Source organism: Tauraco erythrolophus, chromosome 9 (genome assembly GCF_009769465.1).
Source record: "Tauraco erythrolophus isolate bTauEry1 chromosome 9, bTauEry1.pri, whole genome shotgun sequence".
Lineage (NCBI taxonomy): Eukaryota > Metazoa > Chordata > Aves > Musophagiformes > Musophagidae > Tauraco > Tauraco erythrolophus.
This window is the reverse complement of record NC_141473.1, coordinates 39,769,809-39,841,897: the sequence shown is the minus strand read 5'-3', so window position 1 is coordinate 39,841,897 and position 72,089 is coordinate 39,769,809.

Sequence of the window (72,089 nt, the reverse complement as noted above, 5' to 3'; positions counted from 1 at the left end):
CTTATCTGGACTTTCTTGTCCAAGCGTTAGAATACAATCTGCCCCTTAGTCACTTCAGGAGTAATCGTTGAGGTCACTTCTGAATCACAGAGTGATGCAGGCTGGAAGGGACCTCAGGGAACCTCTGATCCAACCACCCCCAGTCCTGATGCAGGACTAACTTCAGGATGAAATCAAGCAGCTCAGGGTGTCCAGACAAGTTTTAAATCCCAAGCTAGCAATCTCAAAACTCCTCTGAGTAACTGCGCCACCCCCTCCATGGCGAGTTTTCTGTCCAATATTTAGTCAGAATTTCGTCCAGTATCTAGTCAGAATTTCCCTTGATGCAATATGCAATTTCCACAGCTCCCTTCAACAAAATTAAGGATTTAGGCTCTTCTTAGTTTCAGCCAGTCGGAAAAAACAATAGGTTTTCCATCTATATTGCTGGCTACCATCCATCTCTAAGATAATTTCGTCCCTATAGTAGCCTTAAATATAAAGAATCCGCTATGAAGTTACCATGAGTTTAAATTCTGTACGTCTAGGCATGCATTTGTGTTACATGCTTAACAATCCCTAAAAAGAAAAGCCCAAATCTGATAATAAAAAGAAACTAGTGCTCCTAGAAGAAAATTCATCATTCACTCTCATCATTTACAGATAAAAACACAAGAATGCAGGGCAATTAAAAGTTACAAAACTCTATTTGCAGAAAAGCTTATTAATCCTTTTTCAAACAGATCATGAGCAAAAAAGCTTGTCAAGGAGTCTGTAGGGCTTACAGACAATTGAACCATAGAAAAGAAGTTCACAGAATAATGGTTTTGCACGTACATTTGACACAGAGAAATTTGGGAAAGCAAGAATCCTTCTTTACAGGTGACTTCTCGAAGGATTTATCATAACTTCTGGCAGAAGGGGCTATAGCATCACAAAAAAAAAAAATGCTTAGCTGATAACAAATTGCCAGAATCAGACAATACACAATATTGCTCAAAGACTTCACTGGTGAAACAGTTAATTCTCATTATGTAATCCCTTATTTAAAAATGTTTCTGTGGCAAAGAACCGAAAGGTAGCACATATAATCTTAATTCAATTTTAAAGGCTTTGGAGAGAGCAAGAGAGCTACAGATCATTGTATGTGCTGCCTGCACCAGGTAAATCGGGAGGAATAATAGCGAACAACAGAATCGGTGTACAAAAGGGACAGAGATTCAGGGAAGGACGGCAGATGCTGATCAAAAGAACAAAGCAGCTCCCAGAGAAAGGATGGTGGTATGGACCAGTGCTCGTCAAGCTGGGAAAGGGACAACTGAGAGGAAATACAAGAGATGTCTATAAACAAGTCACCGTAATAAAAGACGAGGGGCACAACGCTTCCTTGCCTTCTCCAATGGACACTGACCATTACACAACTGTAACCTTTGCCTTTGTTTGGCAGATGTATTCAGGACTTAAATGTTTTTGTGCTATTCTAGGATTTTCTGTTATAAAAAAAAATAATTCCGAGTGGCATCAAATGAAATCACACGGTGGCAGGTGCAAAAGAAACAAAAATTGATTCTTACTCACTCATTATGTCTTTAAGATGAAGAATTTTTTGATACAGGATACTGTGGATATTAGAAGTTTACTCAGGCTCAAAATGCAACTGGCAAATTTAAGTGAAGAAAGTCTCCTAATAACCAAACACTGCCTCTGGCTCCAAATATCCCAGTCAAAAATTGCTGAAAGCCTAAAGAATATCCTGGAGAAGGATGGCACTATGTGTGCCTGGTCCTGCTCCTCTTCTCAAGGCAACTGGTACTGGGCTGCTGCTGCAGAGGCGATTCTGGTGTTACCTGAACACTTGATCTGACCTCATAGTTTCTGTGTCCCAGGTTGCTGATGGATTGTATTTCCTAATTACTGCAATTATAACCAAGATGATGCCACAGAAGTTCAGGATCAGCTCTTTTTTTTAAAAAAAAAAACAAACACAAAGCAAAACAAAAAGTCTCCTCTATACATTATAAAGGCATTAAGTCAGTTGATTTAAAAATTTTAGATGCACAATAAACTGATATAAAATGTCAAAGCCAGTAGAACTCCATGGGTTCTAAGTCTGACTGAAATCAATGGGAGAGGTGTTTTTTTTTGTTTGAATAAAAAAGATTTCTGAGAGTTTCCTGACTTTGAGATCTATCAATGAGCAGCAAGAGAAGTCAAACCATAGAAAAAGGTCTTTAAATGGTATTAAAAAGGCCAATATCCAGATGTGCAGATAATGTCTAAGTATAACCCTAATTGCTAGTTTAAAACACAGGCTGAATATCACACAACATGGTGCTTTCCTGTGTTTGCATTAAAGTTGTTTTCTTCATAATCCTTCATATTTCAATTGTTTTGAAAACACCTAAAATAAAACTGTTCTTGAAGTAAATTAGGATTTCACTTATGGAAATCCAAGGCATTAATAACAGTTGAAAAAAAACCCAGAGAGACAGAGGTGGTGAGTTAGGCTTCTAATTTACTCTTGAGCTGCTTCTTTGAAAACGTCTTTTGTAAATTTTAATACATATTTTTCATTTATCTTTTGCAAAAAGCATTTGAACACAGTGAGCAGGCGGGAGGGTGCAAGACACTGCGCATAACTGTGACCGAGTCCAACAGAATAAAAAGACCTTTTCGCACAAACAAAAGATCATGAGAAAAAAGTGTTATCAGAAGAAAACAAAGACAGAAGAGTGGCAGAAGTAAAAGACTAAGCGTACGCCTCCGCCTTGTACCTTTGGAAAAGGAGAGCTAACAGTTCATAAGAATAATAAAAACCTGGCCAAGAGCCCAGCACTTCACTGCTGCCACAGGTTGTGATAGTTACCTAAGGATATGGAAAACCACAGCAGGAATTAGAGATAAGGAGATGCCTGAGACTGCCTAGTTATAACCCCAAACAGAAAACAGGCCCTAGGAAACAGCTGAGAAATATCTGCAGCACTAGCAGAGATGCAGATCACTTTGTTCAGTAGAATAAGTCCACGCGAAGAGCGGTTCTCCCCAGCTTTTTCTAAGACAGTTGAAAAAGAGGATAAAAGCAGGAAATGGCTGCCTGACAGCACAGCAGCTCTCAATCACAGTATACTGCTCTCAATCCAACTTTTTTTTTCCAGAATTTAACTTAGTTTATACTTTTACAGAATATGAGAACATCATGTCAAAACATCACACCACCCTTATTGCAAATGATGATATCATGACTCCCTGATGCTTAATAGTAAAGAGGATTCTACATAGATATGCATTCTAGATCAATGTCATATAGAAGAAGCATGGAACTAGCTACTTATCGGATGAGTTCTTATTTCAATTCACCATTCTGCTCCCACAAATGGAAATGCTGCTACAAAAATCAGCCCCAGTTTTGGCACAGGGATGTTTCTTGTAATCTAGTGTGACAAGCATGATGGCCTAGAAACCAATAGGTTCTATATCTCTACGAGACTCAACTACAAAGTTAATGTAAGCAGAGAGCAGGGAAAGGGAATGCAAAGGAAAAGATAATATAAAAGGCAAAGTAGTACACAGCCTTTCAATCAAGAACAAAGCAATTGAAATTGGTATGTGGAATCACAGGAAATTAGTGAAGCCTCCTCAAAAACGGTAAGTTTAAGAGCTGCCTGTCCTAAGAGAATCAAAAACTTCTTCAAGCAAATTATCATAAAAAAGAGTAAGGAAAAAAAGAAACTGGGTGTAAGGCATCAACAAAACCTGGGAAGAGTACCAGATCCATTCGGAGAGTTTGGATAGATAAGTTCAGGCAGTACAGCCTTGGAGTAACTGATGTCCCTTCTATGTAAGTGAATAGAGCTGCAATTCCATACCACTGCACATATACACTAGAGCATTGAATCAGCACCTGAGGAAACCATCAAAGCTTTACGAAGAGATACAGTACGCATAACTTCCAGCACTGTGAGGAAAAATATACATGCAAAAGCTTCTCAAGCATCAGGACCCAAGATGGGTACCAGGAAGGCTTTAAGCTCTTGTAGTCCAGGCCAGTACTGGATAGACCAGCATTGCACAGTTATTGGCATAATGGTCTATCACTGTACATTTGCCCATCAGATGGGCTTTGGGACTGGGAAGCTGCCCACTCCTTAAATGAAGACCAGAGTCATAAGTCATCTTCTTTTTTTTTTTTTCCCCTGTTGGTTTTAATTACAGTTCAACCACTGCTATAAACTAATTCATTAAGAGTCTTACTCAAGGAATCCCTTCAACATGAAGTCCCTTGAAAATAGGGCTATGCTCCAAGGACAAATATATCAGAACAAGACTGATTCCCTCTGAAGGCATCTGTTTGTTGGAGCCTCCTATTCCGAATCAGTACGACTGCTGATTTCTGTAGGAGCCTACTGGATGAGGATCAGTCTCCATTTAGAAGCAGTCTTGTTTGCTGATCCCTCCTGGCAATGGAAGAGAAAGGCACTTTAACTCTAGGGGCTCAAGTGTGGCTAGGAGATGACAACTGACAGCCGAGAAATGGCATGGTGTGACTCATCAATCATTCACGCACTCTGCAAGCTTGAGTTTTGGCACAGCGAGCTGGCTCAACTCAAGCCTTAGGGACCAGAGCGTTACTAGATCAAATTTAGGGAATGATGCACTTTGGGCCTAAGTGTTTAAAACGGAGAAGGAGGAGGAGGAGGAGACTGACTAGGCCCCAAATCTAATAAACGATACACACAGAATGGTAGATAAAGCTGTAGTTCCATATACCAACACAAGACATTCTAGATAGAGATTGCTGTTTAATTTTTTTTTTTTTTGAAGGGAAGGAATTGAACTAATTTCCAAATCTGTTTCTTATAAATGACAGAATATTTTAAAGCACAGGCATATATAAAACCCTCATCCTCAGTACTATACTTTGATTTCTTCTGTTGCCTGCATTGCCTGTAATCGGCTAAGTAGGAAAACGCATTATGAGGAGCAATCTATTTTCTCTACCTAATCAAGACTTACTAACACAGGGCAAATAAATCCAGCAATGTATTTAACACTCTTTTAAACGACAACACTTTCAGAGATCACTTATTCTGCTTTCTCAGTTTCTGCAGAAATTAAGGATCGATTTGCGTGACTTTTCTTTGTTTGCACATCGTTGTCAGTTATGTGAATAAACAGTGAGCTCACAAGCTTGACCTCTTGAGAAAGCTGCTTTGGATTTTAATAACTATGTAACAGCTCTTAGCGATTACAGAAGTCTTGATGTGGGTCTCCAACCCATCTTTATGCCATGTGAACGGCAGACGTGTCGAAACATTAATTATCTCACATAATGAAATCATCGCAGAGTATTATGGAAGTTTACCTTTCAGATTAACATTCATCTGTAATTTATAAAGTGGTCTGTACTACCAAATTTTTATTAACTTTGTAGAAGCAAGAACTTGATTAAGAAGAAAGAGTCCCTCAGGCTGAGACTGGAGGTGTTAAATACTGACCTCCCCATTCTAATTGAAATTTAAGTACCGTACACTTTACTGGAACCATTGAAAGAAAAGTAGTTATAGTCTGTTACATCAACTCCAGGGAGCAGTGAACAGACAGAAGTTACAACAGGATATATTTGACCTGTACTCTTAAATTGCTACTATTTAAATAATAAAGCAAGAAAAACTTGAAGAATATTTACAGCTTTCATGTCTTTTCTGCCTCTGAGCAGCTGTGCACATTTTGGGGGTTAGCAATAAAAATGTAGTATTGGAAAAGCTATAAAAAACACAAAGCCAGGTGATAAATCAGTCACCCCTATGCAGTTATTAAAAGGAAAAAAAAAAAGTCTTTCTAGCTGGGGGGTTATTGGTTTCGCTTATTAAAACCCTAGAAGTTCTGAAGGGATCAACTTCTTCATACTGTCTTCTAAGCTTCTTTTAAGTTAGTGATATTACACAAATAATGTCCTAAAAGGTCATTAAAAAGCCTTAGCTTTTAAGGTCATTAAAAGTCCCTGGCTTGTCAGTGAACGTGAACAGGCTTTGCTGTAGTTTTGTACTTGTCCTTAAAAAGGGAGAAACGCGCACGGGCGCTCCGTTCCACTAAGCAGGTAATCCCTTTCACACTTGCCACTTGCTCCGGACGACATCTTCTAAGCACTCTAACCTTGTGTAGCTACCAAAACCAACATCACTGAGCAACAGTAAACTGGAGGTTTCTGTTCTAAAGACCCACGGATATAAACTAGCTCTTTGAGACTACTTCACTTGATTTTAGCAAAAGACCTAACTGACAATCCCAACAAATTGTATAAAAGCATAATATTTATCAAGACAATTAGTTCACTGGAGGACATTACACCACACTCTATTCTTCCCTGCCAGCATCTTATTATGAAGGCACCAGGAAACAGAATTAATGAATCTTTAAATGACCCTTTTCCCAGAGATCATATTAACAGTGTAGTCACTGTTGCAAAAAAAATAACCTTCAAAGAGTCCTGTCAAAGCTATTGACAATTCTATAAAGTTTTATGAGCACCATGCTGTTGGGTGTTGAGAAGAGAGATAAAGTATCCATCTTGTTAGAGATCACTAAAACAGAAGATGACGGTAGCAAATTTCTGCAGAAAGACAAATTGACACCAATTCATTCACTTGAGAGCGGGGTGTGGAGGAACAACACCACAAAACAGTTTCGCATTTTATCTGAGAACTGTCCAAGTCAAGATTTCTTTCTTCTCTTTGAGTGTCAATAGCTCCTACACAATGACAAGACCAAAAGAAATGAAAGGCAGAAAGGCGGGATTTGGCTGTTTGGACTGGGATCAACACCCTGGAAGTCTCCTGGCAGGAGGAGGAGACCCTTTTAAACCTGAGCAGAGTGGATATAGACTGTTTGCCCTTGGGCAGCTCATTCAATACTTACAAACTCAGTGCCCCTCGGCACATTTCATCAGGATACCTTACAGTGTGTGCTACACAAACTCTTCGTGAGAAACAGTTATTATCTTCACCTTCAGAAGGCAGCCCAAGCCCTGGCCTAATAGACCTGGGAGGAGTACTGTAGTCTGCATTAATGGATAAAAAACAAGCAGAGAGAAAAGAAAGAAGGGAAATAAATGAATGTTTGGGTTCGCGAACAAGTAAATTATTTTTTGTACTACGTCTGAAAGGTGTTGCAAATCATTCACACCCAGCACTAACTCATGCAAAGATGCCATATCCAAATTGTGCGCTTTTCAGTTGCACCATAGCCCAGCCCACAGTAGGCAGATTTTCTCATGAGATTTCTTTATTGATCAAGGTTTTGGACAAGGAAAAAAAAAAATAAGCAAGCTTAAGAGTATATGCCCACTCTAATGCTCTAAACTTTAAAAACTACTGAATTACACGTTTCTTACACTTTGCTCTTCTAGATCCCACTGAGTTTTACAGAATATAAACAGAACTAGGTATGTCTATATTTGAGTTAGATGTTGCCAATAATTTTAAGTTATATTCCTGTGAGATGAACATAAGATTTTGAATGTACAATCTGTCAGAGTTGTTGTGATGTTTCAGTGGTATTAACCTACTAGATTCTTAAAACTTTTGGAAGAGTAATGAAAGCTGGACAAAATCATGCTAATATGTATTTTAGAAAACAGATGTTGCCATCAGCATATCCACTAATCTCCTATTATTTAAACAGAATCGTCAGTAAATCTTCGTAAGGTGTGACCCAGTAATCTCATCTACAGCACCACCAAATAATACTGGGACATCAACAAAGCCAGTACATAAATTCGGCTCCTTGAGCCACACATTGAAGTAACGCAGGTTTGCGAGAATTGAAGAGTTTAAACTGGTCTGCCTACACAGGGGTTGCCCTGAGGAGCAGAACCCTTGATACAATATATGATGGTAAGAAACGATAAGGCTGTGCTGTGACTCTCAAAAGCCAAAAAATTCTGAGTAGGGTTGATATAACAGCTGATCCTCGGTAAATCATCCAAGCTGCGAGGGAGCTATTCGCATTTACATCAGCTGAAAATGTTGTCCTTAGAGCCTTAAACCCAGTGTGCAAAATAAGAGAAAAGAGACCTAGCTTGAGAACACGGTTAATTTCAGAGCTCAATTTCCTGTCTTCTCCATGGGCCAAAATCTTAATATGACTGCAACTGCTGTTCTTTACATAATTCGCTAGAATCCTTTTGACATCTAAGCAAGCATACGGAGACAGACCATGTCTGAAGTGGGGGATTCAAACTCAGAGTGCTTATACGTGGCAGAGAAACACTTTCTACCACACACTCCAGAGTGCCCTTCACAGCAAGAGGCCGTTTGCTGCTGCTGTAGCCTTAGTCTTGCATGTTTCCTTTGCCCAGAAGAGCCCTGCTCTACTTTTGTCTGACCTAGCTTTGATGTCTACCTGTGTCTAAAAGTTCACCAAACCAAGCACCGACTTGAAGAGTCTTTCCTGCAAAAATACACACCTTTTCTTCTCACGCACTCATTCATTGCGCAGGAACTTCTTGGGCATTCATCCAAGGGGATTGTGTGCTCACACCATCACACCTGCACATATCAATGCTTCCATGTATTGACTGCACACCTGCTGAAGCCTTTCAACAAGGTTATCTGTTCCTAACACCCCAGCTGGAGTATGGAAGTGGCAACCGAATCTGTCCCACAGTTTCATGGATCCTCTGTACAACAGCCAAATTCCACCACAGTTTAGCAGGATCAAAAGCACGTCATTCTTATACACCTAGCAGTAGTCCCACCAAACGTCACACTAGCTCTCTGGACCCAAAAGAATTTTTCTTTTCCCCAGTGAAAGGGACAGCATGCTGTCTTCCAAAGATTGCCTGACAGAGAACTCTGATCCCAGCGGTGCTTCCCAAGGTAGCCAAGTGGCCAGTCAGGTGAGGGCTCGTTTGTCCAGAACAGGCACCTGTACAGTCACGTGCATACAGGAGCCCCTGGACGGTGTATCTGACATCAGGCCCTGTGCATAGGGCAGCCCCTCCTTTCACGAACTATGAAAATAAATTCCAGTCTCTCCATTAAAAGTCACCTGCCTTACGCACCAGTGCTGTATAAAGCTATTCATCTGCCTTCGGACACTTGGTACTTTGACACTGCTCCTCACAATGAACTGCGAGGGTTAGAGATCTACAGATTCTTGTTACTACTTTCTCTTTGTACTTTCAACCATGGAGCTGCCCTCAAACCCAGAGACCCATTTGTGCAGCCAAGTTCTTCCCTAATGGATCAAGTTTCAAGTTCAATCAAAGAGGGAAAAGCTTTGTCTCAGATCAGTACATGCAAGGCAGAAAAAGAAAGAAAAAAATCCCACCATCAGGTCTACAGTTTCGCTGTGACTTACATTGGGATTTTGGAAACTTCTTTTCTGTAACGAAATACGCTACTGGGCATGACCAAAAGAGGTCTCCCCGGAATTGCTACATCTGCATTTCCTACCTTGGGTATTCAGTGGTTGCTGCTGCTGGAGTGAAAATCCTCTAGTTTCCAAATGTGACAAAAAGGACGTGCCCTTGCATTTCAGCATTACAGCTGCGGTTGTTACACTCGTCTTCCAGAAGGATGCATCCACACTAGCCATGTTTCACAGCTTCCCTATCTCGAATTCTAAAGTAAGATGACATTCTGCAGCAGGCAACATAATCCAAAACAGTTTTGCTGCTATACTGATTATCAGAAAAGTACAAGTCGTCCCAAGGAACACAAATGCATAGAGCGATGAAATTCATGCATGCATAAGTCCAACACTGTTTGCTTCCCTTCAAGTAATACTGTTTACCTTTTTTTTTTTCTCCTCCTTTTTGGGGAAGCAGAGGGGACGACAATTATGCCCTTGATCTAGGACCAACATTTGCTGTTTAAACACACACTCTTAATTTACCATTAACTTCAAGGTTTACATTCATAATGCAAATTATCTTTTCTATTACACCATTTATTCTGTTATTTAGGTACTGCTTTTTTATTTATGCATTTCTTTTACGTATAAAACTTCCCCTAAGGAATCCCAACATAAAGGACTAAGTCAATTTTTCACTTAGTTTTCTCCCACCCTTTAGTTCACTCAGATTCTAACCACAGCTCATCAGGTGAGAATTGTTTCAATGAAAAATTTTTATTAGAACATTCCTTCTGTTTCACCTATACAAGCTCCCAGCTTCCAAAAGTTTGCAGCTCAGGGCCTTCTTGGGCTAGAGACAGTTTCTAGGTATTTAAACAACATTTTCTTCCATTATCATACATGGTTTCCCCTTACATCCACATAAAGGCAAGCCAGCAAAGTCACAGCTCATTGTGTCAAGAACCACCTCCTTTTGTTTGTTTTCAACTTATTAGCTTCCATTCTATACCCACTGAACTGTCTTTTCCAGCCTGAAGAGTATAAGATACAGCCACTCTGCACACAGAAGCCATTCCATGACTTCTATTATCCCCACTTCCCTTTTCTGAACCTCTCATAACGCCACGGAGCGTGAAGACAAACACGACTTCCACACAGCAGAGACGCGCTGTGCCTCATTCTCCATCCTCCCAAAGAGTCCCTGACATTGTTTAAATTTTTTACAGACAATCAACATTGACTTGACATTTTTTGATAAACCATCTAAAACAATCACAAGCTCTTTCATTTCATTCTAGCATTGCTCTTCTAAAGCGTTGTCTAGCCTGGCTAACTGCTATTAAAAATGCATGCCTCTACCGCTATTTCTATTCTACTTTTGCATAAGAAGATGTATGTTAACACTTTTTTGGTTTTGTTCCCAGAAGCAACTTGGGCAACAGTTTAGACTACCAATGATGGCATCCATTAATGTTGCAAACTCTATGCAAACAACTTTAAATGATAACGATCAGTCTGACAAACTTTTACTACTGCTGGAAAATGTTTGTGAACATTTTCTCTTTAAATTTTCCCCAAACAAAAGAAAAATCCCTTTAATTATCTTTTCAAGTCTGTCATCCATATTTTTCAGCTTCTCAGAACACCGCCTCATCTCCAGTTTCTGACTGAAAACAAGGTACAATCAATAATTGCAGGTTTTTGTTCATGCTTCATTTTGTTAACTGCTACATTTTACATTTCTGTGTGAAGCTTTTCCAGCTCCATTTCACTTTTTAGGACCATTGGTGTCTGAAGCAGAACAGGCTAGTTGTCATCAACTATGCATATCTTATCTGTTTACCTAATTGTAGGCAGTGCTACTTTCGTCATATATTCTGATTTTATGTCCCCTCTCCCTTTCCCTGTCATATTCTCTTGGTCTCTGTCTCAGTACTATTAACTCCAGGTGCTCAAACCTCATCTGACAAATAACAAAAAGAAATACAATTTTTAAGGATAAATTCTCAGGTACTTAAAAATAAATTGGGATTTTTTATTTTCCTTCTGCTAAGCCTTTGGGGATTATATATTTGAAGCTTTGTTATGCTTTTCCCTGCGGCCATAAGGCTTGCAGTCTTGCTTATATTTTTTAATGAAACCCAGGGTTCACACATAATTATATGAAACTAGCAGCCACTAAGGAAAAGCAAAAGTATTTTAGGACCATGAACAGTACAATTCAATTAATATTAAAATTGCATTCACAATATTTTTAGGCTTTAAAAAGAACACACAAAGATCAGTACAGTCCAGGCTCTATGGTCATCTAGTGCACTTTTATTCCTGGTCCTGGTGACTGCTCACTTTTCTCTAAAGGAGACTCAATATCAAGGAAGGAGGACAATTCTGAGCTCCTTCATGAAGCTGCACGTACAGTACACCACAGCAAAGTATAAGAGCCTGACACTCTACACAGTTATTTAAACATATGACAGTACATTGAGAGAAGTATAGGCCATTCCTAAAGCTGCTCCCAAAGTAAGCAGTACTTTCTTATTTCTAAAGCAGTTACTGTACAACATTTATTTTCAGAAGGCCTGAAATAATCTTGCTCTTCTAGTCACAACACTACCCCCCAGCCAGCCTACGCAGTAAGTGTTTCTCGTGGCTCACGATTCCTGAAATGGCTTTCAGAATAATAAACTGCCTCTTAATACAGACCTTAAAGGTCAGCAGGTAATTCAGCGTGCATTATCAAAAGATGACTATTTTGGACACAGTTATAGACACAATCTTTTCTATAACATACCATTCATCCTGTATGGTCACTGCTAATCACAAATAATTTAGCTATTGAATCAATTGCAAAAGTGACATTTAAAGGTGTCTGAAGGCTTTCAGTATAATCATCCCTATTCTCCTGTGGACTACTTTCTAAAGATTTTTCTTCTGAGCCAAGAATATCTCATTCTTGTTTCCTGCCTCTGTATAAGCATTTAAAAATCTCCAAATCCTTCTAGTTAACATCACAAATCTTATCTATCAGAAATATTTTTGCAGACTTGGGAAACCTATAGCAGATCAGCTTATAGTGGGAAGGTTACCTTTACACTAAAGATGTTTAAATGCTTCAGATGAGATTCATGTGCAAAACAGCAGCATCTCAGATGGATCATAAGAAGTATTTGTGATCTTCTGAAACTATCAGACAATCTCTGCCATGGCACTGCGTACTGCGCTTGAGTTTCCAGGTAGCCTTTAGAGTCTTCCAGTGCTCAACTCAGAGTTTATTGGATTTGCATGATGGAGCAGCCACATCTAGACCTCATTCATCTGACCCTGAGACAAGAAAGGGGCATTGCATGCCCAGCGTGTGTTGCCATGACTGCACTATAAAACAGCAGTACTGAGACTGTTCTTCACTCATCAGAGGAAAAAGGACATTTGCTGTAGACTTCATAATTCAAAACAGTTTAGAACATCATATCTTTCTGTAGTTCAATTCCTAATTAATGAAACATTCCTGTATTAAAGACGTATTTCTTGTAGAACCATTTTTTTAACCAATATACATACACAAATCTAAACACAGTTTTATATGTATGTACTTATCACTTGTCTGTGATTTAATAAAATACAGACCTTGATAATAGTATGAAACACTGGAAGAATACTAGAATTCTTCTGTTTGTCACAGTAACTTCCAGTTCATGCACAAAAGTTCACTCTGCAAGAGTGAAGACCGCAAGACAAAAACCTCATACAAGTGTCAATCCGAGGTCACGAGAAAATCAGATATAGAGATTAAAGAGGAAGAAGAACTAGAATCCCAGAGGCAAATACAAAGTATTATAGACTCAGAGTAAGATTTTGGATCCAAAATATGACAGGTTGTAAATGCTGAAAAAAGTAAGGTTAAGTAGCCAGATTTTTTAATAAAATAATAAATAATGCAAGTTGTTTACATGATGCAGGATCATACCACCTCGGCTCCTTCCCAATGCTGTAATACCAACTAACATTCAGATATAGAGTCAGGTCATCAAAATCATAAGCCCCAGCACATGCAGTCATTTTAACCGGTTTCTGACTTAAACTATCCTGAGTCATTTTCAAATGTCATCAGAAAAGACTAGATACTTGTCACTTTCATTTCTTTGAGTCCTCAGAGACTCCTGTAATCATTTCATTTCCTTTAAATCTGGGCTTTTTAATAAGCAAAATAACTGAAGACAGCTAAAATTTTGTGAGTTGTTAATGCTGAGTCACACTAATGCCTACACCCACATATAATTTGTTAAATGCCATGAGATGATAAAGGGAAATGTAGCATAGATTTATAAAATAAATTTTCCAGAAATAAATCACAAGTGAAAAAACAGTACAGGGAAAGCAAGAGGGAGAAAGAGAGAACATATGGGTGAGCAGCAACTGGGATTAGTACACGAGCATGATATTTTTATATCACTAAACAAACCTCTTAGTCTTTCAATGTCTATTTCAATGGCTGCTTTACATTTACACACTTTTATGTTGATGTTTTACTAGATTTATACAGATTTGAGACATAAAAAAGATATAACAAAACATAGTCTGAGGTCAAAATACAACACTGGTTGTAGGGCCACATTTGATACTGTAAAAAGTAGGGACAAATGATATTTGTGAATGCAGCAGTTCTATTAATGAGGTGCCAGTGGGCGCGGGTCAGAGTTGCAGAGGGACACAACCAGGCACGCACACGCAGCTGGCAGGTAGCAGAGGTACAACCTCAGCTTAAAAGCAGCTCCCAAGGGCAATCTGGGGCAGGCCCTCACTTTTAGCTCTCTTCACAATAGCACACACCAGCCACTGAGCTGACCTCGAGCCAGCTAAACTCTAACTTTGCCAATTAAACTCCTAGAGAGGGAAAGTGCTCCAGGTCCTGACAACGACCAAAGAAGTCATTCACTAAGCTGTTTGAGAATTAAATTATTCAGTCTGTTGAAGAACCTACAGATATTCCCTTTCCCCGCTCTCCCCTGTTTTTTTCCTGCTCAGTGCAGCTTGTAAGAACTAAGTTCTGAGTCATCTTCACAACATTTGCAGCATGGCCATATCTCAGCAACTCAACTGTTCCTCGTTATCAAGCATTAAACCTACTTAACCTCCTCTTTTTTTCAAGCTATTTTACTCCTAAAGCTTTTTTTGTGGTACGAAAGTTGTTTATTAAATCTCTGATCCTTCTATTTCAGACTGATACAACAGACTAACCTTCACTGAAAACAAAACATCTTTGGTGACAGTATTTACAGCTTCTAACTAAATTCAAACTTTCTGCCTTAAGAAGGAATTCAGTTTTCTGTTTCAGAAAGACTCACACATGCAATCCTTGACTTGAGATAAACTTCATCTAGAAAAATGATGTAATCAAGCATATGCAGGTTTTATTTACAGACACAAATATGCATGCATGTGTATATGTGCAATCTACATTGACACAAGCATAAATCGTTGATGGTGTAATAAAATACACACAGCAGATGAGTGTCAGTGACCATATTTTTAAATCAACTGTGTAGCTTGACAATTCTGTGTTTCAAATACATTAGAGCATACTAACTGCATAGATTTGGTACTAGTTGACATGAGAATAGCTATGAACAATACTCAAAAAGCTCGATTCGCTGTCACTTGCTAACAAAGATAATTTGGGACAAATTGTACAATTAACATGTTACGTTACTTTAATCATTTCTCCTCTGCAAGATCACAGACTACTGCATTCCTTCAAGAAAACTGTGCAGCAGGATGGAGGAATGAGTTAACTTTAATGCCCCGGTTGTGCCCCAAAATCCTACATATAAACTACAGGTATGTCTGTTTCTATATGTCTTGATTTCACTTCTTGTAAACCTTGAATAAATAGCTGACATGCAGACATATTTTTCTTCTTTATGGAAGGCACTTGTGTTTTTTCAGGTGTTCTCACTAGCCTTCATTTCACCCTTTAATAAGGTATCCAAAGACCGCATGCTTAGGGAAAATTGGTGATAAACTCATTAGCCATATATTGATAAAAGTTATTTGCACTTTGACTACCTTCCCTACATGTTTCAACAGAAAACAGTTTGAGGTTAAAAAATTTATAGCTGCATTGCCCCATTTAAAAAAAAAAAACAAACAAATGAACAAACTTAGCTAGTTAGGTATCAGGTGTTTCTCCTCTATTTTCAATTTCAGATATTTAAATATTGGATTTGAATGTTTTGTCCATGGACAACTCCATGAACAAAGGCAAGGCTCTTAGTAACAACATTCTCAGTGTTATTTTTTTTTTTTTTAGAAATTTTGTCTGGTTTTGTGTTGGTTTTTTTATTATTATTATTTTCATTATTTCATACTTGCTTCAGTCTCTGTGTTCATACACCAACATCACATGCTTGCTCTTTCATTCCTTGTCATCACATTTTTAATATAATACAGTATACTACTGCTTTTTACAGAATTAATTTATTTTCTTGATCTTGGGAAGTATCTTCTTGCCCCATCTATAAATTCAGCTGTTTACCATGATGAGAACCACGATCTACTGGGCTCTGAATTGCAGTCTGTTCTTAAACATGAATGGGGACTATCGCTGAATAGTTTCTTTTTTAATAATCTCTTTTGCAATCTCTGTCTCATCTTCTGATGAGTTATTTGCTTATATCAAAAAATAATGCATAGTTTGATTACAGATGGGTATTTTTCCCATACAGAAAAAGGAGATAACGTACTTAGAAAATAGTTTAAGAATTCATCATTCATACTATTCTGTGTTCCCACATAAGGATTTCTGCAGTTAGTACTTGGCTGAACGAAGTTCGCCACAAGCACTCAATTCAGTTCTCTTTAGATATAAATTGTGTCCCACTATACTTTTTTGGGGAAAAAAAAAAAAAAAAAAGACCCAGGATTAATGACACAGTGTGTATTTAGGACTAAAAAATGTTGGGAGAATAACTGTAATGCCCATGTAGATTTAAAAAAAAAGTATCAAATACCATACTAGCAACGAAAATAAATATTTAAATATAAAATATTTAAGTTCAAAAAGAAGCAGCAAATTCAAAAGAAAGGAAGTTATTGCTACAGTATTTTTTTTCTTCTATTACACTCAACTCCTTTGTCAAAAAGAAGAGTGAAAGTTTATGCTGGGTTTTGACTTATCTTTGTGTCTGCGATATAAGGCAAGTGAATAAATGCTAACAGAAAACGTGACTAATGTAAAATCACATAAAGTTCTGCCATACTCAAGTGAAGTTTAACCTTAAATATGAAGCAAATTCCTCAAATGGAATAAAAAAATAATTAGGGACTTAATGAGAAATATGTATGACTGTTACGAGTGTTCAAGCAACACTGAACGTATTGGCCATCAGCTCTCTTAAAACGCTAATTTTCAATAGGCAACATTAATTTATTAATAAATGGTTTTAACATTACATCTAATATCACTCTTGCTCACCATACAGCACACAGCAATTAGAAGCCTTGTGAAATAACACTTCTAGAAACATGGCTCAGAATTTGAAGTAAATGCTTCACAAACCCCTTATTTCCAGTAGCCTGATCACTAGGATCACTAGGGAGCTGTACATATTCAGTAGCTGATAAGATTTAGCCTGCTATTTATAGCTTTTACTTCCTAGGGTATGGAAATTTGTCTACATTGGAGAAACTTGTCAAGAGTGTTGGCTACCCTAGCGCAGACATCGTGTACCAGTAGTTTCACACAGTCACAGAGCAGATCACCAATAGTAAGGAGAAATTAAATGAAATGCAGAGAGTTTATGTCGGGGCATACAATGCAACACAAATGTCAAGGATGAGGCGCCTTTCTCTGGCTCTGATACCACAGATGTGAAATCAGTAAACCCCAGGCTGAGGCTGAAGAGATATAGAAAATTTCACATCGCACCGCAGGCATGAAAAAGTTGTTTTTCTGGTTTGTCCTTTAAAAAAGACAAGACTAAACTAATTTAAGTCTTTCTTTAAGATACTAGGTCTGAGAGTTTATATTGTTGGGACATTCAGACTCTCTACTGCAATGTATTGTAAGGAAGGAACGACAGTTTCACCCAACAGCTCAACTCCCCTAGTGGTTAAGTTTCAGGCCTCTTTTTCACTACATTTGTCAGCAAATTTGCCTTGGGTATGATATATATCTGTGGAATTCGGGATATTGTATTCATAAAATTCTGACTTTTCAACACAAATTTCATACGTCTGTTTCCTCAGAGGAAAAATAATTTCTTTTCCTGTACATCCTATGGCCACCGGGTAACTACAGAGTATGTTTGGGCAGCCCAGTTTGCAGCAGTCTTCCATGTGCTCGTACCATTAGGTATTGTTCATAACAGAACACGGACATGGCACTCGCAACCTTTTGTCTGCCAACTCGGAAATACACAATGGGACATAGCCGAGGGAATGTTTTGAAGGAAACCACCTTTGCGCTGACCTACATAGCTGTTATTGTAAGACATCAGGAACAGGTCGAAAGTGCCATTTTCTCAACATTGTTAGCATGGCAATGCTTCTACAAAGCACATTTTAGGCAACAAACAGAAAACTATTGCTGAGCAAGGGCCTCAGTGTGGCTTCCACAAAGTCTTCAGGCTAACAAAACTTAGAATGTAGAAATGACTAAGCAACTAATCGCAGGAATTAATATTTTGCAATACCTATGCATTATCTGAACTGATGTTGGGTATGATTAGGGATCAAATTCTATAAATGGCACACCCCCTAACTAACAAAGCAGGAAAAGATCAATATAGTTTTAAAAAATATATTTGTCAGACTGAGATATCATAAAATATAACAAAAGCATTGAAAAGATTTTTTTATACTAAATGCCAATCTCTAACCATTGCAAAATAAATCCCGAAAAGTGAACAGATTGCTCAGTTTATTTAATCAAAAATAAACAAAATTAAACACATCTTTGAATTGCATAACATACAAACTTTTCATTCAATTTTAAGATGACTAAAGACAGAGGGACTTACGCTTTCATGCCATGTCCTTGTCATCTTCAAGGAATCAAACACTTATTACGGGTGTAACATACAGGATTTTTTAAAATAGGTTAGATTACGCAACCCTGTTGGGTTATAAAAGAAGATGGAAAAGTCTATCTACTACTCCATGCAACCAGTCTATAATTATACAGGCAGTATTGTACATGCAGGAACGCTCTCCCAAAACCAAGTGAACTACATGCCCTGCTCATAAAACTGAGGACATGTAAAAAAAGAAAGGAAACAATTTCACAGAGAGATGGAGCTGTGAGGAACTTCAAAAAAGAAACATTTATGCCCAGGCTTGTTTTAAGGGTAGATTATTGCAGTGTGCCATACCGAAGGCTTGCCAATGTCTGTATCGGACTCACCTGCTAGTCCCTGTAAGGACTGAATCCTACCTTAAAGAAAACTCAAGTAAAATTAAGAGACTATTAAAACATAAAGCTGACAATAACCCAAAAGGTGTCTCCTTACTTTAAAGGAATATGAAAAAAAAAAAAAGTTAGAATTTTACTACTAATCTCATTTCTGGAACTGGTGACTTTGTTTTAAAACACCACTACTTGTTCTCAGATCTGCAAACCAAACTCATTGTTACCACAGCAGCACTGCTATAGATGCACGCAGTTTCCACAACTACACCACTCAAATTTTCACCAAGAACAGGCTAATAACACAGTGAAGCTTTGGACTGTTCATAATGACCCATCCCTTCTGTTCTGAAGGGGAAACAGAATACACTTCCTTCCTCTCTACCTCTGATATCTTGCTTTGGAAATGTAAGCAGCTACAAAATCATTCCAACACCACAAATACAAGAGGATTAAGATGCTACTGTTGCAGAAACACAAACAATCCACCTTGTTTGCAGCAGACAGCAAGCGGTGCTGGCAGAGCAGCAAGGGGACCTTGGTGGCCCACGCGTCCATGGTAGAACTCTCCTCGCTGAACTAGCATACCAGTGTCATTCCTGAACAAACAACTGGCCCACGCTACAGCGTTGTGCCAGCAAATGTCAGTACAGGATGTGAGAACACCCTCTATTTGCCATCCTCATGGCACAAATGCACCCACAGTGACTGAAGAACACCTCTGCAGCTTCAGTCTGTGTTTTCAAGCGCTGGTATAGCGACACAAATACCATAGATCACGTGTTTCAGTCTGTCACAGAATGCTCTGCCATAACATGAAGAAAATGGATTCTGTCTCATCACCAAAGTGAATACATGAATACAAGTAATTAATGCAATTTTATCACAGATAAAAGTGGTTTGGTCTTAAACAGTGATTAAAGGCACATCTGGGAGGGGGTATAATTTTGGGGAGAGAAGTTGCATAGATATCATTTTTAGTGTACATCCTGCACTTCACAAACGCGCGTCAGAAACTAGAAAAGCGCAGATGCACACTGATGGCATTCAACCAGGAGGCCTGTTTTGTCAGATAAAAACAACTCGACCATAGAGCTTACCTTTAGGTAAGTGCTGCTCTAACCAATCGACCAATTTGAGGTCCATCCCTGGTTAGTTCCACAAGGAAGAAACTTAATGATAAATAAATCTGAAATGATGCTCCACTGAACAAAAAGCAAATAATAATGAAAAAACCCAACAATTATCAGCTTCCTGACTATTGACAAGGTTGTTTCCTTGACAAGGTACTTCAGAACTCTCAAGGAGTTCTACCACCATCTCTCTCTGCCAGATCTTCTTTGTCTCGTGTTTCTGATTGTTGTCTTATATCTGCAACCCACCAATGTCCTAGATCCTACTGGTGATCAACCCTCTGAAGAAAGTTATGGTTTTATTCACACAGCAGTTTCTCTTTTCAAACTACTATGTTGGCTGGAGGCTTCTATTCCTCAGCCAGCTCACTGCTGAACAATTCTATTCTCTGCACTCAGAATGAATACATGGCACACTTCTTGCCAGTTGGCATTAAAGTCTGTCCTGACATCAAAGTCTTCTCACTTAGAGCAACTAGTATCTGCCAACTTAACATAATTATACTCTACTAGTTAAAGAAACACGCGGGACCAGGACGGCAGGCGTGAAACCTTAACATTTTGTATTCAATTGAAGAAATTCAAACGACTAACACTGAGTTAATGAAAAAAATCCCCCTAGCTGAGCATGCGAACCAAACCAACTCAAACCAAACAGATGAAACAACTGCCCACTCCATGCTTTCTCCTCTTATCCCAGGTAAGGGTTTGGGGACCACAGGTTCAGCAGTCAAAAGCATCCATGACTGAGATAGTCTATCTGATCAAACCAGTAGTGGTTCCTGGTTTGAGACCAGCATCTCGTTTTCACCTCTGCCACACAGACATGCTGAAAAACTAAGAGCTCTGATCACAACATCAAAATGTGTCAAACAGTCATTTCCCCATCACACAAACAATCTCTCAAATAACCCATAATGTTCAAAAGAAAAGTCAGAAGAAATTAATATATTCAGAATATACCAAGTAATTTCGTAACGCAAAAGCTGAAATCAATTTTCAACATCATTGTTTTAGTTTTGGTACCAAAACGAAAAGAAGATGTAAAATGGGTTTGTGCATTTATTTATCCACACGTTAAACGTCCTCCTAATGGCAGCCTCTTCTGGACTGGCTAATTATGCTGCAGCAATTTGAGTAGAGGTTTTACAGGGCACAGGCTGCAGCAGAGACCTACACAGTTTCCCCATGTCTCTACAAATGGTTCATTGGATCAGTCTGGAATGCAAACACTAGTTAAAAAAGGTATTCTCACAGTCCATCATCTATTAATGTTCATAATCTCGGTCAGATAGGCTTTGCTCAGGACCAGCTACTGCTCTTAAAAGATATTTTAATGACATCATCTTCATCCAGACTTGCCATTGTCACTATACATGCACAAGGGTTAAATGATTTTTGCGATCATTCTAGCCCAAAATAAGATCAAGCTTGCAACTTAAAAGGTTAGAGGAGAGGAAAAAGGCTATTCTAAATTATACTTAACGATGACACATTGCAGTTTGAGAAACTCAGTAACATAAATTAAGTCTCTGAGCAAATATGCATCTCGACAAGAGCAACCGTCATATAATTACAGAAGCAAATGAGAGATATGTTCATACTCTTAAGTATTTGTACGCAAGGTGATATCAGTTGCACTTTAGAAACAAATAATTCATTTACAAGCTAATTTGAGCAATACAGTCTGCCAAATCGAACCTGAAGTTTGAAAAGCAAAGTTCTGCAGGAAGAAGCTAGTCCTCTAATTTCCTGCATGACTGGAGACACAAAATTAAGACAAAGTGTCATTTTATTAAGGCTCGGAAAACATGCTTTTAAAACTAAGGTGGCTTTTAATTTCTTAGTTTCCACAGCTTTTGGAAACAAACACTTGTTTAAAACATCTCAGTGATGAGGCTTAATGGGCTGAAGGCAATCTGTGTTAATGGCATCTGCTCTGGAATGGAATGGATTTTCTTCCTCTCAGTGCCTTTAGCTTGGAAATAGCTAATATTTCTTTCTCCAACTTATTATGAGTAACTATAGGGATGAGAAATTATCAGTCCAGCTTAGACATCATCTCAATAAACGTAAGACTATTGGTGTTCTTTCGGGAGTTTTGCTGTTGTCCCGAATGAAACAATTGTTAGAAATGTGAAGGTACAAAACCGTTTCTCCTCTAATTACGCATTTCATGCATTGCTAAACTCCTTAACAAAACACAGTCAGTAGTTTGTGGCAGAAACAATATCATTTGTGTGGAAAATCAGTGCATATTCTAGTGACTAAAATGAGAAACCAGCAGGCTGAGAGCTCCTGATTTAAATAGGTACTATTACAACAATAATACCACCAGATACTGTACAACAGAAGGTACCAAAAAGGCTTCCTAAGGTTTTGATAAACAAAACAAGAATATCTCCGTTACCTTCTATATTTCCTCAATATAATACATTTCAACAAATACATATCTTTTAGACTGACTACCTATCTTGAACTGGTATGTAAAAATACGTAAAGAAAGCCCCTCTAGCTTATGGGGGCAGGTAAAAACACATTTCTCAAGGTAACATCAGTATAGCTATATGGCAACAAGTCTACAGAATGGTCTTGACATTTGACATAGAAGAAAAGTTTTGTGGGAACAATTGCCTTTACTCAGCGAGGATTAAATAAAAAACTTGAAAAATTTATAGTGCCGTATCACATCTCAGCGCTACATTCATACAGACTTTTTTCCATCCATTTATTGCAAACAGAGAAGAATCACTGAATTCATGCCTGTATCTATGGCTGATTACAGGAAATCTGAACTATGCCTCTGACTACGAATTTCTTTTGCTTTCCTTGTGGTTCTTAATGCTACTTGACCGTCTTAATATTCTTTTATCTATACCATGTGTCTGTACCAAAGGTGCAGTTCTATCCAAATCAAAAGCCAGCTGAAAGCATAAACATAGAATACACATCGAGGCAATTCATCATTCCACGTGGGTTACACTCCACAACAAAAACGGCTACTACTTGGGAACTCCCATGTCTCTTTCTATTGGAAGGGGAAAAGTATGAAAACACTTTTTTACTGATTTATTTTTCTGACTACTATTTCCCTGAACACGACTAATAACAGAACTGCATTGTCCTGTTACTGTCCACTGCATTGTTCATTGTTTCCAAGCATCCTCCCTGGGCAACAACCCAACTTGAAAATATTTCACCATCACACTCTTAGCATCTTAGTATTTGTGCTTGTCTGGCTGTTTACAGCGCCTTGCTGCCTTTCTCCTTGGACTTCTGTTGTCCCTAGATGTAGCCATTAGCATACAACTACCCTGTTTGCAGCTTGTCTCTAGTAACACCATAATGCATAAGTAAAAGCCCAGCTGCTGGCCAGCTGGACAAGGACCTGTGTTGACACAGTGGTCCCCTTTGTTTCAATGTATTTAACACTTAACTATTTTAACATATTTTACATTTGTTTTAAAGTTCAACGTCCATCAGATACAACAGTGCTTCATCTGACCTCCCCTGCTGTACATTTAGGGCATCTCATTGTTTATCATACTTTCACCAATTGATTTTAACAGCACTTACTCGCTTCCTTTCTTTCCCTCTAAATACAGTATAGTAGTTCACAGTAGCCTGTGTTTACCTCGTTAGTCCCCAACTTTAAAAAAAAAAAACTCATACCTTTACGTCTGTTTTTGCGACAACAGTAGATCAATGTTTGATATGCCACCTGCCTTGAAAACCTCTTATATCATCATTTCTTCAGTTTATATTCATTACACAACACCTGTCAAATCTGTTACCCAAATTATTCTGTGTCCATATTCTACTCCCAAACATGTGAAACCACTTGTGCAGTCAAAGCGCAAGCCTTGTTTGAGAAACGCCACATAAAAGATTGATTTTCATCTTGGAAATGTCAAACTTCTGCCTATAATGCTCAGCTACATTTTTCTGAAACAGCAAAGTTCAAAAAGAGCCATCGACCTGACAGATCTCCGACACATCATGATAGATGTGACAGGTCTACTACTTTACTGCCAGAAATGTCCTCCAACAGAACAAGGCAATCGATGAAGAATAATAAATCTATCCTGGATCGTAGAACTATTTTTTGTACATGTGTAAGAGAAGAAACAACACTTTTTATATCGCTGGAGACTCCTATTTTAATAAACTATTACACTACCTTTTTTTAGTATTATACAATACCAGTTACACAGTTTAATCTTTATCTGTTTTATCTGTTCAATACTTCTCCATCTAAACTCCTAACATGCATTTTTGTATCATTAAGCGGAGAAAAAGAAAGATAGAATTTCAAACACACTTTCCTGTTAAAAGAACAGCATTTTCTTACCTTTTTTTTTCCAGCCCCTCTGTGAGCCAGGAAAACAACAGCTGCTCCAAATGTATCTGTTGAATTACATCCCCATCATCCTAGAAGACATTGTTATTGATTAAAATTGCATCAAAATTCTACCTTGAGTGCACAGTGTGACTACATTTCATTTTCCTTTTTTTGAAAATTCTCGTATTTGAAATAAATTACAGCAAGTTTAGGAAAGTTAATTTGACATTCATAAACCAAAGCTTTCTAGAGAAAGAATTGGTTTGATTTATAACTAATGCCTTTGGAATGCATTCTATCACCTATCCTTCAAAAAACAGCCTTGACTTCAGCAACAGAGGGAATATACTCCAAAACAGGTATTTTCTGAAGTCATTTGACCACAACACTAACAAAACAAGCACAGCTATGTCAGCTCAAAACACAGTGATTTCAAATACACTGCTTTTTTTTATGTTAACGTGAGGGCATTTAACATTTTCAGTAAGTAAGTTCAATAAATCTAAAAATTGTTGCGTGAATAGATTGATGGTTACCTGTGCTTGTGTATGATTTCAAAACTACATCCATGCATCACTGTCATATTTCTATTTCTGCCATTATTTTATATGTTCATAAGCACACACAGCATTTAATGTTGTAGTAACCAAGACAGTTTGAATTAAAGTACACACACAGAACAAGTGGATACATGACTAAAGCTCAAAAACTTTTGAAACTGGGAACTTAATGCTATGAGGATTCCCAGCGCTAAGGAACTTGTACTTATTCACACAGGACCACAATCATTTATCTTTTCTGTGAGTGCAGTTCCAACGAAAACACAGCAGTATGATGGAGTAGGAACATTATGGCACTCATACTCTTGTCTCCTGAAATGCAACGGCTGCATTTATAGGGAGGCTGAGTAGCACCTGTGCAAGAAACAAGCAGCAGGGTTTGTTTTGCTTTTGCATAAACACGAAAGAAACAAGTATATAAACACAACATGTTAAGTCACACACACACCCGCAACACACCAAGAGTGCCTGTGTAAACCCAGACCACACAAGGCTTCCACATTTAATTTGATGTTATGTTCTCTGAAGGTATTTCATCAACTTTCATGGGTTAAACTCACGCGGCGCGAGGGGGCCATTCAAGCAAACGCATCATTTTATTTATTTACCCACCGCGCCTCACACCGCAAGCTCCCCGCTACGCTTTCGCACCCGCACACCTCACACCACACCGATCACCTGAGCGCGGGGCCGGCAGAAACGGCGGCTTCAGCGGCTCCTCGCACACCGGCTTCCTCCCGCCTCAGCCCCTCCGAGCTTCTCCATGTCTCCTCCGCCAGAGGCAGCCCAAACCTTCCCCAGATGGCTCCTTTCTCCCTCTGCCCCAGCACCCTCACAGCGGCCATTCCCGCCTCCTCCCTCAGGCGTCCCCCAGACTCCCTCCCCCTCAGGGCCGGGCAGCGCTGTGATTGGCCCGCCTCTCCCAAAGGCGCTCGCTGATTGGCTGCCGGGAGAGACCTCAACCCCAGCCCGCCCCCCCACCCCGGGATTGTTCCAGAACGTTCTGGAGCGCTCCCTCACCCTGAGGCACCTCCTCTTCCTGCAGAAACTACCTCCCACGTACACCACGGAGACGACTCGCTGCCTTTCCCTTTGAAAAGGTAAAATTAAAGAGGAGCCGATCAGCCTGATGGAACATGAATGTTGCCTGAAAAAGGCTGGGACCGCGGATTAATTAGCAACCGCCCCTCACTACTGCCTCTCCTTCAGCTTCCTGAACTCTGCCCAAAATGGCTGCGCCTGAAAAACCACGCGGAGAAGCTGTGCGCCTGGATGCGCCGTCGACGAACGAGAAGCCACAGCGCAGCCCCGACAGGTAAGCCAAGAACCTACAGCACAATTGCCACCTCCTCACGGGCACTGTCACCCATTTAGAAGCGGCAGTGACGCCCTGCGAGTCCCAACCGCCTCGTCTGGCAGCAGCTCTCCCTCCCCGGGCTCTGTCGCAGCGCAAAGGGGGCTGTGCTGTGAGGAAACGGTCGCACTCAGCCAGGCAGGGAGTGGGTATTGTTGGCTCCCGACACCTGTTTGTCCGAATATTTCACTAAAAAGGGTAGCTTGCTGCTCCTGAAGAGTCCATTTCTGCAAGCAAAGGGGACTACGAAACATCAAATGGAGAAAATCAGAACAAAAAGCAGATTTCATGATTGTGTGTGCATGAACGCAAAGGAACCTTACAAAAACTCAGAATTTTGCGTGCAGCCTCCTTATTCTTGGCACCTTCTGGCTAGACACTGTTTCATTCTCATGGCTCCTGTGAAGAGCAAGAAAGTAACGTGTTTTCATAGTCCACATGAGGAAACTGAAGCACAACTTTCAAAGAATTATAAAATGTTCTCATGACAATTACTCTAATCTGTGCATCTCACAGCTATTTCCACCAAGCACAGTTTGGTTTTTTTTTCAAGTGAAAAAAACGATATAGTACCTGAGGAAAACAAAATTAGGAGCTGTGAATCACCGCTTTGTAGTTGTTTCTGACAATAAATAAAAGAATTTAATGTTAAGAAGTACAGAGGGAGGAGACAAAGGGTAACAAACATGGGTATTTCTCTTCAAGCTTGGTGATATTTTTTGTACAGTATTTTCTCTGAGATCAGCCAAATGCCCTGAAAATACCTATCTGTGTAGGTGACATTTCATTTCAAAACAAAACAATTACTCTAAGAAATTAATATTTTGATTTTTTTTTTGTAGGAGCTTAAATAACGTTTGGAATGTACTTTAATTTTTAACGATAGTGAAATATTTTACATTAACATAATGAGGTTGCTTACTATGCCTGAAGCTATTTTTGAAATTTTCATAACCAGCATAACAATTCACCTAAGCATTTAATGTCATCATACTAATTTCTGATACAAACATAAGTTTTAAACAAATATTAAATATATAGCAAGTCTAGAATCATTACAACTCTCGCATAATCGTGCCATTTTTTTCTTATTTTGACATGGATAATAGCTGTAAAATCAGGCTTTCCAAACTTTGCACTACGAGAAGCTCATCCCTCTTAGTGAAATCACTATATTGCTCCTCTCGTGTAATAAAAATGATAAATCAAATATTAATAATAAAATTCAGTTGAAACAATTTGTTTCATCTTGGATTTCTTATTCTTTGTCTTGCAAGCAAAACCAACAAAGAATCATATAGCCATTGTACCTCGGTAGCAGAAACAATGAAAAGTTGTCCATCCGTTGTACCCCAATGGTAGTGGGTTACTATATTTCATTCAGTCTTAACAGAACAAATAATTTCAAGTACAAGCTTTACTTCTTCACTTTACGGGAGAAATTGTTCTTTAGCAGTGTGCTAGTTTTGCACGTTTTCCTCATTGTTGGAACTCTGAATTGCTACCTTTATTTCTTCAGAACAGCTGCATTTATTTAGATTTTTAAATAATACCGTTTTCCACATACGGTATCACACCGCACATTACACTGGGCAGGGGGGATTAAATATCTTGTTGGTTTTTGTTTGGTTGTGATTTTTTTTTTTTTTCCCAATCCATCTCTGGCTAACTTTGTTACTGGTGTTCTGCTGAGCACAATACTCTAAACTGCTGGTAAGGGTGTAATACAAAAACAACAAAATGACCTTTGATGTGCTAATGGCAACAAGCTGCACTTGGTGCATATTATTAATAGTAAAAATGTAAGAGCAGAGCAAGTTGATATCATGATAACCTAGACTTCAAGATCACTGGAGAGCTTCAGTGTTTCTCACGTAGGTGGCCTGGGCACATGCTCAGAGTTGTAAGAAGCAACGTTGTTCCCTCCACAAGTCATCCTGTCTTTGTCAGCAAGACAGACAAAGCCCTGGTTGAAACAGAATGACTCAAGCTAGCTTGCTTCATTGTTCCTTGTTGAGGGTATTAAAGGGCTGGAAGGCATTGCCCTTAAGAAACACGAAGGAAATAAAACTTCAGGAAAATAAAAAGTTTAACCCATTCAGGGACATGTGCCTGGAGTCTACCAGCATCCCAAGACATAGGCAGAGGAGTAATTTGCAAACTGGGGCCAAATACAGAGTCAGTTGCAGAGAATTATATTTGGAAAAACAGACCATGGAAGAAACTATATGAAAACACTGTGATACAAAACGATTCCTTTTCGATTGCTGTTCCGATTCCAATACCTATGAAGGCTCATAGGTAACATAGTATGTTACTACTTTCAGTAGTAACATACTTAACTACATTATCTTGATTAGCAAAGATTTCTTTTAAATCTTTCATTTATTATTAGCATAAGCTTAGTCAGGGGAGATTCAGGTTGGATGTTAGGAAGTATTTCTTCTCTGAAAGGGTTGTCAGCCACTGGAATAAGCTGCCCAGGGAGGTGGTTGAGTCCCCATCCCTGGATGTGTTTAAGAATAGGGTGGATGATCTACTTGAGGATATGGTTTAATGGGGATTAGGGATGGTTGGACTCGATGATCTCTAAGGTCTTTTCCAACCTAGAAATCTATGAAATCTATGAAACTTAAGATTTTTCCAACTTGTTCACTGCTCATAAATGTTCTTAACAGAGGAAAGAGGAAGGAGGATTATCTGCAGAAGAAAAGGAACAGGGCAGTTTCAGCTGCAACATGGGTCTTCAGAGGTCAAACAGAGGAAGTCAAATACCAAAGAAAAGGGAAAATGACGCACTTATCCTAAGGTAAGAATATTTTCTCCACGCAATTCTCAATGTGACACTAGGATAGTGAAATAGCAACAGTAACTACACATGAAGTCATAGGAAGGACCCTTCATTACAATTTAGTCAAGGCACAAGCCTCCTATTCCCATCAGTCACATCCCATTCGTGTCAGCTGCCTACCTGATCTCTAACCCTGGACCAGGGAGCTTAACCACTAAGAAGTGGATTTATTGTTCCATATAAGGAATGAGTCTGACATCTGAAGAGAATTCAATCCCCTAAGTCCACTGCTGTTTTCTGCAGGCATCATCATCTAAAACTAAGTTACTGCAGCTTGTTGCACACCACATCCCTGTTTTCTGGCTTCCTTGGTCTTCTCCAAGGTTTCTCTTTGGTTCATCCTTTCAGCTCCACAAGGCACAGGAGTAGGAGGTTCCTGCTTTTTGGTGGGTTCTCAAATCACACACCTTACATTTCAGCCCTGCTCACTTAGGGAACAGTTGCTTCAGAGTCTGTCCGTAACACTCACTCTTTGACAGCTGGTTTTACTGATCAGCATCTCCCTGGGTGAAAGGAGTGCCTAGCTTTGAGCAACTGAGAAGCACAGATCTCTTGTGTTAACAAGATGTGTTAACCCTTCTTTCTTGATGTGTTTCAGAAAAGTGTGAATACCCCAGCTTACACGTGTCTACCTTTAACCCTTACTGCATAACAAAACCAGGAGCTACAATTTTCCAGACACCTGACAATCTACTGACCTTATTTCTGCACATAAATAAGCTGTAGCAATTTAATTACAAAACCAAAGGAACAGAAAACCAACTTATTCTTCAGTATCTGATTTCATGCACTAATAGAGGCAACACAACACCATTCCCCCACATTCCAGCTGAGTAATTTTTCTTTCACGTCTTTTTTAAACATCAGAGAGTCAATGACCAAAATGTGTTCATGGAAACAGGAGAACGGTTTTGGTCTACACCGGCTTCTACTTGTCTTCCAGCGATTTGTGAAATCCTCAAGTTTGTACAATGGAGCACAGCCCTCCAGTCCTTCTCTCTAACATCCAAAAATTAATGCAGTTGTGGGTTGCTTAGATATCATCATCATCATAACAAGAGAATCAGATATGAGTAACAGTTAAATCTCCAGGATGTCACTGTCTTTGAAATGCTGCATTCTTACTTTATCTGACATATTGTATTTTCAATGTACTGTGATCTAAAGTTTTTTAAAAAACAAACTAAAGTGACTCTAAAGCAAACTCTAGCCTTGGTGTTTTTTGGTTTGGGTTTTTTTGTTGTTTTTTTTTTTTCAATAGTATAGGCTTTCTTCATACAATCACAGAATCATAAAATATCCTGGGCTGCAAGGGATCCATGAGGATCATCAGGTCCAACTCCTGACCCTACACAGGGCAACCCAGAAGTTAAACCAGCATCTTGACTTTGCTCCTTTCACTACGTTTTGCCTATTGTGAGTCTAACTGCTGCTAAGATTCAGCTCTTAAAAACGTGTCATAACAACTCCAGGAGATTTGACACTCTGACCTTCAACTCTAATTTGTTTGCAACAGCCATGGCTGTGTTTTGATAAATTCAAAGAAAATCTGCACTGCTGTTTTCTAAAACAAATAAAAAGGTAAAAGTCATCCATTCTACTGAATATACATAATGAGATTCAAAACAAAAATAAACTCTATTAAAATGGCTTCTCCTTCAAATGTTTTAAGAAAGAGGTTTCTTACACAGCGACCAAAGAAACCCAAAACAGTACTGCACTAACAAACGCTGAATTGTTTCTAATCGATTCAGAATAGATGGCTCCATTTCATAATGTGGTTTCCTGAAAAGTGGAAAGTGAAAACAAGTTTCCAACTAAAAGCAAAAGTTTCCTTACTACTAAACTAGGGCAAAAAAGATCCGAAGAAGGTTGGCATAATTTTCACAGTTGTAGTTCATTTTAGCTGAAAAATAAAATTAACATTTTCCACTAAAACCTTTTGAGAACTTACACTGCAGGTAGCACGGGGACCTCAGGATCATCTTTCTTTTAGCTATTGCCATTGTTTAGCAATGCAAAGTCACTTAACTCAGTATTTAGAAATAAACTAATTCAAGACTATAAATATTGAAAACTTTTTTCCTGATGAGATTAAAATATAGTCTATTCTAGGACAACCATGTTCTAGAGGAAAATATACTCGTTTATAGCTACAAATAAGATCATTAAAGCCCTATGGAAAATAATACAATATAGGAATTAAAACCAGTACTCTCCCCAAATCAATGTCACTTTGCAGAGATTAGTACAAACCTTCTTTTAACTTTTGAAGTGTCTACTTAAACTAATGTAACTCAAACGTTTTACAAATCACTGAAAGATAAGTACAGCTAAACCCTACCAGACTCATTTCCTGCACTGTTCTTAGATCTGTGAAGAAAATGTTATTCAGAAAGTCCTAAGAGAAGTGGAATTGTAAGAGGATATAAAGAAAAGCAAAGTCTTACAATAACAAATTTTTCACTGCACATTAGATTAGAAAAATAAAATAAATTAAAAAATTTTACATCCTTTTAGGCACAGCTTATATGGCTTCCCCTTCATCAAGAAAATCTATTGCTTGGATAGAAGAAACAAATCTTGGTAGAGCAAGGGCAGTCACTGAACAGGTGTCTCTCAAAAACTCCATGAATATACCTATCCACACACGAAAAAAACAGATCTTGAGGCAGTAAATAAAATTCATCCCTTTGCTGGGTATGAAACACAGAACAGTAATGACACGATGGGGAAAGCGGGACCTATCAACCCTGAGGATGCAGAGATGACACCAGGGTGCTGATGCTTCCACTTACCACACTGCAAACTGGAGAACTAGCACCTACTTTAAAAAAGATTCTGTCATGTATGTCCCTGATGATGTTTATAAACATGGTGGCTTTATAAACAATTTCCAGTATCCTGAACCCGAAACAGTCGGGAGCCAAGACAATTACCAAGAGCATACTGAAATCACCTGAGGAAATCGTTCCAGTTCCTGCTTGCCCGGCTCAGGCAAAGACTAATTCTAATTGCTGCTAGCACATCAAAATCATCTGGAGGAGGGATTCCCAAACTGCATTAGGCAGTATAGTACTAGACAAATAAGTATTAGATCTATCTGCAATATACACAGCCCACCGCAAAGTCACAAGCTGGCACAATAAATATTGGCAGCTCCCATCACTGTCGCTGCAGATGCTGGTACCCAGGCAAGAACACTCAGCAATGCACTGCTGTGTAGCTAATAAAACATATGAAACTGAGTTTCCAAAGAAAGCAGAGCACAGCTGTTTACAACTTTATCCCACACCAAGCAAGATCCCCTTGCCTGAAATCCTACATTTCTTCTGATTTTTTCATCACTCTTGCACCTTTCTATAGTAACAACAGATCCAGGATACAATAAGTGCCCAGGGATTGATTTTATGTGCCCTCTTTCCTAGCATTACTGGTCCATATAATCAAGGGAGTTCATCAGGGCACGATTTGGTCACAGAGAATGATGCCCACCTGGAAAGCATGAGTATGGGCTGAGCAGCGAGGTGCTTTTGTGGATCTACCCAAAATGTTCTGGGAGGCAGACCCATCCACAGGGCATACAGCTAAAAAGCCCCTTGAATCTCATGCACTCTGCCCTTGGCAGAAAAGCAGGTGTGTTGGTAGTGTATCCCATGAAAAGAATGTCTCAAAGCTCCTCTATTTTCCATGAATTTCCTTTAAAAACTAAGTCTCAAAACTGGTCACTACCGTCTTTCTTCTTTGCTCTTCTTACCAGCCTCAATTTCCCTCTTCTGTATTCACATACAGTACAATCAAAAAGTAAAATATGATATACATAATGGTCATACAAAATAAGTACAGCTATCACTCTCCTTTACTGTTGCCCCTCAAAAAAGTGGCAAACAAAAAATAGGTCTAGCGGCATGTCTGTGCTATCAGACTACCTTAAAAACGTTAAAGATCAAGGCTGACTGAAGGTATTTGTAAAACACTTCTACATACTGATTTCAGAAAACATATTGTACTGCAAGCCCATGTATCTAATCAAGCCTTTCCAAAGGTGACATCTCTCCATCAGGGCTTTTCATGTCTAGCCCACGGAAAGGATATATATTCCTTTAAGTGGCAATGATTTCTGAATGATACATTTCTAACTGATTGATGTTTTAAGCAGCGTATATCAAACTTGACAGTTCGATGAGTATCCCTACCTTGCTCTTGCACTGTTCTAAAAAGAAAAAATGACCCTAAAAAAGGGCACTGTTTGTTTGAATTCTTAAAACAGAGTCCCAGTCTTAAGAGATTGCAAGGACCGAAGAATGCCATTGACATGGTGATAAAGTTTTTGTTTAAAGCAAACAAAATGTCTGGGAAACGTATACTGAAATTAGAAAGTTAACAGACAGGCTGCTCTCCACGGCCAGCACTGTCTCTGAAATCATTATGTTCCACCGTTAGCTATCAAATAACATAAACAACTATGACCATTATTACTTATTTTTTAAAGAAAAATACTTCCTGAAAATTTTCCTACAACTTTTTTTTTTTTTTTCTGTATTAGCGGCACCTGCAGCCAAAAACAAGTAGTCAAAGTAAGTACCTTGCAATGACTCAGACACAGCAACTTAGCTTCAGGCACAGAAGAAAAACCCCTTTAATAAGCCTGGAGAAGGCACCTACTCATGCAAGAAATATTCCCCCATCATTACAGATGACTCTCTGGAATTAATTTTGCAGCATGATGCAGACTGAATTTAGAAACTGACTTTTTAATTATAATATTTAGATTAAAATCTTCCTCAGTTTTCAATAATAAACATTAAAAAATGTATGAAAAATGTGACGAAAGGGAGAGGGTAATGTGATAATAGATATGGTCCTAAAACCAAATACTTTGACACGAACACTCAAGGATCCCTGAAGGTTCAGATTATGTTTGAGAAATATCTATAAATCATTGAAAATGACATTTTTATTTATAGATCTAAACGGCAGTTCTGTTTATTGCCTCACAACAAACCAGTTCCTCCAGCAGAGTAAGTGAATAATGAAATCTAATTATGACTACAGAAGCAAATGCTTCCCCTACTGATCTGAAGAAACTTTGCTGTTACCCGTCACAAAAAGTTCCTAGCTCATATGAAAACTTGCAGAAGTCATTTCAGACTGTTTCCATTCCCAGTACCTGTCAAAAGTGAACTAGCTACAACAAAGGAGGTCATTCACAGACAAATAAGCCAAAAAGAGAGGAAGTGGGGAGGATCGTTGGAGAAGCTTACACTAGCCAAAGGACTGAGAACCCCATTTCTGATCTGAACTCCATTTTTCTGTCTACATAGCAACATAAAATGTAACATATCAGAAAATGAATAATGAAGAAATTGCAGAAAAATGGTGGAGAGGACAGAGTTGTTTTCAAGGCTACCACAGACTTTCAGTGTTATTTTTAGTTATTCCTTTCACCTTAGTTGTGCTCATCTACTGAAACAATATATTTCCTCCCAGTTCTGGCTTAAGCTTTAGACTAGCAAGATTTTGAAACCCTTTTGTGATTCCCAAGTCAACTTCAAACCAAAGTTGCTTCTGGATGGGATAGGGTTTTCTATTTTTAAAATAAGGAGAGCCCCACAGTGAATTGTGGGCAGGAGTAAAATCAGTAGCCAGTGCCTGGACAAACAGCGTCATTTCATTTTAGTCTGACATAAAAAGTACCCTTTTCCAAACCAGTAAATAAGGCAGATGCAAACACACAAAAATCTAATGCCAGGGAGGAGCTGGACATGTGCATTCCAAAGAAGGCAGCTTGCTATATTTCTTTGCTAAGCTATTAAAGAATTATGCTTTGTACTGGAAAACAAAGGCCTAAATCACAAAGGGAAAACGTTTCCTTTGTGTTGCACACCATTTGCACTCACTGCATTACACATTAGCCAGCAGTCAGACAAGGTAGCTGATAAAGCTCTTGTAAGTCATCATCCCACATCCTCAGCTGCCACGATTCCTTCTAAGACGCTCAATAAAATGTCCTCTGTTTAATGTCATTATGCTCTTCTCCTTAAGCTCCACTTTCCTTTGCAAAGTAATCAAACCATTCACATTGCCATACCATCTCTGAAATACAGATTTATGAATGCAAGGAACACTATGTTGCAGTAGCCCTCACTGTTTTGTTGTCTGTGTGATTATTCTAAAGCTAATAACAGAATCTTATTCTAATCAGAGCAGCAGGCTTCTTAAAAATGACTGAGATTCCACACACTTTTGTTATTTATAACTGGACTTCAACTGAGCAATTTTGTTTTCACAAAAGACAGACATAATCCAAACAATTAAACAGCTAGGAGTCCATACATATCTAACACTGCTCACCAAACAGACTATGTAACACTCATGCCTGAGAGAAGATCTATATATCATTTCAGCAGCTTTATAGTTTGTTGGTTTGTTTGGTTTTTTTTAACTCTTGGCAGAAACAAGAGCACTTGTAAAGGGTCAAAAATCTTTCAAGAGATCTTTTAATTTCCTTTTTATTCTTCATAATAAATGTCATCTTTTAATATGCTGGATTAGACAAAATGTTTTAAAACACGATGTTGATTGATATCAGTATGAAGATAGCAGCACATCCTTTATCAGTTTCAAAATTATTTACACATTTTTCCAGGTATTGATTTCTAGAATTATTGGCTATTCCAGGAAAAAAAAAAATACAAACTCTTTGCAGTCAATACTTAGGTTGCAGAGCACGTTTCACTTTAAAAGTTTCTATTTTCTTCTTTGTTGTTTTGAAGAAGGTCTAAGAGAGGCTGTTATCTTCTCTATGCCATTAAGAATAGAAAGGGACAAGGCTGTAGAAGATGAAACAGAGATTTTCTCTACAGTTCCACAACTCAGCTGTGAAGAACCAACCATCTTTCCCTGGTGTTTTTTATGCTCATGGAGTATTTTCATTGCTGTCATTCTACATAAATCCAAACAGGATCTTTCTTATGTGGTTTCATACTACTGCCCTCAGTAACACTGCATGGTGTGGCGCATGAAGGACTCCAGCAAACCCAGGAAGAGCCAGCATCTCCAATTACCCCAGTCTGTGCTCTGGTAAATAGCCTCAGAGGGCTTTCCCCATCAGAAACACAAAGGTGTTTTCTCTCCTGATGCTTTCCAGGACAAGAGGAAAGAGACCAAGCAAGACTCCAGGGATTAATTCATTCTCCGTCTCTTATTTTTAAAAACGAGTTGGTGACCGCCAGACTATTCCGAACCATTTCTCTAACTCAGGCATGGCAGCTGCTCCTGCAGTAGCAATGTTCCTGTACAACCAACTGAGGAACCTCCCTGTGAAACACAAATGCAGCACAAAAGAGTTTGAGGCTGAAGCTATGATGATGATGATTGTAACGCTTCTTTTTACTTGACACCACAACGGAACAAATACAAAATACTCTGTACACAAGATGTATTTTAGTGCAGCTGCATTGTCTCAGCAAATAATAGAGTGTCTCTTGGAGGAGTGCACTACATTTTCCATTGCTCAAAATCATTCGCTAGGTGAGGTCAGGAGAAGAGGACTTGTCACAAAATGCTTTGTCTGTTGCACACATCACGGCACTTGTGGCCCTCTGTCAGCAGTTGGTGCTGGCAGGGCAACAAAAGTAGGGAATTTACGGAAATAATGAGTTAGTAAATGGTAGTAAAACAACAACTGGTTTGGGAACTTTGACAGATATTGTAGAGGTCAGAGCAGCCTGTGCTTTAATTGTCATCACGTAGTGAAATATATAACAGAGCTTATTCCGGCAAAGGGGACAGCAACAATAAAAGTGGATGCTCCAAAGAGCTGTTGTCACTTCTGTTTGAATAAACTCTTTGTCAGATGGGCAGAACCAGGGAGGCCAATATGGACTTTAGTATTAGAATATTCTTGGAATAAATTAGTTTAAGCTATTCACAAACATGTGACTGGAAAGTGATTTTTGAAACTACGTCCAGAAAGCTTGGAAAATACAGCAGCTGTCTTGTTACTTTATGTGCCTATTTATACTCTACCTAAGGTCAGAGCAGCTGTAGGTCTAAAATCCTTCCCAATTTTTCACAAGTCTGTTCTCTCAACAGATCATCAGACCACAAAATCTTCCAGACTGCTCTGAAATGAGAAGTCAAGTGGAAAAGTCAAGGAAGGAAGACACGAGGAGGGACCAGGCTGCAGTGCTCTATTTCAAGATGGAGAGACAGCCTCATGGTCTGCTTTTATGCTGATACAAAGAAAGGAGACAAAAAGGTACAGTTACAATGGTGGGGAGGGAGTAGGGGCTTACAGGGACGACAAGGAAACAAAGATGAGAGAGGCAGACAAATGCAGCGACAAACCCATGGGGTGCAGAAGTCATCCTATAACAAACATCAGGATTTAAATAAACTCCGGGGTTACACTTCATCAAAAGGTGTTTCCTACAGGTCACAGGTGAGAAACAAAGACCATGTTACTGGAAACGTCACCCATCCATGCCATGGACAATCCTGGTTACACAGCCAAACGTAGTTTTGGGGATAACTGCAACAGGAAAACTGTGAAGTTTTCACATCACCAGTCCTATGGGCCTCACCTTCCCACACCGCTTGCCCACTCTGATGCATTAAGATCTGCATTATGATTTTCTTTCTACTTCTTTTACCAACAGAACATCATTTTAGCTATGTCCAACATCAGTAGATTCCACCGTATGAACAATCTCTTTCTCAGAAACCTTTTACTTTGAAGTTTGAAGGCACCTAAACATTCACATTGTTTGCAAAATTGTCATGCCTCAAGTAGGTTATGTTTAATTCTGTCTGTTAGGCTGAATGTCTTACTATATAAAAGTTAAAAATACACAGCCTTCCTCCAAGAGGGGTTTTATACTCCTTTACAGAGGGTGAGGGTCAGTGTTAAGAGTGACTGCAGTTCAAAATACTGGTCAAGAGAAGATCGAGGCAACTCAGTTGCTGAAGAGCAAGAAAATTCAGGGGGAAAAAATTGCAGATTAGAAAAATTTAAGATACTATTTAGAGGGAAACACATGCATCTGTTAAAAAAAAAGAAATCTCAGGTTGAAACATGAATTAATGCAATACGGAAATTATTTAGTGAACTGCGTTTTAGTAGAAGTCATTAAACTAATAATGTCAGTGATAATTCGCAATATATTTAACAAGTTAAAAATAATAATCCATATAAGATACTCGAACTTTTGTCACGGGTACTGTTGTGGACTAGGTTTTGATTTAACTCAGATTAAAATCCAAGAGGTACATTTAAAAATTGAAGTATTCAATCAGATTATTCATCCGTACCGGTTTAGAATATGGAATAATTGGACAGGCAGGAGTTCTGTAAAACAGGATCCAGATTCTATAGAAGATCCATATTCAGGCAGACTATTTTAGACTGCTTTAAGAGTAATCCATCCCAGCCTTGTGACTACACTTTCAGTACCAGCCCACTGCTCCTAATGCACACACACACACAAAAAAAGCCACCTATAAAGCCTGGTTAGATTAAAAGTGCTTGAACAACCATGTTCCAGCATTAATTTTAAAGTCAGACACCAAGGATTTGAAATTTTAGCATAAAAGTTCTTGAAAAAGACTGTAATTTTTCATTTCATCATAAACTGCTACAGAATTTAAACAAACAAACAAAAATCTTACTAGGGATTATTTTCATCATAGGTGCTAAATCTAGTATACTCCTAATTCAAAAACAATAAGTAAGATAAAATTGTACTTAAACAATGAAACTGAACTAAAATCACTAATCCACTTATTTTGCACTTTTACTAAATACAAAGACATGGACTAGTTTTCTAGAGCCATTTAGCAATGACTGAAATGAGTGAAGTTGATTCTGAGTGCATACATGACTCACAAAAAGCACAAATAAGGCTAAAATTTCAGCCCCTGAGAAGTACTGTCAGAAGAAGGCTGCGTGTATAACCTAAATGTGGGTATATTTTCCATGATATAATGCGCAACACCTTTTCCATGGGATCTCTTCCTCAAAAATTTTACAGGTTGGACAAATCCAGGTTACTAATCAACCTAATATACTTTCTCTAAAGGAGAAAACAAACGTTAACTGATCTTCCCAACACACAGGGAGCTGCTTTCCCCACTGGACAGACTAGAAACAGAGCAGAGACGACAATAAGAAAAGCACAGAAAGAGCAATAAAGATCTTGCTGGTTTCAACAGTCAGTTAGAAATGTCCCAGTTTTCGAAATCTGTAGCGTGCTGGATTTACTCACGTTGCTGAGTTTCTGCAACTCAAAAACAATGAAACACAGAAGCAGAAATAACCGAGTATTCTGGGTTAGGCCAGCTTGCCCATCTACCATAAACGGGGCTGCAGCACAGAATGAGGGAGAGAATCCATTGTTCTAGGGCAGTGGTCAGGAGCTTTGGCACACATGCTTTCCTAGTCCTGCTTTATGCACAACACCTTTTGCAATTTCTAGATAAAACGTGCAAGAGTCCTGTGGATCTACATGGTCTGAATTTGGTCCCTGCATCAGAGTACCACATACTGAGTGACATACATAACCAGGGGGAAAACAGGACATTGTCTTTACAATAGCTGACTACATATTAAGCAACCTGCTACAACTTTTGAAGGCTCTGCTCTTCTACCTCAAAAAATCATTCCAGAACCCATTCTGGGTTACAACATGATTTATACCAGAGGCACTGGAGAACAGCTAGTTCTTTAGGAGATTAAACCTCTCCTTTCCAGAGGCTACACCAAATACTTAGAAAAATATTCAGCATAACAGCACTGCACATTTATAAGATCAGCTGTCATACAAGTGATATCTCCTATCTTCCGAGCTGTTCATGAAAATTCACTGCATTTCATAAAAATATTTACCCATACATATACACACACGCACACCAGTTCTATATATCACAAGATAGACCAAAACAAGAGCACACCAGTTCGAAGCATGTCTGAAGAGAGCCTAGTAGTAAGCTAAATTCCAATCCAGGACAGGCCTAAGGAGCACTGAGGCTCATCACAACGTTGGAGCCAGACCTGCGAACAGCAGTAGCATCCCTTCTGGCATTGCCAAGAACAAGCTGCTGTACTGAGCTTGTGAGCACTCAGCTCTCTGAACTCTTGCAGTGACAGGCAAGTCCCCACAGACTGAAGAATATGGTCTACAGAAGCATCCATAGTGTTAGATGTAAATGTTCTTGGAGTATATTCGAATGCTTATTGTGCGAGAGGAAAGTTGAAAACTTTGTCACATCAGGAGTTTATCAAAGTGTGTCTTGTCCTGACACATTTCAAATATCTAATATAAAAAAATAGATTATCGTAGTGTACCGAAAATCCCAACTTGGGCTGTTACTTTCCTATTCTGAGTTTCACAGACAGGCGACTAGCCAGCCTAGAAACACCTCGTTAGCACTACCGAGCGCTCTGCTCTCAGCTAGTAACAAGCAGTGAAAAAAGACATAAATACTGTAAGAACAAAAAAGTTACCTTTCTGAGTCAAGGCAGCAGCAGCTCAGTAACATATTTCACAGTAACTTCAAACATCGAATCAAAAAGTGCCTTTTGTATTGCAGACCAATTGCTCTCACTCTGAATTCCTTAAATTCACTATTTATCAGTGGAGAGGTAAAGGATCTGTCCAAGGGAGAATAGGAAAATACTTCTGAATGACCACATAGCCCTAGTGGCTAAGATTGACAGTGACTTTTGGTTAAACAAAATAGGTCACCAAAAATTAATCTAAGTTTACCACTGAATGAAAAAAAAAAAAAAAAATCAGTGTATATGATCAAACTGTGTGATTGACAAAGTAAAAGCTGAGCAGTTTCAGCAATTTCTGTATCTTGCACAGCATTTAAATACGGTGCTCTACATTTTTTATCGTAAATATATTAAATTGTAACTTAAATGCTATAAACTGTTATTTTACACACATATAGCAAGACATGCCAACTGTGCAAGTGATTTTACAATTTAATGTCTCATTTTTGCAAACTGCTTACACGTGAGTCATTTTTAAATGCTTCCTTAATCATGAGCTTTTCTACTTTTTGCAAAGTCGGTTTTGCCTGGTTTCAAGTAGAGCCAGAGGACTGCTGAGATCCTGAGCAGCAGCGCATGAGGTGTTATCTTCCACATGACCTCTTGTCCTGCCTATGTACTTGAAATTCATCTTTTCCAAGCACACAGGAGGTGAAGTATACAGAATTAGGGAGGGAGAAATACCTAGAGACTGTTTAACAAAACAAGTCAGGAGATGGGCTTAACTTCTTAAATGTGAGAAAATGAAGGCCAAGAGAACATACCGTTACTCTGTACATACACCAACTGCGTGAAGGGCAAACAAACTAAGCTAAGCAAAATGGAACTTGTTGGCAGAAGTATCAATGTGTCTCAAAGACCCACTGGTAGTTTGAAGCAGTATGTTTGGAACAGCCTCACTGTAGGAAACACAGGAACAAAATGACCTACTCAATTTAGGACCGTCTTGATTAATGTGCAGAAGGATTATCTGGCACAGCGAGCTGGAAGAGCAGCTGCCTCTCCAGTCCAAGGGCCTGATGTTGGAACAGACAACACTGTGAAAAGCCATTAAACGTTTGCCACAGCACATCTGGGCAACATGCAGCAGTACCAACACATGCAAAATGCAATATGGCAAACGTTTTCTGCCAGCGCTGGCAGCACTAGCATGGCCCTCCTGCCTCAAGGACCTGCACGTCTGCTTCCATTCCACAAGAACTGCTGTTCTTCCGTGCAGTGCAACGCACTCATGCTGGCTTTTGGAAGCTGTCTCACCCAGTCATACCACCACCCATCACACCTTGTCCATTCAATGTAAAAATAGACATAAGCAAGCACTGCCACCAGGATGCAGAACTACTGCAGTGAGAGGCATAATCCTCAAGACACATAAAAGTTCCACCTCTTTGTGCACATTGACATAACCCATATGCAAAGCATATTGAGGCTGATAGAGGGAAAAAAGGCTGATGCTTTAGTCCACTTACATTTTGTAGCAGTTACGTGAGTGGTTTTCTATCATTTCAACATACACTGCTTTTTTATGGTTTTCATCAAAATCTAGATACATTAAAAGTGAGGCATTCCAACTACATGTTAAAGACTTACAAGAAGTCATAAGCGCCAGCTGGCAGTGACTAGCAAGTCACTAGCCAGTGACCGAGTTCTCTACTTAGTACAAAAAAAAATAAAATAAAATAAATGGATTCACCCTCAATCCTTCTGTTCCATAATGACCTGCACTCTCAGGTGATCTGTTTGTATTTTCATTCTTTTTGCAATAATGCTATATTACTCCTAGCATCTCAGTTATACATTCACGATCAAATTACCAAACTTGGATATTCTTAGAACAGAGATCTATCAAACATCGGAACAAAGAGAATGCATCCCTCTGTTCCCTGCACGACACCTTCACTCAAGGATAAACTGGAAGAACTTTCTCAACTGTACTTATGCAGGCTAGCAAATGCAAAGCATTTCATTAGACAGAAAACAGAGGGAGTTAACCTCGAGAGCTTTCTCTACTACACAGCACAGTTCGGACAACGAGACACAGAAACACATGAGAAGGGTTATTGCTATAAACCTGAAGAAAGCACTTGCACTTAGACTGGAACTGCAACAGCCCCACCAAACTGAATTTAGCTCATCAGCCCTGAGGTTTGCTTCCTGATGGCAGCATGCTCAAGGAATAATTTTGAAGAAAAAAAAACCACATATTTTTGATAGGTGGATTACGCAGTTATTTATTGGCTCCGAGAAAACATAAAAGTACATCAAAAGTAAGAGATCACAAGAAGCTAGAGCTTCTCTCTGTACAAAGTGTAAGTCTAAAATCACTTCAGTGATAAAATGACTCCACTATCAGTGCAACAGTATTAATTTGCGTGATGACCTTAGAGTGATTCAAAAGTTGCACCTCGTTATTATCCAGCCATGTAAAACTAAACGCAGAATCTGGACCATTTAACTTAGAACTGCTGAGATTGAATAAGGATGAATCTTAGAGACACTAATTAGGATCAAAGAGTAAAGCAGAAAAACAAACCAAACTGTGCAGTATGAACATAAGGATGGAAACAGAACCGTGCCTAATTTATTACTATTAAAAAAAAAAAAAAGTGGAACAAGACCTTTTTAAAAGAATTTGTCCAAGTATCACTTCTGTTTCAGAAAGCAATTTCAGGACTTTCCCCTTGCAACATCTCTATTCCCCGCTCACTCACCTATTTTCTTTTATTTTTTTCTTTCTACACTGTTGATTATTTTTATTCTATTAGATTTAGAAATCTTTAAATTCCTTTCCCACTCACTTGCTGCTTGGACTCTTCTAAAGCTCACATATCCATCAGAAAGTGTTAAGGGGACTTTCTCCTTATGGCTGTGCAAGATCTTGCTTCCTGAAAAATCCCAGCCACGTCTAGATTGCATTTTGGTGGAGATGAAGCTTAGTCAGGATTAGTCAGAAAACAGTGCCAGAAAACAGTGCCTTATGTGCATACTAATTTACATCAAGGTAGCAGTGCTAGCATGGTTTTTTTTGTATTGTGAAGATGCAGAACAGTCCTACCTTTTCCTCTTTTTTAGAAGATAGGAGGAGGATTATGGATATTTTCTTGCTTTATTGGATGATTTATTGTCAGAAGCTTCGTAAGGGTACAGTGCAAGGAAAAAAGAAAATAAGTATTGACTCAGCTCCTGACTTACAGTTATTGCAACCAATTTTAAGAGGCGGCACAGAGGGAGGTAGCATTTGTTCCCAGTCCTCTCAGGAAGTCATGTAAGCACAGAATCGACTAATTAATGTAACATCTATTTCCATGCCAAAGCAGCAACAGCTTCCATTCATACACGCACTGACAGAACTTCAGTAGCAGAAAATACCATTAGTATACAGCAAAAAGTGCTGTATATAGACCTTTAACACCTCCTCTGAATATTCAGTAGAGACAAAGGAGGCAACAAAGCTTACTCAAGGTAGCTGGAACTCTGAAATCCGTATGCCATTTTCAAAGAATAGGAGTATTATGACTCCAGGCAATGTCAGAGCAGCAGTAAAACGCAACACAGCATACCACTTTTGGGTGTCTTGTTTTGGCTTTTTTTGGGGGGGTGTGTTTGGTTTTAATTTTTGATTTTATGTTTGCTTCTAAAGGAGGAATTTAACTTCTGTTTAGGGAAAAACACTATAATAAGACGAAGCACTCCATCATCAGAATGCAGTAACAAAACTGATGGTTAAGAAACACCACTACTGCACGCTGCTACAGCCTCTAGAAAACAGTTGTTAATTGGTGCTTCTCTTTCAGGCTTTTCAGGCTCTGTAATATTGCACTGAAAATGTTTACTAAAAAGAAACTAAATATCTGGCAACAACTACTGGCTGCTAGCCAAAATGCCAGGATGCTGCTTCAGGGAAACTTGCTGGCATGCCTTGCAGGGTTTACTGCCTTGCAGACCTTCTTTTCTGGGCAGTTCCTTGGCAGAAATGGTTGAGCAACATTTTATTTCCTTTTTGTTAACAGTTACTGCTTTCAGAACAATTATACCACTCTAATTGGTGCAATATTGCAACGACAGCGTTCTAAGGCACAGGGATTTGTGGACTGCTTGTACAGGGTATGTGGAAAAATTGCTATGGAAAGCAAGTATATGGCAGCTCATGCCTATGAACAGAAAATACAGAGTTACAATCCACGAGAAAACACTTCCGTATCCACAAAGCCAGTGATCTAGGAAGATCTAATCTCTGCATTTCATTGTATTAAATTAATTAAGTGCTGCAATATATGTATATAATATGTTGTTGCTGCCAGCTATTTTACTAATACCACCTTTTTTGTTAAGTTAACAAATACAGTCCTTAAAATTCAGAATTTTTCTTTTTAATTCTGAACTGAAAAATTTCCTGGTACGACATAGTATGTGAAGAAAAAAAAAAAAAGCTGGGACACACAACTAAGGAAAAAAGTGTTTCCTTAAAACAGTCTGTCTGCATTAATAAAAGAAACAGTACCAAGAATGACTACGGGTTGCAGATTTCATCATGTGTGAGGGTGGAGATAAGTACTTCTATCACGTATTCTACTTTGAGCTCTCTGCTTGGGTGTCATTCCGAGAATCACAGTGACAAGTGGGACCATACAACTCTGGGGTGCCTAAACCTGAACACACCTAGGATTAAAATGTGTTTGTTGTGCGTAAGAGCAGCTGTAGTGGAGCATGCAGAAGTTTCATCTTGCTAAAGGGCATGCCATTAGCCACTGAGAAATGGGTGATTAAGGAAAAAAAATAAGGCCAGGGAATAAGAGTGTGATTTTGTCGTTATCCATCTTTTAAGCAAGCATCTGAGAAATTTAACATAAAGCCTTAGAATTTCTGCTTCATGAAAAGGACACGTTGCATGCAGTACTTGCTTGTTGTTTTTTAAGCTATCTACAATTATATTTAATACCACCTTGAAGGTACTGAGCAATCTTAAATCTAGAAGTACTTAACTTCAACTTCCACTTAACTCCAACTTCAGTGTTGGATTCCTCTTTCCTTGGTCTCTGCCTCATCTCAAAAGTATTCTTCCATGCCCAGAACTAGAAAAACAAGCTTTCCTCCAAAATAGCACTAGAATTTAAAATTACATTGTACTAGTAAACCAATATAATTTTAAGAATTAGCTTGATGTTTATTCTTTATGCAATGGTTTAATTTCTCTTTCTCAAAAAAAAATTAAAAAGTTAAACATTTTCAACTCTTAAAGCCAATTTCCAGCCTTGACATGGCATAACTTGGCAAGGGCAGTAGGCAGATGCAGAAGTCTGGAATGCATTTTTCCACCAGATGTTTCTGGGTCTTTCCTGGTCTCACCAGTGACCTTGTTGGGCAGCTTTACTGCTCCTTACTTTGGCAATGTGGTGCTCCATGTGGGAGCCTGATGGACAATCAGTTTTATTGCCTAGAAATCTTGCCTGACGTAATGAAATGCTTTTCTGTACAAGAAGAATACTCTGATATTTTTCTAAATTTTCTCCGGCGGCAGCATGAGATATATAATAATTTTATAAACGTAGTTTAAAACTACAATAATGTCTATTTTATACATGTACAGCTTCTAAGGCAAAGACATGTTACATGACTAAATGATCAACGTAAAATAACTTTGGATATGAAATACCCAAAGTTTTCAGGTTTGGTTTTGGTTTGGTTGGTTTTTTTGAGGACAGGCATTAAAAACCGTACTCTCAGCATAATCATATCTCATTCATTAGCAACTCCATCTGATATTTACAGCCTCCTGCAAACTTCTGCAGCATGAAAAGGTAAAAATTAAATCACATCCCTAAGGTGTGAATTGTATGTTCTAGGATTAGAATAGAGTCGTTGACCCCTGGAGATTTCTCACCTTGTGATTGTGAATAAACTAAAAGTAGATCATTGCTTGCACGTTAACTGTCCCAGATGTTCATTTTACTCAAGAGAGCTGTAAAACACAGTCTTTATTTCCTGGTATTTAAAAAGCTAATTAAATAACCTCTGCAAGTTCTGATCATTTTTATTTCAGAACAAATAAAGATTTCTGCAGGACAGGCATAATGCTGCTCAACAGGAGACAAAATTGAATTTTACTGCCCCAAGGATATTAACAAAATAACTATTTTTCCTTACGCCGAAAGGAACAGCGTGTAGTTCTGAGATGACAGTGGACCTTGAGGCTCCATGGCCTTGATGGAGCTCAGGGTTAAAACCTCCCACAAAGGCTTAGCCCAGATTTTTTCATGGCAAACACTCATGCCCTCTGTATTGCATTTTGCAGCCACTCTTGCCTCCTCAGTCCCGCAGTGCTGCCCTGTGCGAGGTTCAGCTGCTCAAAGCCAACAGCTCGCCTGCCATTTTTCAGTAAGTCTTCCTTTCTTAAACACAACAGGCTGTTTCCCTAGTGCTTTCTTCAGAAAGGACTTCACCCTAAAGAAGTCATGGAGAACTACACCTAGGTTAAGAAAGCTCGTTTGCTGCAGTGCATCCAGAACAAAGTATGTTCCTGCAGCGTGGAAATCATGAGAATTACAGAAATTGCATGCAAAAGCACAACTGAGCCCTAGTAACCTGAAACAAAACGTCAGAGAAGTGCCCACTTCAGCAGCTACGGAAAGTGATATACTAAAGTACTTGGATAAGGCAGTGGAGCAGAAAGTCATTCCATTCCATTGGTACTTTTTGAGCTGCAGTGAGGACAACCACCATTAGACCCAGCACAGTACAATACATGTCATTCTAGGGCTCCAGAAAACAGAATATTTTTCCTTCTATGGAAAGCAGTGTCAAATTAAGTCTCTCTTCTCTTAGCATTAATATTCCCTTTTCCTCTAGAATTTTCTGGTCTTTATGTCCTGGGATTGTTCAGGATGCCAGCAACATCTGGGTCACCTGACATTTACAGAGAGAAATGAAAGATGTTTTATGTATAATTAACACATTCAATCTTCCTAGTTTCTGGCATTCACATGAGATTAATTATGTATAATATTTAGAGTGCTCAAATTTAAATTCTGAGCAGCTTTTGATTCTCATACTGGAGAGCACTAATGAATCATACTTTCATCTCGTTTGGCTTTTAAGCAGATACAAGTACAAAAATTATGTAAGAATTAAAATGACCCACAATACTAAATCACAAATAGCAAAAGGTGGGAAAGAAATTTAAATTATCACAAGGTACTTCACTCTAGAAAATAAGAGCAGCTCCAGCAATACACAGTTTGTTTAAAAGTTCAGCCATATGAATCTTATTCCTCATGCTTTACAGTAGGATGTTTTACTGAAATGCTGCCAAGCAATGCAGAAAACAGGTATTTTCACATGGTAATTTAAACCTAGTGCACATTTACACATTAGAAGGTAATTACTTGCAGGTAATACAATAATTTTAACTTAACTTTCCAGTGAAGCTAACCTTACAAACACTTCCAAGAAATCTACTTCTACGGAACTTTTATAAGTAAGCAAAAAGACAAAATAAGCAGAGTCCAAAGACTTTCATGAACTCCCCATTCGGGAACACATTAGGTTCTCCTTATGTGGCACCTGCAGCTGCCAGGCACTACCCCAGGCATCAGGTTTAGAAAGCAGAAACACAGTAATATTACACTGACATACCACTGGGTGGTCCTGCTGCAAAATGTGTACCATCTACTGAGAAATCACTAAGACACACAGATTTTCGCCATTTCCAAGTCAATACTTGTCTCTTCTTTTTCCTATTTAGATTTTACAGATTTTTTTTGGAAGAGGGAAATAGATTAGGTCTCTGTGCATTCTCTACTATACTCTGTGCTCTCTTTACTATACCTCAATATTTAAGACGACAAAGGCCAGCAAAATAAACAATTAATACTCTAAAATGTACCCAAAGGAGATGTCACATGTGAAAATCTTAAAAGCAAACAAGTTTACAAAAATAAAAATCCTTCTTTATATTTATTTAAATAAGCATCTTAAAAATCTGGGTCTTATTTTGTATTCAAGCATTTTCCTTCAACATACTTCTGTTACTATACAGCCCACCTAATCCAAAAGGTATGTGAATTCCATTCCTGTTCTGGTACAGATGATGATTTTTGGAACCCTAACCTTGAAAACTGAATCTACAACTAAAAGGTTTGACTTCTCACTCACCAATTCACAGCACCAAGACATTTCTCACTTAAAAAAATCCAAACTCAGCTTAGCACTGCCTCTCATAGTAGCCAATTAGCATCACAAAGAACCTAGAGTGCAAAGTTTCACTCATCTGAACTGATTAAAAGCTATATGCTTCATTTCATTTTAGTATTTTAACTACAGTGCCTAGATTCTTTTGAAATTACTACAAAAATCAAGTGGACACTATGTATTTATCTTTATATTTAGTAATCTAGACATGTGCCATTAATTCGTAACAAAAGGTGAAAGGTGAACTTAGCAAGATAAGAAAAGGAAAGAGTTAGGAAGTATCTTTAGAAGAAAAGACATACAGTGCTGGCTTTACTTCCATACCTTCTCCAGACAAGCCCTTTTTCAATCACCACAGCTATTTACAGAATCCTTGCTTAGATTGCCATATCCTTTCCAAAACCGACATTCCAGTAGAAGTAAAATTAAAATAAAATTAGCCTAGGTATAATACTACTGAGTCTCTGAAGAAGTAATTTCTGCAGGGTACTTAGACACAGAGAGTTCTCTTCTCATGCACACTTCATACTTTCATATCAAAATAAATCAGTGAAAAGCAGGGTACTTATGGTAAAGAAAAAAAACCTCTTAACCTGCCAGTTACCCCAGAAATTATCTTTTTCAATTAATAAGGACATCTGAAGGTAACTATCTTTGTGAAAAGCTAAAAGAAATCCAGGCAAGAAAAAGATTCAGAAACAAAAAAGATTAATTTAGTATATAACATTTTTCTTTAAGATTCACTTAACAAGTGCCTTACTCCAGTCTGGCCACGGTCCTGCCTGCCTGTAAGGTTTAAGGAAAGTACAGAGAAGAAGAGAGCAGGGAAGAAAAGCAATATGCAGTAGAACTAATGCAAGCTAATGAATAATTTTTCCCATCTTATTTGTATTGGTCCCTACAGCCATCTTTCAATTTAAAGGACCAAAAATTGCTATATGTAAGAAGTATTTGGAACATGGGGGAAAAAAGTTATTCACAGAACTCTAATTTATAAATTTCACGCACAGTTAATCTAAGTTAGAAACTACTTTCAAAATGAAAGATTTTCTGTTTACAGTCGAGAGAAATGCCAGCATAAACATAAAAGAAAATAGAAAAATAAATTGAAAGATCTCCACTTAAACTTTGTCAACATTTGCACAGGCCTGCCTATCTGCACTCACTATTTCATATGAATAAATCTATGCCAAGTTACAAAATTTATCATAACTATAGAATTCATGCTAAAAATGCATTTGCATCTTTTTAGCAAATTATAACCCCCAAATCTGATATCAAGCTGCTGACCCAACCATATTCACACATCAGAATAAAAGAATTAATTTAATCTTGAATAAGTTTTTCCATTCCAATTATCTTTCCATTACAAAAACTTTGAAGCATATCACCCTACATGAAGGGATCCCGAATTTGAGTTGAAAAGTCAATGCATAGAAAAAATATTTTGTTTCACTGCTGCTGCTACTTGGCTGAAGTGCAGTCCCCACTTCTAAATCTTCAAGGTTACTTGTAGATTTTTTAAAATAAACTTTTTCAAAAATAAGTGTTCCTATATATTACCATCTCATTACCATTAACTACAGAATTACACAGTATAGCCCACCGATACCTATCCTGCATGTGAGTAACCCTTAGGTGTTCAAAGAACAAACACTGAACATCACCAACAAACTGGAGTTTTCTTCACTAGTTAAATGTGAATGCTACACCAATATTGCAACTGATTAGTTATTTTGGGCAGATAAGCCTGTGTGTAAACAACAGCAACAGCAGCATTTTAATCGCTGTTCCATGCACAAGAAGTTCAACAGGCTGTACAGAACTGTAGTAACTAATTTTATGTACACTACAGGAACTGGTAGTGGAGAAGCTATTTTAGATCTCTGGAAAAGGGAAACACATCAAAATTATTTTATTCCTCAGTTATTTCAGAACCTCAAGAAGTTTTTGTGCTGTACTGTGGTTAAAAGCATTCTTTGAATATTATATATATATAAACCTTATCTCACTTCCACTAAAGGGTAAGCAAAAGTCATATTTTGCTCTATCATAAATGGTTTTTCGCCAGAAAAGAATGTGTAAAAAGCCTATATGGTTATGTGATGCCCTGTAATGCACTCTCATGAAAGAAACTAGGGAATTCAAGAGTCTGTGTTGACCATTTGCTCTTTCTCCATCACTGGCTGAGAATGACACAATGCCATTAATTTTCTGCTCCAGTGCTTGCTGCTCTTGTCAGACCAGGTTAGGCAACACAGGACCAGATCCTCAACTGTGATAAACAGATGTTATGTCAATTTAGTCCAAACGAGAATTTAGATGCAGGTTCTCATGCAAACCTCAAAACTACATTTTAAAACATTGAGGAAGGGTACATAATTTTTCACAGTTACCTGTCCTTAAAATCCTGAATTGCTATAAACACTTTTTTTCTTAGTGGTATTTCAGGTCCTGGTCACCAACCATACCGTGTTAGGTAGGGCACTGTCTCCAGGAGCTTGATACCGGTATAGCAGACACAAAAATTACACGCTCTGCAATCTCACTGCCCATTTCATGCAGTCCACTACATCTAGAGAATCATTTTGAATCCAGTACAACTATCTTAGAAGGAAACTTAGTTCACAGAGACAACATCCATATGCTATGTATGCATAATGCCAGCATTATAACTAATGCAGTGGCCAGAAGAAATCTTGAGTTGAATTAATCCTTTTCTTTGTGTCTCAACCATCATCTAAGCCCAAGCTCCTGCCCAATACAGTTCAACTTGAACAGGTTGTTCAGGGCCTTGCCTGGTTAAGCTTGAAAATCTCCAACGATACAGCTTCCTTAGCTTGTCTGAGCCCTTTTTCCAGACATTAACCACTCTTCTGATGGGAAAAAAAAAATAAATTCCTTACATCCAACTGGAATTTCTCATCTAACCTGTGTCTGTTCTCAAGTGGGAAGACTCTTGACCATCTCCTACACCCCACCGTCAGGTGTTTGAAGACCTGTTATTCCATGAGGCACATAAAAGGTGCTCACTTTCCCAACTTGCTTGAAGAAGTGAATTATACTTCACTGATTGCCACAAAAACGCTCACACACACACACAAAAATGATGGAATACAACCATGCAATTTTCTAAGTGCCCTTCATATTCTAACACCATCTCCTGTTTTTCCTAGTCTTATTTTTCCTTTGAAAAGCAGTGTTCCTGTTTGACACTGAAGAAGGCCTAAGAATCATTGATTTAAAGTGACTACCACATTGACAAAAGAGGGGAAAAATCCAATAAAATGAAAGTGGGATTACAAAAGAAAAAAATCAATCAATATTTAAATACTTCATTTAATGAAATGTCACAAAGTTTGCATCTTACAAATTTGTTCACCTGAGCATCACAGAATCTAAATATAGTATTATTCTACTTTAAAGGCTCTTGAGACACACAGCCCCTGCGTCTTAGAATGCAGCTTCATTTCCTTTCGTATATTCCTCATTTTATACAGTTAAAAATATTTGTAGATAAATAATACTGGTCTTCAAACCAAAAGCCATAGCACCTGCTCTGTACCAAGAGAGGAATGGCACGGGCCATTCTATAGGTTATCTGGAAGGTTAACAAGTCTAAAGTGATTAACTGTGAAAGGAACTGGGATGTTGGTAGACATTGAGCCTTTGCTGCTCGAGTCCCAGTCCTTCTGTCCACTTGTGGCGAATCATGTCACATAGTACAGAGAGAGGGATAGACTTAGATTAAATGTCAACATGTATTAGTGAAGGTATAAAGTAGATTGCAAATAAAAGTATAAAACTCACTGTCCTCATATATTCTGTCTAAAGCAATGTGGGACTCCTGGAAAGAACACTTTTCAGATCAAATACGCAAAAGCAATTTTCAGGACCAGTAGAGAAAGACAATTTGAAGGTTGAGACTGCTCATGGAGAATGAACTACTGCTTTATTTCTCCTTTTATTTTTAACAAGATGATTCCGCTTAATGTCTTCTTGTCACAGTCACCACTGTATGGAACAGACTAGTGCTCAGATAGAGCCCGACCTCTTCAGGCTTTGGAGATCAACTTTTAAAAATCAAGAGCAATGATCTAACACGCCTGACATACAATTTCTCATATTAACATAGGAGATACTCCATTTTTCAACACCTTTAGTTCCCAGCTAAATGGAGGATGACCCATAGAGGGTGACTGAAGTAACCTGAAGTCAAGGTAACAAAATCATAAACTGAACTTACTGAATTGCTGAATGTGAACAATAATTTATATTGCATTCATCTCCTCTCAATGCAGCAATAGGGACAGCCTTTTTGTAGCAAGTCTTTACTTTCTTTTGTTCTGTGTTTAAATTCTTCTACTGAAATTGGTAGGAATTAAACATTTTGTTTCCCGATAATCATAAACATTTAGAATATTTCCAAATACATTATTTGTGGACATGAACAACACTAAACAAAAATTTTCTACAACATGAGAAGAACAACAGCAGCCCAAAACCATGCAACATATTTCAGGAAAAAAGGCAGAGTAGTAGATTATAAGAAAAGCTGGTATTTTTCTTCGTAAATGCAAAAAGAGAGATTATTATTTGTAACAATATAACCTGAAAGCCCACAGAAACTCCTAAGCCATTCCTGAGAGTTGCATGCCAGCATATATGCATAGGTGTTCCCTTCAACAGCAAGATACTTTCTTTAAACCTCATACAATTTGGATACAGAAAATGAAGATAGTGGATATAGAAAGCCTCGTCAGTATTTTTAACATAATCCCATATATAGCTCTGCAGTTTCCTTGTAACCTTTAGAGGAACAGTAAAGGGAAGACATCACACCTTTCAACTGACCCACTGCTGCTGTGCAACTGCAATTAAGCTCTGCTACCTCCTGCTAGAATTCATTTTAACCAATATTGTCCATGGGATCATGACTATATTCAGGAAACTAAAATGTCATCAAATTCAGAAAATAAATTGCCTTAGTTGCAGAAAAAGAAAATTTAACTTCGGAAGTCGATCTTCTCTTTTACCTTATGTCCTAAAATCTCTGTCATTTAAAAATACTAAAATACAATTCCTCAATGTCATAGTCTTTAAAAGAGATAATTACATATTCGGTGACTGCATTTTACTACTGCACGCCAAGTTCAAGCAACCAGTTTGCATCAAAACACCAATGTTTTCCAAATACCTTAAAATCCACATAGCTAAAATAAATGTTATTTATATACAATGTGAAAAGGCAATGCAAAACCAAAGTGCCAAACCACCCCACATCCATCTCCAACGGTTGCAATGCGTAGTCCCCCGAGGAATTATACTCCTGAGTGCAGACCACTACAGCAATTGATTTTGGTTTTGTCTGATTGTTGTAATTATTCAAGTGACAATTCGATGGCGCATTGCTCCCAACAATCCTTTACTGGTAATAACATCTAGATAACAACATTCATGACAAGAAGAGTAGGGAGCATAAAAAGACGGTGTTTGGCTGATAGGTTTCAAGATGCTTAACGTAAAATCCATTATGTTAATTCCATTTCAACATGATCCACACTAGTGATCAAAGTGGTTTTAACCTATGTTTCCACTGAGCATGCTAGCCAGCAAAGTCAAGTTGCTTCCCCTAATTTATTCAGGACCTTCAGAGAATTCACTTGTGTGGTTGTATTCCTCTGGCTCTGTTGTATTTAGATCAATATTTAGAAAGGCCAGTAAGGAACTGAGAAGCAAAGGAAACTACAGACATGTTGTAAACGAAGAAGAAAAAGCAAGAAGGAGGCAGGGGGGAAAAAAGGGGGTTTATCTCAGCTCTACAAGGCAGCAAGAAAGAACCACCCCAGAGATTACACTCTTGGGGCAGCAGGGAGATGAAGCCGCAGAGCAGACTCCTGACTGAGGTTTCTTCTCACTGAATAGGACATGAGAAACCGTCAGTCAAGCAGAATAGCCCGCCTTGGCAGATAACAGCGTGAGGAGTGACAGAAGTGACCTTGATGCGGGGCAGGGTGGGACTTCATAATGGTCAGGGAGACTGATGCAAAAAACAGCAAAAGTTTGCAGAAATACCAAGTTGGGGTACAGATATTTCAGCCTAGCATGGCTGTGTCAGTGCCCTTTCTAGGTCAGATTAACAACTTGCTAACAGATTTCTATTTATACTGGTTTATTTAGAATCAGAGAATGGTTTGGGTTGGAAAAGACCTCAAAGATCATCTGGTTCCAACCCCCCTGTCATGGGCAGGGACACCCTCCACTACACCAGGTTGCTCAAAGTCTCATCCAACCTGGCCTTGAACACTTCCAGGGATGGGGCTGCCACAACTTCTCTGGGCAACTTGTTCCAGTGCCTCAGCATCCTCCTTGTAAAAATTTTCTTCCTTCTATCTAATCTAAATCTCCCCTCTTTCAGCTTAAAGCCATTGGCCCTTGTCCTGTCACTACACGCCCTTGTCAAAAGTCCTTCTCCAGCTTTCTTCTAGGCCCCCTTTAGGTACTGGAAGGCTGCTCTACGGTGTCTCTGGAGCCTTCTCTTCTCCAGGCTGCCAACTCTCTCAATTTAAACCACTTTGGTGCTGCAGAAGACAGAAATAAATCTGTACCTGTGCTGAGTCTGAGGGAACAAGGAAGGCAGGAGGCTTATCCCACTCAGCCAAGTACCATCAAAACGAGGGCAGATGCTGTTAGCCTCAAAAGCAGACTCAAAGGTCAACACATGGAACTTCAAATTTTTTTTTCCTTGTTGTAGTGTGGCAGACATCTGTAATTCTTCCACCTACAAATAAATAACATAATAAAATCCATACCCAAGTATTTGTAGGTGGGCGAGAGCTTTCCAATTAGTCAGTAACCTACTTTAATCCTGAAGAAGCACTTTTCCAGACAGAAACACTCCTCTAAAATGAAGGCATTAGAGTACCAATTCATTGAGAGATTGAAATATTTAAAAATGCTTTCTGATTTTACGATTTGAGGAACTGACTCATCAAAATAATAAATAAATAAATAATAATTAAAAAGTCATCGATCTGAGAAGAGTCCCTGAAAAATAGAGAATCAGAGAATTAAAGAATATCATTTGCAGGTACTCCACAAATTACTTCTGCTGCAAGCTTATTTCCAGTTCTGCTCAAGTATGACCTGTTGTAACAACAGTATGAAATACACTGGCTCCTTCAGTGCGAATTAACAGTGCTTGACTCCTCATTCATCCCTCTTCCTTGTTCCACATAATCGGGAGTTGAGACCCAGAGATGAGGAATCAGAGAGATGCATTTCATTAACTTACACAGATCGTGACAGTTATTATTTCAAGTATGTCCTACAGTCTCCCTTGTTTGTGGTGTGTTTATCTGTACTTTTTGCAGGCTGTGCTTTTTTTAACTCGTTTGTACGTTTACAAAACAGTGTCTGACCTTAACTGCAAAACTGAACTAAAAAATAACCAAAAGGCTGGTTGAATTTTCTCATGTCCATGAAAACACTCCTACCCACATGCTCCCAGGTGCTGTCAAATTGAGCCTCTGCCAAAATACATGAACAAGGAACAAGAATTGAAAGCTGTGCACGGAAATTAAAAAGCATTTTAAAGTCCTCTAGACTTGAGACACTACTTTATGCAAGTTTGGTTTAGCCATTCTTAATTCGAAACGAATACGGTCAGCCTGTTCCTCTTAAGCACCACAGGAAGCATAACAATACTGTGCAGTACTGAAAGAAAACTCATCTTGTTTGGCAGTTAAATTATGGTAGATTCAATTTCACTTCTGCCATTAGCACAGCACAAAAACAGAGAAATTTTGTCTGAAATCCACTGAGACAGGAAACAGACAGACAAATTGGGACTGTGAGGCTCTGAATGGCTGCTCTACCTCCTGATATTTATTTCTTAAGTAAAGCAATTAGTGAACAAAAAGATAAACATAGTCATTTCAGTCCAAGTGACTATTCTGCAGTAATTTTAAATTGGATACTGCTGTGTAAATTTGATTCCACAGGGATATGATATCACGAGGAGATCTGTTAAACCTGTAAACATATATGTCCACGTGCATAAGGTACAGAAGATTTTCTTTAGATGTTATTTAAAATTGCTCAGGTAAAATACTTTTTCTTCTCCAAAATCAAGTCGTGACAGGATATTTGTACCAGCAATTGTATTTCCAATACATCTCACATCAGTTACTGTTTTATCATGACTGTTTTTAGGATAGAAAGTTGGATGCCTGCTAAATACTTCAATTGTTTTAAATTAACTTCTCCCCAAAGATCACATTTTCCCACTGAAGCCTATATTCTCCTTTGCCAGAGTAGGGCAATATGTTAAATTTCCCAAAGCAAGAAATATCAATACTCTAGCTGCTGACAAGGAGCAGTGAGCTTCATAAAACACTACGTGCTTCGTCTTTACCAGTTTCACCTTTAAAGATGGATGCAGGCACACGTGTTTCATTGAGCATTGTTCTGAGCTTCAGCTAACACCAAGTCACATAAAAAGCTGGTGCACAAAAAAGTGGATTTGCTCTATCGTTTCCCATTTCTATACCAACAGCATAACTCGTGCTCTTAGAGAATACCCAGAGAATCGCCCAGATTTTGCCTTCCATTTACACATTCCTTTATATGCCTGAAGTTAAAAGAGTAATGAAAAACCCTTCTGAAATTAAATTTTCCTTCTGATTAGAAGGGGTTCTTTCTAAGCCTAACCCTCTCAATGTGCCACACAGTTTTCAGTCAATTTTGCAAGGCTCTCCAATAAACATTTATAGGAGAAAAGGAAAAAAAACACAAAACAAAAAACAACCAAAAATCCTTCTTGTATTAAATTAGTCATCTGCAGGGGAAAGCGACACTGCTCAAATGCACTCTGCACATACAGCATAATAAATCTAAGACACAGAGTACTGGTTAAGATACATACATTTTATAACAGTACAGTCCTTTATTACCCTGCCTTCACCTTGCAAATTCTCACAATGTGAAGATTTAGACTAATATGATCTGTGCTTATATATACAAAAGCTCACATTTAAATGATTCCCTCCTAAAGTAAAATCTTAGGGGCAAATCCAGCAATTAGACTGGTGCATTCGGACCAGTTTTGTTCCTTGTGTACAAGGACAACAAGGTCCTGAGGAGAGCAAGGTGTGAACACGGCTAGGTGTTTCTGAGACAGTCAATTGTTACGGTATCACGTTATTGTGCATTCTTAGTCTGAAGACAGACATTGATAAACCAACTCAGGTATTTTTAGCATCTTGTCTTTTAATGAAGTAAAAGAATATGAAAGCACACAATTTTATTCATAGAATCATAGAATGGTTAGGGTTGGAAGGGACCTCAAAGATCATCTAGTTCCAATCCCCCTGCCATGGGCAGGGAAACCCTCAACTACATCAGGTTGCTCAAACCCTCATCCAACCTGGCCTTGAACACTTCCAGGGATGGGGCAGCTACAACTTCTCTGGGCAACCTGTTCCAGTGCCTCACCACCCTCTGAGTGAAAAATTTCTTCCTTCTATCTAATATAATTCAGGTAACTTCAACCCATTGGCTGCTGCTTTTTAACAACTCGGTTTTAAAATTACAATGAATCCTTAAAGCCTGACAGAAGATGAGGTGAAGCTCTACTAGTGAAGTAGAACTTCACAGTACAGCAGAGAACCACTAGCAACTGTAAGACTAACTGCAAATTAGGGAATATTGGTATTAGTCGCTTACAAATATCAAGATGGTGTTCAACAAAATGCAGGTTCATCAACCACAGTGATGACAATGACGCATTGAACTTTCACATAAATAACACTGGTAAATTTCTGGTAGTAATTTTCTTATCAGATGGACAGGACAAATGCACATCTCTGGAGCTCTCCCATGTAACTTTAGAGGAGCAGTACTTTCAGCATGCCAGTGATACGTACTAGGAAACCCTTCAGAAGTACTTGCTGAAGAACACAGGTCACAGTCACGTGCTCACCACCTTTATGCCTATCACAGAAGACTTTCTAGGTTGTAACAGCTTTAAACAAACCTGTGACATTTCATAGAACAGGTCCCAGACAGGTGCAGTACATGCACACAGAGGCTACGGATTCCATGACCTGGTTAGTTTATCATTTTGTTTACCAAAATGAAACCAACTCCTCTTCATGCTTGCAGCTGACATTAAAAAGAAGAGGCAGCATTCAGGCTAGAATGATGCACAGTTACAATTATGAAAGACATTAAGTGAGCAGAATTAAATCCAACAGCCCATTTGATGGTAACAGGATGATCTACAGTAATGGGGAGAGTAGAATTAAACTATTCAGATCAATTAATCTAGACTTCTTGAAGAGGTTGCTAAATAAAGGGCTGTTTGACCAAATGCTGGGTAAGGCCTATCAGACATACTGGCTACAATACAGAAGACTTCCCTTTCAGTCTTCAGTTTGGATTCTCTGAGGTCTTATTAAATGCGAGACTTTTTCCTGGATTTACAAACTTTAGGCTTCGATGTTCATTCTTCTAAGAAAGAGAAGGTTGACCTTCAAAGTGCACCTCCACTGGTATTTAATTAACTGCAGGTAGCAGATTTGAGTGCCACTACATCCTTCTTGTCTGTTCACCCCAGTGCTGAACACGTTGCTCTATAGACCACAGTCTGACTTTATATGAGAATTGAGGTAATAAGATTAAAAAAAACAATTGAAGAAAAAAAAATAAAAGAGAGATTCGTAGATTTCACTGTTACATGAACTATGAAGACATAAGACTAAAACATTCTCCTCACATTTTATAAAAAATATCAGTAACAATTCATTGCTGTATGTGGTAATGGAAGCAGTTTGCAGGAGATTAAAATCACAACCAGTAATTCCAAAAGAAAATCCACCATAGGTTTGGGGGCTGGTAGGGAGTAGAAGCAGAAACTGAATTGAAATTATTCAAGACAAATAGCTCATGCAGAATTCTTCAATTATTCATGTCCCTCAAAACACCTCATTGGACCCAAGGATTGGTAAAAATAAATATACAATCAACACCTTTTTATTGATTACTTTCAAACGCTGGTTTCTCTATTAACTTGAAACCTTTTCTCTTCAGTCTTTCATTTTTTTCTTGCATTGCCTTCAGATGTTCTGCAGTTAGAATGAGAATCATTTAGGTTGGAAATGACTCTTACAATCATCGAGTCCAACCATAAACCTAATACTGGTTTAGTGGTTGACTTGCCATGTCCCTAAGTACCACATCTACACGTCTTTTAAACATCTCTGGGGATGGTGACTCCACCATTTCCCTGGGCAGCCTGTTCCAGTGCTTGACAACCCTTCCAGTGAAGAAATTTTTCCTAATATCCAATCTAAGCCTCCTCTGGCATAACTTGAGGCCATTTCCTCTTATCCTATCACTTGTTAGTTGTAGAGAGCAGCAGGGTCTTCCTTGAGCCTCCTTTTTTCCAGGCTGAACAACCCCAGTTCCTTAGCAGCAGTCCCTCATAAGACTTGTGCTCTAGTTACTCAGGACCATTCGGACAAGCAGGTGGAAAGGAAATCCCCTGAGCTGAAGTGTGCTAATTGAAGTGCTACTGTCAGTCATTCACAGGTCACCATCTAATTAAGAGTGTACTACTATTTGGAAAGGAAAAGAGGTGGAGGTGTTCCTGTTTCATTTATGTTGCTACTTTTCTAAGAATGTTTCGTAGCATTGAGATCCTTCCAAGTTACCCAGATCATTCTGCATATCAAATGGCTAACAAGTCTTTTTGAAAAGCAGTATTAAAACAATCTCACACATGCACTGAGACTTAATATAGACATTCATCCTGCAGCTACTCCAAACAAACATAGGCAGAGATGACATGCATATCATTAAAGACACTTGCGGGCGCTTTTCACCTCTTTTCTTTTCTCTTCTGAGTAACTCCTGTCTTGAAACACTGTTCCAACCTTCCAGACACTGAACAGTTCAAGAGGTTTGCACTGAAATAAATATGAGTCATCATGTAGCTCCAGAAATACTTATATATCCTCCATGCAAATAAGGATTTTCTGATCAAAAATATCCCAGGATACAAAAGACTCAGTACTAGCTTTGGAAGAGTGTTTTTAAATGTGAATGTCACTTCTACACCATCTGAGTCATAGGAGTAACCTATTGCTAGACACAGACTTTGGTTTTAATGTCACTGGAAAGGGATGTTTTCCTACAGGCTGGAGAAACGGGATGGCAGCAACCCTGTGACACTTTTCCCCACAAGCAGAGGCAAGCGGTGCAGCAGGTCACCAGTGAGGCTGTGCAGTCCCTGTCCTTGGAGTTTTTTGGGACACAGCGGCATAAATCCCTGAACAGCCTGCTCTGACCGCAGAGCTGCCCCTGCTCGGAGCAGGAGGGTGGAATTAGAGCCCTCCTCAGGTCTCTTTCTACCCCAATTCTTCTTACTTCCATCCTTAGTTTATCACTGCCTTAGCGCTCACCCTAGAAGCTGGAAAGATGATGAATTCTGTGCTGTAAAGGTCTCCCTTACACCAGCTTTCTGCAGAGTCCCCCCACCTTCCAGTCAAAATTATGGTAGCTAGAGAATATGGTCGTACAGGAAGAGAAGCTGCAAAGTGCCCAAGTGACACTTAAAGAAAAGCCTACAATATTTGCAAGAAAGGATAAGAAAATACATTACAGTGGATTGTGCAGCATGAGTGGCCAATTTTTGTTTGCAGTAAAGACACATGACTTTGTCAGTGGCAATGAAATTATATTTTGTTTACCAGTATAAGCAGATCATAGCACATTATTGTAATATAAAAGTAAGATAAATCTTAAACAAGCAGTAACTTAGCACATCTAGCTGGGCCTTTGAAGCAAAGTGACAACTGTATGCTTATCACACCATTACAATGCAATTAAAAGTACAAAATTAATAATTGAGAACTTGATTGATTTGATCTCTCTCACATAACAAATATTCTCACCAAGCGCTTGCAACAAGCACAAAACAACACATTTCATCACAGCACCTTGAACATAAATGAACTATTATGTTTTAACTTATAGGATCTCCAGCCATTAGCACAATACTATCTTGTCAGTTTGGCATGAATATTATTTTAAGATTAGAAATGCCTTTTCATATCAACTTTGCTACTCTTAGATTTAGGAAGAATAAAAACAGCACAGTGCAGGTTGCCAAGCTTGCCTATGGCATTTGTAAGAACTAAGATAAAAATTTTTAAAAGCCACCCTAAACTGTAAAGAAGAATAAATTAAAGACACAACAGAGTTACATGGCCATACACATGATCCGCTTTGAGCTCCTTTTGAAAAAAGATGCAAGGAAAGCTACTATGTCAATTTTTTGGTCACATTTCTTAATCTCTGCAACAAGAGATAAGTGACACAGATGACAACACCATTGGGTGTTATCTATCAAACCTCTACTATTTACATACAAACATTTGGGGTTTAGAGAATCTCTAGAAGGTTTTTTTTGTATCCTGTGTACAATTTAATTTTATTTTCAACAACTGCACTATAATACAATGCTTCTGACAGCAGTTTTAAAACATTGTAGTTTGCTCCTATTTATTATACCAAAATTGCATTTATTTCATTTAAAAACACTACTCATCACGGCGTGAGCTAGAACTGTGGGTTAATGAAATCTGTAAATGTTTCTTTTTATTTGAGTCTGAGTTAAATTTTTTTAAATATTACAGGTCTATCCAATTATGCATTTTAAAAAGTACAACACAGTAAAATAATGAATCCCTAAAGCATGACTATCAGTTAAGGCAATTGTAGTTAAACCCTGAAACACGCAAACTAGCTTTCCTAAGGTACATAGCTTAGTCAGCAATGCACATTAAACAAAACTACTAAAGTATGTGGACTGATCAATAAAGTTTGTGCTTACACCTGTAAAGTCCAGGAACTACTGCACACTACGCAGATCAGGAATTTTAGTGCATAAAAAAAACCTCAACAGCATAGTACAAGGCTGAAGTGAAGTATGAAAAGCTGCAGTCAGTCAGCTGTGAAAAGATGCAACATCAGTAATTTGTTAAGTATGTTAAAAGTGAATTTTAACCTTGTTAAAGTGTAAACATGTCTCACACAGGCTTGCTTAACAAACACACATGGTCGGTTACAAATGTGCAAACAGAAAAGATCAGCTATTGTTTAATCTCTGGGAAAAACAAAAGTGTAATGAGCGAATGACTATTTAGGAGCAGTCTTTAATTGAAGTTAACACAGGTAGGGGACCTGCTGCCCACCACAATTTTTCAAGCTGAGGGAGAATGAAGAAACCTAGTCAGTTCAGAACAGTTGTAAATTCAATTGTAGATATACACACTCCAGTAGTAATGCTCAAACTTTTCCAATTTTCCTTAAGCTGTAGGGCCATCAGAATCTCCTTTATAGCCAATTAACCTTTTTTTTTTAGACAATATTGAATTAACAACATCACTAAACATTTAAATCAAATCCAATTGAGTGTTTGGACACAAAAGGAAAAAGGAGGAACTGAAAGCCACAATATCATTTATTGTGAACATGTATCACATGCACACTCTGTCCTAGAAGGAAAGAACGTCTAAGTACTGAGGTAGGCAGAAACTAGCCAAAGATTCAAAAAACGCAGTTTACCACAAGAAAATAATGAACAGTCTAATTGAAAAGACTGGAATCTATCACATGCTTTGTGTCCTCTTGCCTCTAAATGTCATCGTTTTTAAGCCACTATTTATTTGTTACTAAAGCTGTACAGAAGCAACATATTCAACTTGGCAGTCAGATTCTATTCTGAAGGCTGGAAATACTGTTTAGTAGAGCAATCACAGGGAAAGAAGGTAAAAGAAATACTTCTATGAAGACTAAATACATTTGTCAAACCAATCATTGAAAAGTCATAAACTCTAAGTCTTGGTATTTTCCTCTTTCTTCCTCCACCAAGAATTCAAAAACATTTCAAACATTTCAAATGTTATCAAAACTTGCATGCTTTGCAGATGTGAATATAAATAGAGTGGTTAATAGTCATCTTGTGGCTACAGCGATAAAGGGAATATGCTGCAGGCAGACAAGAGCTGGCTCTGAATTATTCTGCAAACCCATCAAAAATTGCACAAACGATCAGCACAGTTCCATGATTTTGGTGATATAATTCACCGCTGCAGAGCTTATTAGCTCAGGTTCAGAGTCACACTAACTGCTTTTAGTTTTCTGCAGCGCAAAGAGAAATCGTGTCTTTTCCAAGACACTTCCTATATACACTGACGCCACATCCAGACTACTTTTACAATCTATAAAGACAATCTACATCTATCACACACACATATATATGATTAATACATAGATTGTTCTTAACTACTATGATTTGTCCTTTTAAAATGCTTCTTCCAAAAAGATTTCCCTGCTTACCTACTGATTTTTTTAATGGTGAATAAAAAAAACGCAATGTTGCTTCTCTGCTTACAGAATTTCCATGTAAAAGTACTAAGGAAGGTAACAAGGCAAATACAAGGCAGGTCCAAAGCCACCACCGTGCTATACCTATCTGACTTGGAATAAGACAAAGATCCTACAGTCATTATACTTACAACAACCATTAATAATGTCAAAGACACAGAGTGTACAGATTTTTGTACATAGGGACTGATAGCCAACCATGAATCTCACACATATTTACAGGACAGCGTAAGGGAACCTAAGGCAGCACCTGTGAGGCAAACTTCAGAGAGGTCTCTGATTTCCCCACCTTCTGCTGTCCATCTCGCTTGGTAGTTTTGCTGTTGTGCTAGTAACAAAGCAGGGCAGCTCCGAATTGCAGCTTTTAACTCAGATCTAATTGTGTTGTCTTAGATTCAAAAAAAAAAAAAAAAAAAAAAAAAAAAAAAGAGAGATGCAATGATGAAAAAAAACTTTCATTTCTATCACTTCCTCTCGTGATCTTTTTCCTCATGTTAATTCACGTTAATTTGTTACATGTTTGAGTGTCATACACTATACTGTGCAGAATAAGTAGAGCCCCTGACCTCTGCCCTCCACCTGATAGTCATATCCCATGCAAAGGCATCATCTAACCTTGTATTTCAGTCACCCATGGCCTCTGTGTGATATCTTGGAAGAACAGGAAAATTTACTTTCCTCACAGCTTTTCTGGAATTACATCTTCCCATCACTTTAAAACTAGGAAAATTTTTTGGACAGAAAAATATCTTTTTTTCATTACCAAACTCTTTCATGCTGGAAAAGCTCCTACAAAACTTCAAAATCAAATCATATATTGCTCAAAGCTGAGTATTTTTTAAAATCCATCCATTTGCCTCATTTATTAAGAGCTCTTCTGCCTTATCTTTTGGCACCTCATACCACACAAAATGTACGAACAGGACCAATTCAGGAAACATCTAGCAAAGACAAAGGATGGAAACTTTAATTACGAGAGCATCTTGCTTCCTCTCTCTTAAAAATTTATCTAGTTTGGTGCATAGTGGTGGACTGATGTGACACTGAAGAAAATCTGTGACTAACCCCCCCTCCATTCGCAGTCACCAAGTTGTGCCTATGTTAATATATTGGCACATCATAATCAACATTTTTCAGCATCATCTAAATCTCTTTCAATGAACTGATAGCAAAATTTTACAGGTCAAGTGTTCAGTTCTGTTGTCGGGTCTCCCCTACTTAGACTTGCATACAAGTTTAGGTTTCTCTTGAGAACCAAACAAACACCAAACCCAAGATGAAACATTCCAGCCCTGACTCTTCCTCACTCCCTCTCAACAAAACCTTCTCCCAAGTTTATCGCAGGGAACTTGCCCTGTTTGGCAAAACCACACTTAGCATTTAAAATTGGTTTTATCTATCAGGGAGTGCAGGTAATCCCTCCACGCAGACGGCTCCAGGACGGAACCCCCCTCTGAATACTAACAGGAAAATATTAAACCAATCCATAGGGTTCAAAGCCTCTCTGAGACTGGTTGCAATTCCACCTCCCAGAGGTCTTTCTACAACTGTACATAGTGCACCTGATATTCAGCGATTATGAGCAAAGCCCAGTTCTAGTCCTAATTCACGTTTTATTTCACATGTTTATTTAATGTAATCTATCATCAGGATTAATGTGATCGCATATTTAGGATTTAAGATTAAGGTATTCTGTTGTATAAAAAGAATGAGAGATGGAGCAAGACAAACTATACAGTGATCTGCAAGAAAGAGAGGCATCATTTTAATCCTGGAGTGCTATACCAAACTAACCACCTATTCCACCATATTTCCTAAGGAGCATATAAAATTTGGTATAAATAAACTAAATATTTAAAAATTTCTGGCATCTTTTGACCAATACACGTCTTTGTTGCTAAATGGCTTTTCAATACAAGCTGTATCTGTGTTAATTGATACCAGATGAAAAGTCCTAAAATACCATCACCTTTCCAAGTATTAAATAAAGCCCACAAAACAACACAGGAATATGCATAAGATTTTAATCATATAATACATGCATATATCCTAAATATAGACAGATAATCTTTTTTTTAATGCATCATTCTAAATCTATTTTAATAACTGCATTCCAGCTCAGGTAATTTAATTTCATATTCTATCAAGAACTTACCATTGGCGTTTTAGTTAAGCGATAATTATTCTTTTGAAGAACTTGGAAGGCAGAATAATAGAGTTTAGAGAAATTATTTGCCCAGGTGGGATTTCATAGGAAGTTTTTAGAAAGCAAATCAATAAGTCTTTGCAGATTGAAAATCTGATCACACTCATGACAGTCCCAAGAGGGAGCTGTGAAATTGTTGGTTCGGTGAAAGGATCTCAGCAGAATTAGTTATCTGTCCCTGAAAATTGTTACCGGATAGAGGACAGCAGTGGGTGTAGCAAAGGCAGTCAGAATCAATATAACAATACCGTGTGTTATTTATCCTAGCAGGCCTCTGCCTTGTTTGTGATCTCTATTATGAGAAAGGTTAAAATTTCCTTTATGCTTCAATAAAATACTTGAACAAGACTGGATGATTATTTAGGGAGGGTCTGAGGAGGAGCTATTGACAGGTATGATATTGTGATATGAAGAGTTTTATTTCTAGTTCAATCAGCTCTGACTCTAGAGAACCCATGCCCTCTGATAGCTCTTTCATTTACTTTTTCTCCCCGCCCCGCTGCCACTACTGCTAAAACAGTTGCTGGTATCAAAAAAAAAGAATAACTGCTCATAAAGACCACTACTTAATGTTTCTACCCATAATTGATGTATAGGGATAAAGCTAATCTTACATAGAAACAAAGCTGAAGATCATCTCAGTGAAAGCCCTTTTCTGGAAGGTTTCAGAGACCTCAGTAGAGAAATTCAGGGATGACTGCTGTCCTACATCTTCTCCATGGTCTCAGGAACATCCAGATGCCATTATTTCTGGGAGATTTCACCTGTGACACCATGCTCAGCTTGCTGAGGACTCAAAGCCTCAATTTAAAGGACACCCGTGTTAACGAGAGCTGTACAAGCAGGTGCTCTTCTAGCAGCTTCTGCTTGGAATAATGGCAGGCAGGAAGACTCACAAATGCAGAAATCTAGAATTTACACCCGTGACCTGGGCTCGAGGCATCCTGTTGCCTACAGCCACCTTTGGCATCTGGCTCTGGCTCTCACTTTCACTACCAAACATTTTAATCACTACTGTATGACTTCCATTTTCTTCTTCTCTCATGAACATCTGGCTTGATGCTGCAACCACCATTCATACCTTCTCAATTCAGCTGATACTAGTGTCCATCTGCAACTATTCCTTAGTTGTTCTTACAAACCACATTTCTGTGCATACGAAAGTCTGCCATCAACTTACGACTTCTTTAATTTTTCATCAAGAAAACGACGGTATCTGAGAACATGCTACAATGGAGCCACATCCCTTGCATGCAAGGAAATCAGAAATGTAAAAAAAAGATTTTGTTATGTCTACCAAAGGAAACACGTGTCTTTCAGTGTGCCTTCCTCACCTCTACGGAGGAAACAGGAGACAGCGGAACTGACTTTCTCCACTTTCGTTTCTGTAGAACTACGTGGAATGTTGCACAGAATTTTGCATTTTTATCACCCACAGAGAAGCTGATAGACATTTTGACTTTACACCAAACAGTTACAAAATCACAACAGAATCAATTCAAACAACAAAGGAAAGGAATTTCCATATCTAGCTTCAGTAGGCGGAAATGCTCTCAATGAGGAGGTGGAAATTTTTTAAAATGCTTTTTTCTCCTTTCTTTCATTATTTCTCTTGAACTCTCTTTTACTCCTATCATGTTTTGTATACAGTATGAGCAAAATATGAGCTAGAACTGAAGCCATAATTCATGGACTTACTTGCTTTAAGCCGTATTTGTCCAGTGGATCCAGAAGACAGCACAAATTACTCATTAAAACTAGACAGATGACTAACATTATTGTTATGAGGTTCAATGGTACAAGATATTAAGGTTTTGTAGTTGATGGGCACTTTATTCTTTTATTCATGTTGCTTTTTCTTATTGCAGTAGTAATTTGTCCCTTCTTGTGGCATCAATACTGGATCTTCAACAAACGAGAGCAGATGCCAGACTTACACAGGTCAGATTAACAGTGAATGTCGAAGGCAGTAACACACATACCATTCACATACGTGCCAATGCATTGTGTATGGAGCTGCTCAAGGGGAATAAAAACACTCAGGAATCTTTGATGAATTCTTGGAGAGCAATCCCACGTCCTATTTCCTTATGTAAATAATTCCCTTCCACAGAGAAATTAGTGCAATCAAAAATCTCCCACTAGAATGCCCTCTAAGACGAAAACCTTGCTCATCCTTGAAGCAAAAGCCCATAGGGGAACACAGGTGACAACTACTACTTAGCAACAACTTCTTGACAACTGGAATGACAACTTTGTGATAACAACAGAAACAAACATGAAGATGCTCTCTTTTCAGTCCAATCTTGTACTGAGGGGAATGAAAAATACTTCTCATGGTCTCAGAAACAAGCCACCATTTTGTTCTGTACAAGTAAATAATTTCTGCACTGAACAGCACCAGAGAAGAACAAATGAAGAGGTAAAAGCAGAGGGAGAGGAAGGAGCTGTAAAGTAGACATTAGCAATCAAAGCATCTTCTCAAAATAAAACATACCACCCAGTAACCAACAGGGACATATGGTCCATTTCTGCATACAGGACTGGTATGGCAGCTGCAAATTACATGTGCTTCAAAATTTCACGTGGAAAGGCCACTTCGCTGGCTGGCATCATTCCCTTGTGCTGCGTGTCCCACACTGCGCCATACCCCAGGTGAAAAGGCGCTCTGTCTCAGCTAGATGCTAAGCTGCTTGTTCCATAATACAGCTCACAAATACCTTAAAATCCCAACCCACCACATACACACATCTTCAAAAGCCTTTCCAGATAGTTTCATTAAAATGGATGCCATTGAGTTGATCTCAGATTCTACGGACTTATGTTGAGTTTTAGGTTTACTGTGCTTCCAGTACTCCCAGGAACCAACCTGTCATTCTGTTTACTGTTGAAGAAAGATCTAAGATTTAATCAGAATTTTATTCATAGACCTTTATGTCTTACTGTGGAAAATAACAACAGAAATATGTCAATTATTTAAGTAGCTGGTTGGCCAAACATCAGTAAGAACTGCAGTCAAGCTCTAATCAAGCTAATAGGAAGCAGAATGACTGGAAGAACATTAGAGATGAGGAGAAATAAATGACACCCGGCTTTTACTTGCAGAAATCAGTAAGCCAGTGCGTTTGCAGAGAGATGTATCTCTTACCTCACGTAGAATAAATTTGTCTTTCTGTCAGATACACATTTTACTGTTCACAGATACACATATTAAGCTGGCTTTGTACCAGCGATTGTAAGAGCTCTGCTATAAGGCAGTGTTCCTCTAGCGTTGAGCCAGACTTCGTGACACAGTGCCAATTTAAAAATGCTTTTTAATCTTCTCTGAAATTTATTCTCTGAACTTGGTTGAGGTAGGCAACAATCGCCTGATATATTTGTAGCCTGTCAGTGTTCTCCGAAAGAGAAGAGCCCTAGAAAACAAGAAATTTAACTAGCACAAAACTTGGCTTATGCTGGTTTACCTGCTTATTTGCTTACAGAGAACTCACTCGGGTATTTGTCAAGGACAGCCCCTATAGACATAAAACTGAAGAAGGTGAAATCATTCTTCTTCCTTGGAATTATTTGCTGGTGGTCATACAGGGGGAAAAGGGAGCGTTGTCTGAATGCAGGGACACAGGTCCATTGAAGCTACAGAGCTGCTCATAAAGAACTGAATCTGTGAGATACAGTGAAAATACGGCTGCTGTGAAATATAGTTCACTTCACAGCTTCAAGATAGCACCTGAACTAGTAGAATATGAAATGCTTACTTCAGATCACAGCCTTTATCCTTTGTGTAGTGCCTTTCAGGGAAGCAGACCACTCTCCGTATTACAAAAAGGTCCCCCTTATCTCACACCCAGATCACCATAAAGATTTTATCACAAGACTGAAGAACAAACTTTTTTTGCCCTCTAACTTAGGAAAACTTGGCGTATGCCTACAATAAGTTAACCACTAAAAAATCATCCGTTAAGTTTGGAGGTTGCAGAGTGATAAGGCAGCCCTGAGAATGACTTGTAAAGATATTTCCTTGTAGCAAATACGGAAATCTTCCTCATCTAAGGAGAAAAATGGAAATTATCCATCAGAACTCCTCTTCATGTTTCTGAGAGCCCAAAAAAATCTATTGCCTTATAAAACCTGCTACAAACCCATCTCAGTCCTGCTCAGTGTTACACTTTATTTAATCTCTCAGATCACCTTCACAATTGCCTTTAAACTTTCACTCCGCAAGTACCATTTCAGACCACAGTGAGATGTGCAGGAGTTGAATGGAAGACACATGCCTCCAGTCTGGCGCTTTGTGTAACCACACTCAGCCATAAATCCTTCTGAAGTCACAGAGCCTGACCAATAAAAATGAAGTTAATTATAGCGCTGTTTTAACATGAGTATGCAGGTTATACAACTCAGAAGAATAACTCAGTAACTATTTTAATGAGGGTCATCATTATTCAGAGAGATATTTGAGAGAATGCTCTATGTGATTTAATCATTTGAAAAGAAAGGTTTCAGCAATCACAAAAATGATTTTTATGTTTTCTATAGAGCAATGTGTCTTTGCTACCATGAAACAGAGAAGACAACAGAAGGTGTCAGAAAGAAAAAGGAAAGCTCTTCTCATCACCTTCCTGCTGTGCATTGGGCATTTAAACTGAAACGGCCTCTTTTCTCAGAATTTTAAATGCTCTTCTTAACTGAGTGTGTATCAGACTTAATCAATAGGCAGCTAGGGATCAAACCTTCAAAACCAGGCAGCACCCAGCAGCTCTCATTATGACCTGAATGTCCAGTTCATCATCAAGCAACTAGAACAATTCTGGGACTTGAGACCCGACCCCCTTTCATAGACAAGAGACAAAATGTTTTGTATAAGCATAGTTTTTGTCCCCCCCTACCATTCTACTCTGGAGAAAAAGCACTTTCGGTTCCTGGACAATAAAAAGAGGTTCATACAACTTCAAATAGATCAAATTCCTTTTGTGGTGTTGTTTCAAATCCCCAGCAGTTGTAAGGTATCATATTTTACATTTAGAATTGCAAAAAACAATGTTTCATTGAGATATTCTTCTATTCCCACTCTTCAAAGCACAAGCTTTGAACAAAAATACACTTAATGTTGAGGATATGTTTCCCACCTCACGAAAACCAGATTGTGACAAGTCATACATCTCCATAAAAAAACACAGCACCCCAAAGCATACAGGTGCTGAGAAAGTCATCACAAAACTTTGCTAAAATATCCAAAGATTAGGACCATGCTGGTATGCTGATACATTTTTATACACATTTTGCTAGGACTTCCCCTGAAGTTGCACAGAATCACAACTAGAAATTAAAATGAAGACACCACCTGTCTTCTGTCCTCAGTGAAAACTCATTCATGGGCAGCCACACCGGATAGGAAAGGAAGGTACACGAAATCAAGACAGCAGAAAGAAACTGTGTTTTAGAAGGAAAGATTTGAAACAAACCAGGGCATTAAGTTCGGCACTGGATGAGAAGGGAGTTACAGCCAGCTGAGACAGAAGACACATGTATGTGGCACTAGAGAGGGAGGGTGACAGAATGAGGAGCCAAAGGGCAAAAAGGGCTTGAGAAGAGAGATGGCGCAGAGTATTCAACTATCAAAATCTTAAGAGCCTCAGATTGGGCTATAAACTGAGAATATTATTTTCTTTATTTACAAGGATATTAACAACAAAACCCACAATCA